Here is a 71,762-nt window from a genome sequence, read left to right on the forward strand (position 1 = left end):
CACCATCCAATCCTCAGGGCCCATATCCGTCTTACATGTGAGGTTCCATGTGCTGGCAACCGTCACGCCGCTGGGACTGCAGTGAGATTTGGGAAGAAATTCCAAGTCACAGCACGAAATCAGCAGGCTTGGAGGAAGATCTCACCCACCTGACTGTTGGCTTCGTGGGGTGAGTCCCTGTCTGCTTGGCTCCCCTCCCCCGACCCCACATTCTCCACCTCATGGTATGTCTGCATTGAATTTAGGAAATGAGATGCTCCATTAGTAGGAAAGCAATATTACATAAGCAATTCTTCCTTCTCAACTTTCCTGTTGTGTAATTATTCAAAATCACAGGACCCTGGACACCTTTGAGTGCTAAAAAATATAGTTCAAAAGGAAAAAAGAAAAAAAAACAGGAGCCTCAATTATGGACACCTTGATTTTTTTTTTTTATTGGTAGGAAAACTCTTCTCACCTGAATATGTTATTTATGAAGACGTGCTCACTGAAAGCAGACTGGAAAAAAGTCACCTCACCAGTTAGAAACAACCTATTAAATTTTTTTAAAAGATTTTATTTATTTATTAGACAGAGATCACAAGTAGGCAGAGAGGCAGGCAGAGAGAGAGGAAGGGAAGCAGGCTCCCTGCTGAGCAGAGAGCCCTATGCGGGGCTCGATCCCTCGAACCAGAGGATTAACCCACTTTAACCAGTGGGTTAAAGCCTGAGCCGAAGGCAGAGGCTTTAACCCACTGAGCCACCCAGGCGCCCCAACCTATTAAAATTTAAAAAATAAAACAGCTAGCTTTCTTACCACAAATGTTAGACTCTAAGCAGTAACCTTCACTCCCATGCAGTGGTCAGTCACCAAGATGGTATAAAACTCTTTGAAGTATAGCACTAAGTAAGGTGTTAGGCTCCAATAGCTTTGGAAATCCATAATATTATAGATATTTTCCATCTTTGATTGGTACAGTTAGGTTTTCGTTGTGATGATACTGTGGTGAAAATCGACTCTGGAAACATTATTCAGTAACACAGCAGCTTGAATAATATATCTGTCTGCCAATAAGCTATATATTCGGAGTCTAATATCAACCAAGAAAAGGAAGATAAAGTATAAATTTGCTTTGCAGTTGCATGGCTTTTTCCCCCCCAGAAATTGACAAACTGATATTAACATTTATGCGGAAATACAAAAGACCCCAAATAACCAAAGTAATCTTTAAAGAAGAAGAACGACGTTGAGTATGCATACTTTCTTGTTTCAGAACATACTGTGATAAAGATTGTGTGGTACTGGCATATGATAGATATATAGATCGATGGAATAGGATTAAGAGTCCGTACGTACACCCTTGCATTTATCATCAGTTGATTTTTTGACAAAGGTGCCAGGACAAGTCGAAGGAGAAGGAATCATTGTCTTCAAAAATTGTACTGAGACCACTAGATCTCTATGTGCAAATACATCAAATCGGACTCCTATCTCATGCAATATCCCCAAATTAACTCAAAATAGAACACAGACCTAAGTGCAAGATATAAAACTATGAGATCCTTAGAGGAAAGCATAGAAACAAGTCTTTGGGACTGTGGGTTAAACAATGGGTTCTTAGATAAAATATCAAAAGCACAAATGACAAGAGAAGGAAACAAAGTGAAATGCTTTAAATTAATAACTTTTATGCTGCAAATGTTATTTTCAAGAAAGTGGAAAAAATAGGGATGCCTGCATGGCTCAGTTGGTTAAGCATCTGCCTTCAGCTCGGGTCATGATCCCAGGGTTCTGGGATCGAGTCCTACATCAGGCTCCTTGCTCAGCGGGAAGCCTGCTTCTCCCTATGCCTCCTTTGCCTGTTCTGCCTGTAGCTCTCCATGCTTCTGCTCTCTCTCTGACAAATAAATAAATAAAAATCTTAAAAAAAAAAAAAGAAGTGAAAAGACAGCCCACAGAATGGGAGAAATATTGGCGATCACATACTTGATAAATAACTCACAGCCACAGTATGTAAAGAGCTCTTAAAATTCAATAATAAAAAGAAAGGAGATGAAAAATGGTGGTGAATTTGCATAGAAATCTCTCCAACGGAGATGTACAAACAGCCAATGCACTCATAAAAGCATTTTCAACATTCTTAGTCATTAAGGAATTGCAAATCAAAACCTCAGTGAGATACCACTTCATATCCACTTAAGTTCGCTCTCATCAAAAAGACAGACGGTAACAAGTGTTAGGGATAATGTGGGGTGATTGGGAATGCATTCTTTGCTGTAAAGTGCTATGCAGACGAGTTTGGCAGTTTATTGAAATGTGAAACAGAGATAGTTACCACATAATCTGGCAATTCTGCTTACTCCTAGGTATATACCTGAGATAAAGAAATGAAAACATTTATCTGCAGAAAATTAGCATATGCGTGTTTGTTGCAGTGTTATTCATAATCACCACAGAGTGTAAACAACGAAAAGGGGATATATCCACATAGTGACTATCACCCATCCATAAAAAGGAAGTTCTGGGGGCACCTGGGTGGCTCAGTGGGTTAAGCCTCTGCCTTAGGCTCAGGTCGTGATCTCAGGGTCCTGGGATCAAGTCCCGCATTGGGCTCTCTGCTCAGTGGGGAGCCTGCCTCCCCTCTCTCTCTCTGCCTGGCTCCCTGCCTACTTGTGATCTCTGTCGAATAAATAAATAAGCTCTTAAAAAAAAAGAAAAAGAAAGTTTTGATACACAGTTCTGATACATGATACAACATGATGAACCTTGACAATAATGTACCAGGTGAAAACAGCCAGTGGAGAGAGGCAAGATAGTACATGATTACGCTGGTGTACAATGTCCTGAATACAGACAGGAAATCGATTAGTGGTCCCGGGGGAGGAAACTCACTGCTAGTGAGTATGGGTTTTGGGGGGCGGTGATGAAAATGTTCTACATTTAGATTATGGTAATAGCTGCACGACTCTGTGAATATATTGGGAAAAAAAGGACTATACATTTTAAATGCGTGAATTGCACAGGGGCTTTCAGGAGAGGGGAGGATATTTGATTTCTCTGAGCCTCAGTTTCATTGTTTGTACAATACTTAGTTTACAGGTTTTTGTGGAAATGAAATGATGTCTGTAAAGTCCCCAGATGAGGACGTGGCACTTGGGAAGGTGCACAGCAGTGTCAGCTGTCCAAGGAGGTGACATTTAATCCATTTTCGACATGGATTTTAAAAGATTTATTTATCTATTCGAAAGAGAGAGAGAGAGAATGGGAGTGTGTGGGGAGGCGAGGGGCAGATGGAGGGGGAGAGAATCCTCAACTCATTCCTGGAGAACTATGTTAGGGGCACAGACTTTTTTTTTTTTTTTTAAGATTTTATTTATTTATTTGACAGACAGAGATCACAAGTAGGCAGAGAAGCAGGCGGCGGGGGGCGGGGGGGCGGGAAGCAGACTCCCTGTTGAGCAGAGAGCTCGATGCGGGTCTCGATCCCAGGACCCTGAGATCATGACCTGAGCCTAAGGCAGAGGCTTAACCCACTGAGCCACCCAGGTGCCCCAGGGGCTCAGATTTTTGTACTGAGCCTCTATTTTGCACACTCTGGCATGAGAACAGTCCTCTAAAATTTAAATGTACCCTGCCATGTGATTCTTACACACTCACTTCCACCAAGGTTAAATTCCAGGCCATTTGCAGAAATAAGAGGATTCAGACCACGTGTCCTCAGAATGGGATTCTAGGCACCTGTCTTGCCTTGTCCACTAGCTAGCAAGCTTCCAAGCAGCGGAAACTCTAGCCAGTATCGTCCCTTGCATCCCCACGCAGGAGGGGTACTCTGGCCAGTGTGGGTGCTTCATAGAAGAGGCCAGCTCCCTGGTGGTGCAGGAAAACTAGCCTCATGTGATGGCTTCAGGTTGTGCCCAGCAGACACTGTCCACTTTCGAGTCGGTAGTGGATATTTTGCAATCCGTTTCTCAGAAGAGTGAAACTTGAGATTTTCTAAGTGCCTCTGTGAACATCAAATAGCTCCAGAGGCACAAAATCAGGATCGTTTAAGCCGGTGATGGATATGACTCTCAACAAATGTGCGTGTACCATTATCTGCATAGGAACCGCCTTTAAAATATACCTTTTGTGGGGGCGCCTGGGTGGCCCAGTCGGTTAACCGGCTGCCTTCGGCTCAGGTCATGATCTCAGGGTCCTGGGATCGAGCCCCACATCCTCAGGTGGGAGTCACCTTCTCCCTCTGCCCCTCCCCCTCCACTCCACCTCCCTCTCTCTTTCACAAAAATAAAGAAAATCTTCAATAAAATAAAATGTACTTTCTATGGAAGAAAAAAGAATAATTCCACGTAATTCCAATGCCCACTCCCTGGAGACAGTCATCTTTGAGTTTTTGTGAATATCTGTTCATATCTACGTAGAGCTACATTTAGATATGGAAGGACACAGGTTGAATGTCATTTTCTTGAGAAGCGTTTTCCTGATCTCCTACCCCCACCTCATTCTAGATGAAATTCTCTGTTATACCAGTTCATAGTACATGGATTTTTTCTTGATATTCCTTATGAGAGAATACATTATTTAGTTAATCACCATAGATGTTTCCTGCTATATATTTCCACCCTGAGATAAACTCAAGTGTCTGTCCTACTCATTATTGTATCCCTAGAATTTGAGTACCAGGGATATCACTGGATATCTACTCAACACATAGTTCTAGAATTCGCCAACTAATACTGAGGGTCTGTATGCATGTGTATGGACTTGTGCTTCTAAAGCCAGCCAGCAGCAACCTCAAACACTGTGTCAAGGGCAATCATGAAAGAATCACGTGGACACAAAAAAAGGCCACTTTAGCTCTCACTGGGAGCCACTGCATTTTGTCGATTTGAAACAGAGTAAAGAATTCATACACGTGCACACGTGTGTGCACTCACATGCGATCAATGAAAATGGATAGCCAGAGATTTCTGGCTGAACCGAGCCTGGTCTGGTCATCTGTACTAAGTGCCAGTTGGGAACCTTCCCCTGGAAGAGACAGTCACTGCTCACCTAATGCCAGATCTCGAGCTGTGCTGGCTGGCAGCGAAAGCTCAGTAGGCTTCCAGTGAGGGTGTGACTAAGCGTTCCTACAAATGACATTGCTCATGACTTAGGAATCTCTCTTGGGTATAAAAACTTAGTCTGCATTGTCAGCAGAAAGATGTGTGAATGTGCACAAATTTTGTCTTCTTGGAACCTCCATTTCTTCTTAAAATGGAGATAGGGTGCCCAGGTGGCCCAGTTGGTTAAGCGACTGACTCTTGATTTTGGCTCAGGTCATGATCTCTGGGGCATCCTGGGATTGAACATGGAGAATCTGCTTGAGATTCTCTCTCTCCCTCTACCTCTTTTCCCACTCGTGTGCTCTCTCTCTCGGATAAATAAATAAATCTTTAAACAAAATGAAACAGAGGTAATAACATCTGCCTCAAAGTTGGAGAGTAAAATGCAGCAGCGAAAATAAAAGTAGAAAGGGTGCTTGCATGGACCAGTGATAATAATCCGTACACGGAAGCATGAGACCATCTCAAACCCCTGTGCCCCCGATACCCTCCACCCCATCCCCATTCCCCGCAGGAGACCGTCTCAGTAAACTTCCCTATTCTAACACTGGCTCTCATTGCCAGGAAGCGAGCTATTCCTGTTATCATCTGATTTCTGGATCTTTATCCAAAGCAAACTAGCTCTGGGATCTACAAGTCTGACAACATTATATATGTACCCCCCTTTGACACTGAAGACAGTGGAAAGCCTTTGAGATCGCTACTTTCAGACAGTAACTTGCTACTACTGTATCTGCTCATGGGGCTGTGCGGGGATTAAAACCCGCACCTTCACTGGAATGTTTGTAGTGCTGAGTAGTATACTTCAGCGAGCAAATATAAACCATATGTATAAAACCAAATAAAACTATATAAGCAGGGGCACCTCGGTGGCTCAGTGGGTTAAGCCTTTGCCTTCAGCTCAGGTCATGATCTCAGGGTCCTGGGATCGAGCCCTGCATCGGGCTTTCTGCTCAGCAGGGAGCCTGCTTCCTCCTCTCTCTCTGCCTACTGTTCTGCCTACTTGTGATCTCTATCTCTCTGTCAAATAAATAAATAAAATCTTTAAAAAAAAAAACCCATATAAGCATATAAAACCACACATTGTATGAATGACAAGGAATAGTTTTAAATCCTCAGAGGCAGAAAACAGAGTGGTGGTTTCCAGAGGCTAGATGGAAGGGAGAGTGAAGTAGGGGCTTCTGAACAGGTGCAGGGTTTTCCTGGGAGTAGCGAGATGTTTTGGAACAAGGAGGTGGCTGGTTGCACAACTGCACAGTGTGGAGTACAAGGCATGCCACGGAGTCGTATATTTCAAAGTGGGCCATTTTATGCCTTGTGAATTTCACCTCATTTAAAAACAACAGGTGGTGGAGGGAAGGAAGGGACTTTCCAAATTCCAAGTTGTTAAGAAAATCCTTTCTCGGTGGAAAAATGAGTAAGGTATGATGCATAGGAAAAGCCAAGAGCTGGAGGAGGAGTGGAGAGAATGCCCCAGAGCAGAGTACAACGTGCACAATACACACTTGGCAAGATGGGTGTAGAGCGTGCCGCGCTGAGTGCCCTTCCCACCCGGATTCAGGGTTCTGCCAATCCCACAAATGGTCTTCGCGGGCCCTCCAAAGGGCAATCAAGCCCACGGATTGTTTCTTGCTTCCTGGTGCTGGGATCTCAGCTCTACCCCAGCAGAGTCCTGGGCTATTGCATTAAGCTTCTCGTGGGAAGCTTGGAACGATGCCCGGCTCAGAAATGCTAGTTGTTCAGCAAATAGTTGCTGAGACAAAATCCCCTAGCTGTGTGTGAGCCCCTTCTTGTCTCCATCAGTGTGAAGTCTGAACACAGTCCTTTGCTAACCGTCCTGTCCGCTCTTGCCTAAGAGGAGAGTAGAAGGAGTCACCTCCATGTGCTGTGGTTACGGAATCCAAACCTGAGCTGTTCCTCCTCGGCTGTTGCCAAAGGACCGGACTGCGTCTCTCGCCAGCTTCTTCACACTTTGAATCAGACCTTCTCTGCTGGAGCCATAGTACAGTAGGGGTGCACCCTCCAAGGAGGGGGAGCCTGGGTCTTTGCTTAGAAATTGTGAAAACCTTGCCGGCACTGTCCGAAGTTCTGGTGGTCTTCTAAAGCCACAGGGATAGAAAATTCCAGGTTTGTGAAACTTCATTGCTAAACTTCTTGCCTGCTTCTGCAGGGTGAATGAAGCCGTGATTCAGCCATTACCAGTAGGCACTCAGTCATTTATTTGGAAGCAAAAAGGATCCTGTGGGGGTCCAAAGGCAGAGCTCAAAACAATTCTGTTGAGTCTGCCAAATCCTATGACCCAAACACACCAATAAATGGGGTAAAACTTCTAGAGTTACTCTACAGGCTGTCCCAAGTCTGTTAATCATCAGAGAAATATTTCAAACACTGGCTATGAACCTAGGAGAATGAACAAAATAGAGATTTCTGCCCTCATTCGTTAATCTGTGTGCAGTGGAGACTGTGGAACTTTTATTTACAATAGAAAATCATAAATGCCATTATAAGGGAAGGTAAGAATAACTTCTATGCCTTAGCCTTTCTCCTCCCATTGGAGCCTATTTGCAAAGGACATTTCCTTGCCTTGTGGTCCTTCGGCATCACAGTTATTGAAAGTAGTTGGTAATGTGCAAATTCCCAGGCCCAACACTGGACTTTACTGAAATATCTCTGGGAGCGGAACCTGCAAATAGGCATTTAAAAATGTTCCTCAGGCCATTCTTATGCACATTAATGGTTAAGACGTATTTTCTTCTTGTTCTACATAATTATCAGAAGGACAGGTGAAATGTGTCTTCATTTTGTAGATAAGAAAAGGGAAACTCAAGAGATGTTAAATCCAAGGCAATACAGTTAATTTGTGGCAGGGCTAAAATTTGAACCTGGATTTGCTTGATTTCAGATCTCACCTTTGACTTACCCCACGCTGGCAAAAAAAAAAAAAAAAAAAAAAAAAAGGCGGGGGCGGGGTGGAGCGGGGAATCAAACTATGAAACCACTGGGATATATTTCCACAGGGATAACAAATCCCTGGGATTTGTGTATCTATGGGATAACTGGGCCACAGAGTCCCAGTTAGGCAGTTAGGACTGGAGAAACAGTGCCATCTGGTGGCCATTTTTGAGAGACATGACAGAGGGGGAAAATTAATTATTATTTTTTTTAAATTGAGCAGGGGATCATTTCCTCTTGCTCACTTTGGTGCACCTTTCATGGATGGATTTGGGTTGAGCTGGCCTCACTCATCTGGAGGACCCGCTGACTGGTGTTTTGTGCTTTGGTTTTGTAACCGAGAACTTTTCTTCTCCTAGCTGAAGTTAATTTACTCATACAGGGCAGGACACTGCAAGGTCTTTAGGGCCACATGAAAATCAGTAGATCCAAGGGACCCTAGTGAAATACTTTCTGGAGCCAACATACCCTATTCTGTATCTCTAGAAGTTTAGTTTTCATTAAAAATTTTTTTTATTCAAAAGTGGTTTGGGTTTGTTGTTTTTGTTTTGTTTTGTTTTCTTTTGTTTTTTACCATAGTTACAAAATCTTTTTGACAAAACCAGCGTGTCATCTGAGTATTAAGGAAGAGGACCCCCAAACCCCACCCCCAGGAGAACATGGAGATGAGGCGCCCCTCTGCCCCCCTCCACTCCCAGCATGCGGACCTCTGCAACTTCTGTGGAAGTCACTATGGGGAGCTGTCAAGTGGACCACAGAACTATCCAGACATCCCCTAAAGCAGCCAGGATTATCTGGCCAGGTAAATGAAACCGTCTACCTCCAAGATAACACAAAATCTGCTTAAGCCACCCCAGGCAGCTGTGCAAATTCTCAGTCCTCGTTTCTGGAAATCTTCACATGTGCTTATCTCGCTTCAGATGGTGAACTTGCAAGCTGGGGGTGGTAGACCCACAGGGATCCCCTTGCTCCCCCCCACCCCGCCCTTGCCCCCCACCAGCCCTGAGCTCCACCCCAAGCTCAACAGCCCTGCTCACCCCTCTGCCTCCCACTGCTCTTACTCATTGCTGCCGCAGGAACCTTTCATATCCTCTTCCTTCCTCCAGATCTCAGGTCCACGGTCATTTTCTCGACCTCACACACGAGATCACACCTTCCTGTCCTGCCGCCCTTCGTCCTTTTCTTCCAACAGCATCTGCCAAAGTTGCACTTGGCCATCTAACTGTGGTTCTCTCTCAGTCATGTCTGCCCCTAGACGGGAGCCCCCAGGAAGGGTTAGCGTTTGTAAGCCATAGCCTCTCATGGTGCCTGGCACACAGGGGGAGAGCGGTAAGCACTGACGCACTCCCTCCCTCCCTCCCTGAGCATGCAAGGGAGGCCCATCCTGTCCCAACAGCCTCAGCCTTACCCCCTCAGATCCCATGTCCCAAGCTGCGTCTCTGGGAGATTGTTTGGTGCTGGAGATCGAAAAACTTGATGCCTAGGCCCTGTTGCCCTAAAACCCCAACCTCAAGGGCAGGGAGAGGTCAGACACACGTGGAGTCCTGGCGAGATCTTGAAAGATGGCGATTTTGCTTCACAACGCCCTGCTGATTTCTTGAGAATATTCTGACTCTTACTGATTGCAACTTTGGATGAGCTCATGCAGCTTTTAAACCCTTGCCTCCTTCATCTGCAAATTGGGAATAACAGAACGATGGCGATGGCAGGCGAGGAGGAGGAGACGGGGCTCAGCCAGCTACCAAGGGCTCTGTGTCCCAGCAGTTTGACAGGGTGCTGCCCCCAGCTGCCGGAGGAGACCCGGCCCGGGGCGCAGCTGCTGCGAAGAATGCACGCGGGCTTCGGCTTCCTGTCCATGACCCCCTGCGGTAGACCCTACCCACTCCTCCCCGGATGTCTCCATGCGCAGAGCAAGCTGCCCGTGGGCGGCTTCCGAAGCCGGCAGGAGGGTGAGCCGGTGGCGCGCACTTTCCAGACCCCGCTAAGGGCCTGGCATCAATCAGGGCACCCCTGGGTGGGGACTTCTGTATCGGGAGTGAGGGCCCCCCAAAAGGAAAGGATGTGCAGAAAAACAGATCGAAGGGGGTCAGGGGCGACAACCCGTGGAGGTCTAGGCCACCACGCAGGGAAGGCCCCTGGCTCACCGGGGGTGGGAGGTGGGCGCCCTCGAACGAGCAGGAGCCAGCCTCCAGGGAGAAAGTCCCTCCCCACTGGGCTTTCTCGGAGTCTCCGGCCCCCGTCTCCAGCTCTTGAAAGTGGCCTGGATAGGGAAGTTGTTTTCCTCTCAAGAAGGCTGTGTACTCATAATTTCCCCCCAGGCCAGAGTGAAAAGACCAAGCGGGAGACCAGATTGATGGGCCCAACCCACGGGCCAGCACATTCTGTGGGAGGGAATCTCCCAGGGGGACGGCAGGGTTTTTCCACCTCTTGTCATAACCCGCTCCGGGGATAGGTGCCGAGAACTGCCCCCAGCCGTGGGTTGCGACAGCAGGCAAAGGGCCTATGGGGGAACGGCAGGAGGCCCGCTGCCCCGGAGTGGACTCCCACTCCATTCTGGCCGCATGTCCCTTGGAGGACAGCACCTCGGCCCCACTTTCTCCAGGATGCCAGCTGCAGTGGCTGTGTGCAAGTGACCAATCTCTTGCATTTTACTTTTTTTTTTTTTTTTTCCCCTGTAACATCAAGATTCCGGGTTCCTATTTTTGTATATGTGAGTCCGAAGGCTCTGCTTCCTGCACCATGTTCTGAGAAGGCCAGTGAGCTCAGATTTACACTCAGGTATACACGTTGATCAGCCGGGGGAGGGGGGGGGGAAGTGTGGGGGTGGGGACAACTGTTTGGAGAGCGGAGCCTAGGAAAGGTCCCATTTTTGCAGGTAAGAGCTGGCTTATTGGCCATAGCGTCCTCTCGAGAGCCCTCGCCTGCAGGGTCCGTGGGAAATTAGGCTTGAACTCAGTTGCCCCCTGACTGGATCTCCTTCTACTGAGAGACTGAAAATTGGTCTGAAGAGGAACAGGTGGTGTAGGAAAGCAAAGAGGGTCTGAACCAGGTGAAAGACCAGAGGAGAAGCCAGGATTAGCTGAGGTTTGTAAATACTACTAGAAGATTCTTGTTCTGGACTTCTAATCCCAAGGCACGGACTCCTTTTCCATACCAGATCCATTCTAAACAGGATGCACAACAAGGCGCGCGCGCGCGCGCGCGCGCGCGTGTGTGTGTGTGTGTGTGTGTGTGTGTGTGTGTGTGTTTAAAAATGAGTGGGTATCGTTACGTATAAGAATAGTATCTCTGTATCCATTTTGAGCTGCCCGGGGGTGGTAGTATGAAGCAAAGGCTAACTTTTTGCATGTTTATAAATTCTGGGCTTTTCTTGTTGGCTTCCAGGGAGACCATAAGCCGTGGCTTCTTCGTGGTGCCCAGAGCCAGTGTCCTGCCCTACTGTGGCAGCAATGAGTGTCCCAAGAGCTAAAGGAGACGAACGCACTGTGAGATCCCCTCAAACCACCCTCACTCCCAGGGTACCGCCTCCGCAGTGCCCATGTTCTAGGGCCCTGTCTCCTTGCACTTCCCCACCAAGTCTTTTCTTTCTTTTCTTTTTCCTTTTTTAAAGATTTATTTATTTATTGGAGAGATAGGGAGAGAACGCAAGCAGGGGAGGGGGCAGAGGGAGAGAGAGAGAATCCCAAGCAGACTCCCCTGAGCACGGAGCCTGATGTGGGGCTCGATCTCAGGACCCTGAGATCATGACCTGAGCTAAAACCAAGAGTTGGTCCCTTAACCAACTGAGCCCCCTAGGTGGCACCCCGCCCCACCAAGCTTTTAGTTCAAGGTTAAGTAAGTCAAATAGGAACTTAAGGGTGAATGTCCGTAGTGACTGAATATCTTCATATTCCTATGCAACACTCGTATTTTAGCAAAGCAAACGATAACATTTGTATCTTAAGAAAGCACAATACCTCAAAGTGGTAGAATCCTGTGCCACCTAAGTGGATGTTATATATTTTTAAATATTAAAAAGAGAGTTTCATATTTATTATTATGGAACAGCATGCATAACCCATCATTGAATAACCACCAGACTATAAGCATAGTCAGCAGCAGGTCACTTTTATTTAACTCTCTGTGTGTATAGATACCCACAGATTCTTGGGAGTGGTTATCTCTGGTCGGTGGGATCAGGTTACCTTGCACTTTCTTCCTTACTCTTACCTGTATTACTTGAATTTTCTAAGTGACTACACTGGCTTCAGAATTAAGGGGAAAAAACAATGAATGCATTTGCTGCCTTGTGCTTCACAATCATAATTTCAAAAGAAAACAAAAAACCCACACTTTTGCTCCTTATGTTGCTTCCATGATGAATTAGGGATTGACTGGCTCTCTAATTTGCGTGGTCATTTGTGCAGCAAATTTTTCATAAATCCCTACATGTGGGAGATTGGCCAGACAAAACTCCTACCTTCCTGCTTTTATGGTGATAAGCTGTGTAACTGTGTGTCAGTTCCGATGAAAGTGATCGCTGGAAAAGCAGGTTTCATGGTGGCGTGAGCCAGGCGCTGTACTGGGCTCTTTTTGCAGTGGTCTCCTGTCCGCTCTACCAAAGGGGAAGAAGCATATCAGCCCTGATGAGTGGCGGGGGCCCAAGCTCTGAGAATGGCAGAGTCAAAAAGGCATCTTGAGCCCGACACCCCGGGGAGGGCTTCATCAGACACGTGGCCTTCATCAAAGCCTCAGAAGAGTGTGACGTTTGACCTTCGAAGACGGAAGAGAGAATCCTACCTCCGAAGCGGTCTAAGAAGAGGTGCGCGGGAGGGTCAGGCATTCGACCTGGTGCTAGACAGCTGTGTTTCTCAGCTTTGCTGGGGAGACTTTTCAGATGTGATCAGCCGGGCTGGGATGAAGCTGAGGAGGACCCAGGTGCCAGGTTTTGGAGACAGATCTGAAGTTCCTGCCATCTAGGGCTACCTGGCTGGCTCAGATGGAAGAGCAGGTGACTCTCGATCTCGGGGTCGTGAATTCAAACCCCATGTTGGGTGCAGACATTATTTAAATAAATAAAACTTTAAAAAAAAAAGTTCCTGCCATCGAGAGAGGGAGGTGTACACTCAGACAGCACGGAGGGCAGCGGACATGCGAGGATGCCACAGAGGACAAGAAATCCTCAGCTGCTACTTGCTGGTTGGCAAGCACAGGTCTCCCGCACCCCGGGCTCTGCTGTCTGGTCGCCCTAGCTGCAGCCTCAGGGAGTTGGGATGAGAAAGGAGGCACCTTCTTTCACCTGTACCCACTGCCCTGGTCATATTCCTTGACTGCCTCCCAGTGGCCACTTGGCAGTCTTCTGCAGTAGACGTGTTTTCTACTCTAAAGCGGTGGCGCCAAGAATCCCAGGGCTGGCGGCCAAGTCCTGGCTCTGTGTGACAGCCGAGGCATGGCCAAACATCACTAGCTTTGCGTGTGGTCTCCTGGAGCATCCATGTCAAGGGTCCCATGGCGACCTTACTGATGCACCAGTGCTGGCAGGGCCCGTGGAACCCTGGAGCTTGAGGTCTGTATAGCAGAGCTCCGTTCAGCACTTACCAGTGCTGGACACCGGGCTACGCACTCAGGATGCGGTAAGCTCACTCCAGAGCTGTGGATCCGCTTCTCCTTCTAGAGGTGAGGACACTCAGGCCGAGGGAGGTTAACTGGCTTGTCTAAGGGGGCCCGGTCCCAAACGCAGGAATGGCAGAGATCCAAATGCCCTGTCCTCAGAGCCTGCTCTCGTAAGCCCTTCTAGATGCTCCGTTTCTGTCCCGAAGGACCTGACGGATGCATACATACCGCAAATCAGATATTTCAGGGCACCCACTGGGATGGCCGGGGACGTCCTGAAGGCAGTCCCTGTGACTTCAGGAGACGTGAGGCTGTGGGGGAGTTGGTGACTGCCCCTTGGTGGAGCTAGCATTTTCCCTGGAGCTTTGAGTAGGGGAGGGATTCGGCGAGACGTTTCTTGGAGGCAGGGGCATAGCTCAGGGTGCAGCGTTTTGACTGAGCGATGCTGTGAGAACGGGTGGGGCGTTGGCGGGGTGTAGTGGAGACAGTGGGAGATGAGGCTGGAAGGGCATCGGACGAGGGGAGCATCTCGAAGGGCCTCGGATACATGTGATAACATAACGACATGATCTTTTTTTTTTTTTAAAGAAAAATGTCTCCCTGTAGAGGGAGTGATCAGCCATTCATTATAATTTTTCTACCAAAATGCAGTTACAAATCAACACAACTGACTAGGTAGATATTTACGCCTTCTTTCGCTGATTCAGTCAAAGAATATTGATTGAATGCATACCTACTCTGTGTCGATCGTGATTTCTGTCCTCAGGTGCCCTGTGGGCCGCGAGGAAGAGACAAACGGCTGCCTAGAGGGCATCATTTGTGAATACCTCCGAGGCGCAGGGCAATTCCATAGCAGGTGGCATTTAAAGCTGAGACCTGAGGAGAAAACCAAAAGTAGGGGGACAAAACGGGGAAGAAGCAGAAAGGCAAAAACCCAGAGGCAAAGACGAACAGCAGCTCTGAGGAACAATAGATGGTCTGGCCTGGTTGAGGCATTAGACTAGAGCGGGAAAGGTGTTAGGGAGGGTGCTAGAAAGGCACGCGTGCCTGCATCACATAGGACTCATACCCCGAGTGTAGACTATTTGAGAAACAATGGGAGTCGTGGGGGATTTTGAGCTGGGAAGCGATATAATCAGATTGTGGTGGCTGCTGTTTGGAGCGTGGATTTGGAGGGTCAAGAGTGAAAGCGAGACCCTTCAGGAAGGTGTTGCAATAATTCAAGGAAAGAGCGCGGCCAAGGAGAGGTCATGGCAGGCAATGCGGGGTGGGCCACTCAAGATGAACCTACAAAGTTCAGAAATGCATGAGGAAAATCGCACAGGAAAAGCCAAACCACAAGAGCAGCATGGATATCAGCACAGTTAAAGTGGAGATATCAAAGGACTCCTGAAAAGGACTCTGAAATGATGGTGTGTAAGATCCCCAAGGACATGAATGGTGTGCTAAGATCTGTTCAACTATAATACATCATCCGTGAAGAAAAGCAGAAATGAACAAGTACAGCGGGAAATGTGAAACCATCAGAAATATTCAGAATGAAAAAACACAGGCAACAGAATAGATACTTCAGTGGGTAGAATATTCTAGAATAACTGAGTATGAAAAAAAAAAAAAAAGTTAACTGGGAAAGAGTAGTGAGGAACTCCCCAAAATGCGCCTAGAGAGACAATTGTATTAAGAAGTAAAAATAAAAATGGAGAGATAGGAAGAATAACTCAAGAAACTTCGGCAGATAATGCTAAGAGTTTCAGAAGAAACCCTTCTGAAGGAGACAAGAGCTGGGAATTTTCTAGAAATCGTGAAACATTTCAGACTTCTCTCTCTCATGGAAGATTTCCCCACATGAAGATAACTCCTCACTGAAGCTCGTCACAGTGAGATTGCACAGTCCCAAGGACAAGGGCAGGGGAAGCTTTGAAAGTTTTCAGTTAGAAAAACAATGATTGCCTACGAAGGAGGGATATTTAGACCCACAGCAAACATCTCTTCAGCAGCCATAGATGTAAGAAGACAGTGGATTAGTATTTTCAAAGTGCTGAGGGAAAACTGCAAATCCACTAGTATAAATTTCTCTAACCAGATAAATCACCACTTGGAAGTGAGAGTGGAAAATTCTCAGATTGTGTTGACCGTATGCCTTATCCAGACAGTTGTACAGAACATGATGGTTCAACAGCAAAGAAGGGTCTGGTGCAATCAGACGCGAGCGAACTCCAGGTACATGGCAGGTCCTCACTGAGTAAGCAAGGCTTGCCCTACGGTCTGACCTCTCCTTCTAAAAAACCTACTCTGCAGCATGTGACTGGCACTCTTCCCCAGGATGCCCACCCCAGAGAGGACCAGACCAGGTTCACCCGAATGAGGGTGATTTGGAACCGAGGCATCATGTCAGACTTGGAAACATGGCTCCCGTGATTGTGGACATGTGAGCAGTCATGCTGGGTTGAGACCCTGAGACAAAGAGCCATCACACCAACACCAAGGACCATTCCAGCTTCCCCCTCTCTCCCAAAGGAACCCAGAGCTCTTGGCTGGGACTCACTGAGTGGGCACGCGATGCTCTCTAACTGGACTTCACCTTGCAAAGGGAAGCTTCTGCTTCTGGCCACGAAGGCTAACGAGGTTCAGACTTGCCCTTCTGCTGTCTGTCTGCAACTAGAAAACTGGACAACAGGTGGCCTCAAGTCTGATGGGGTGAGCCCTTTGAGGGCTCAGAATTTCTGTCCAGGGGCACTCTCCAACCCTGGAGGACACCGAAAGCAGAACACAGTCACCTTCTTGAGCTGAGGAGAAGAGATTGGAGCTCAGGAGGCTGCTGGCTGGCCTGACAGTATCGGGCGCTGGAAAAAAAGGGAGCTACGCAGAAACAAGGGCCCCAGAGATCTGTACCATGGTTCTCTGGAGTCTTAGGCTAACCACTGTGTGCCCAAGATGGGTTAAGTCTCCAAGAGGTGGGCAAAGACCAAGTACTGGGCACTGTAAATAGCATAATTCCTAAAATCCTCATTCCATAGGGGTGGAAGAGGTCAGCGTTCAGGCCAATCAAAACAAAAATGAAGAGACCTTGACGCAGAGACCCAGGAAGTAGCAGGACTGGACCAGCCATGGGGTCGAGGGCTTTCAACCTGCCCTCACAGAGATATGATCTGAGCTATCTAATACAAGAGCACTAGCCATGGGTAGCTACCAACCCCTTGAAATGGCTGACTTGTCCAAACTGAGATGTGCCTTTTCATATAAATAAGACACATACCAGATTTGGAAGGCCTTCGTATGAAAAAAATGAATGTTAGCTACCTCATTCGTACTTTTATAATGGTTACACCTTCAAATGAGAATGCTTCAGGAATAATAGGTTAAATAGAATCTATTATTAAAATTAAATTTGGGGCAACTGGGTGGCTCAGTCAGTTAAGCAACTGACTTCAGCTCAGGTCATGATCTCGGGGTCCTGGGATCGAGCCCCAGGATAGGCTCCCCACTCAGCAGGGAGCCAGATTGTCCTTCTCCCTCTGCCCTTCCCCATACTGATGCTCTTTCTCTTTCTCAAATAAATAAATAAAATCTTTTAAATTTTTTAAATTAAATAAGAGGGAGGAGTGCCTGGGTGGCTCAGTGGGTTAAGCCTCTGCTTTCGGCTCAGGTCATGGTCTCAGGGTCCTGGGATCGAGCCCCACATCAGGCTCTCTGCTCATCGGGAAGCCTGCTTCCCCCTCTCTTTCTGCCTGCTTGTGATCTCTCTCTCTGTCAAATAAAGAGAGAGAGAGAGAGAAAGAGAGAGAGGTAGTCCAGTGGTCACAAAGTAGCCAGAATGGAAAGTATGCAGGAAAGAACATTTTTCAAAATCCTCATTTAGCTTTCTTACCAATAAAACCTGACCTTTGAAATAGTGACTTTCTTATGCACATTCACGGCCCAACATATAATCCTTTTGGAATGTATCCTGCCACAGCGAATAATTATGTGCTATTTGGGAGAGGTGTTCTTGGCCAGAATAGCCCATGGAGAGAATTATGTAACTACTGAGAGGACTTTACAAAGGAGGTACTTTCTGAGAGACCCAAGAGAGAATTCGAGATTCATAAACAGTTTACATTAAGCTGTCATTAGAGAACAGGGAAACAAAAACAAAAAGCAAGGCCCCACCAGAAAAGACATAATCATAAATGTCTGAAACGTGATTTTAATTAAATATTTTGTATTTCCAAACATAAGGAAAAAAATATCTTCCAACCACAGAAGTTCTTTAGGTAGTTCTAAATGCCTGTGTCAGTTTGGAGCAAGCGTCCGTTTCCATCCATATAAATATAAATAGTATTTATTAAGCTCCATATTTAATGCAAACTTCTGGAAGTGTTTAAATGAAAAAGTGAGGAAGGAGCAGTGGGGAGAGGGGTTTGTTTGCCCCAGAAGCGACCGGGAACCCCAAGAGACAACCCTAAAACCTGAAGACGATTTCCCCCTTGCTGTGTACGAATGGCATTTCTCTCCTCAGAGGACACAAGGGGAGTAACTGAGCACTTTGTGAGGAACAGGACAAAATAAGACTTTGGTGGGTTTGTGGGTTCCTGATAACATCACAGAGCTACCTTCTGGAAGAGCGGTTAAGTCTCCCCAAAGCAGGCTAGCAGTTTCTACGTGCAGCCATGGTTTTAGGGGATCATGAAGTGTTTCTCATGCAGCACTTTTGGGTGCTGTGAGGCTGTACAGTCAAGATACATATCAGAGAGAAAACAGAGAGGCAACAACACCCCAGGAGTACTTCCCTGATGAAAATGTCCAGACACCTGAGAAAAAAGTAGATTATCTCAATCCAGTAAAACGGCATTCAAGTAGAAAATATTCAAGCATTAGAAGTCAGGTCTGCATTTCGTGAGTGAATTCAAAACGGAAAGTTTTCACACCGAAATGCCAATTATCTGTGCAAAGATCTTTGAGATAGACCCTTATCAAATTCTTTATTCAGAGGTGCATGCAAACTTGTCTCAGATTCTCTCCTCTGGAGTTGCAAAATTCACGAAAGTAGTACCGCCTCTAGAGTCGGTCGTGGAGCCGGAGAGCTAATGCAGAAACCAAGTGGGCTTTCCAATGATTGAGACATGGCAACCAAAAGTCACAGCTCCTGTTGATTCGTGGAATGGAGTCAATCTGCCGGCAGACATTTGTACTCACACACACCGATGCCGGTCATACCCACACCCTTCCCTTAGATACTAGAGTGTGTTCCTCATCTTCTGTCCTTTGCACACAACTTGTACACTTCATGTGACACTGAATTTACTTTGAACCATTTCTGTCTTCCCAACATCCTTGAGGTCAGAATCCTGAGACCCTCAGAACCTGCTAACATACTAGCTCTACAAATCTAACAAATGAAACACACACGCTATAAAAAGCCAAGCAATGTTCACAGTCCACAGCTGCTAAAACCCTAATTTTTCTTTCTTTCTTTTTTTTTTAATTTTTTATTTTTTATAAACATATATTTTTATCCCCAGGGGTACAGGTCTGTGAATTACCAGGTTTACACACTTCACAGCACTCACCAAAGCACATACCCTCCCCAATGTCCACATGAAAAAGTGCTCCATATCACTCGGCATCAGGGAAATACAAATCAAAACCACAATGAGATATCACCTCACACCAATCAGAATGGCTAATTTTTCTTTCTATCGACTTGTATCTGCTCAGGGCTGAGTTATACTACATTCTTTTTGCTTTTGGCCAAGGTTTATCTTTTCTTTTCATAGTTTGAAGTTTCCATTTTCAAGTTAGCTAGTACTATCCTCCTGGATCATTTCTTGAATTCTCTCTGCTAGTTCACAAAGATGGGCTTTTCTGAGGCCTCTAAGTAAACTGTAATAAGCATCTTTCCTCCCGTGGAGTTGGTACCAATGACGCAGCAGTTGGACTTTTTGTTCTGCTGTGTCTTGGAGGTGATCATTCTTAATCTCATCTATCTTGGCTTCGTTGATCCCATTCTTCCGAACAAATTCTCTGACTTCAGTTATTCTCATTTGTTCAGCAATAATACTTATATATGTATTCAGGTCAACGTCTGAAAAATAGAAGGCGGTCTCTGAAGATTTGTTTTTCTAAATGAAATTCTAATTCTGAAAACTATGTTTATTTCTTTTCTAATAGTAGTAAGAATACTGGTTAAGTCCTAGAGATTGAAAGACTGGTCGGGGAAAATGAAAACAGAAACTGCCCCCCCCCCCATCAAGTTCTAACCCTAACCCCTCCTAGGTCACCAGTAATTTGCTCCATGACATGGGCAAGATCTATGACATAGCTCTATCTTCTTTTCTCGTCTATAAAATAAGAGGGTTGGAAAAGATCACCTCCAATGTTCTTCATGGATCTGATGCTCCATGACCCACAAACCTAAAAGGCAGGCAAAGACTTTATGATCTTCTCTCTGACTCTCAGGAAAAGAGAAGCAGAACTGTAGAGAATCGTGGAAAATACCGGGGCCAGGAATATACCAGTAATAACCAAGTCTACAGATGAGTTTATTTGGTTTAGGGAAATCAATTTAAGCAGGGGAGTTCTACAATATATCTGTTTGTGAAGGAAAATTCTCTTAAGCCTCAGACTATAGTGTTTCATTGCTACCTGATTTATTCTTAATGAGGAGTATTAGTTATACATTCAAACACAGTCTGATACACCCTTGACAGTGAGCAGAGTGAGCTAGAAGCTCAAAGAACAGCAAGACCCCACGTGTCACTGAAATTAGCAACATTATTTTATTCTGAAATTGGTCTGTTAACTCCCAAGGAAGCCATCCCTGGGAAATACAATGATAGTAGACTTACCTGCGCAATTTATTGGCATCATTTCCTGGGGGGAGACCAAAAAATAGAGGGAAGGAGCAAGATAAATAAAAATATATTTGTGACCTTCTAAATGTAATTGTCAAATTCTCCCTTAAAACTGAAGGAAGTACAATCAGTAGCTTGATGTATAAAATTAGCTAAGTGACGTGATTAAGGATGCTTTTCCTATTCAGTTTTTTATTCTGCAAAATTCCAGCCTTGCCAGAAATTAAAGAACATTTACTTAGCTCTCTCATACTCTTTGTTAATTAATTCTCAGGCTGTTCGTGTTCCTATAAACGGGACGCCAAATCTTCGTCCATTCTTGTCGCCCCTCTAACCCGTGCACATGCACTCACACGAAATGTAGGTCTTAAAGCAAGGAGCAAATAAAAAACCGAATTACTACTTTCTCCATTTTCTTAAGAAAGCAGATGTTTGTTTCGATACCTACAGTAGTTGAGGGTTTGGATTCCGGGTCTTCAGTCTTTTTATTCCGGTGCCTTCTCAACCACCCTGGAAAATCAAAGACATTTCTGTCAGACTTCAGTCTCAGCCTCACAGCAAGCCTGGGAGAACAAACTCTCACACGAAGAGAAGTGGGAGAAGGAAGGAGAAACTCAGTGAAAACTTCAAGTGACCAACACCCCAAGAAGCAGCCTTGTCCTGAAATCCCACCCCACGAGGTCAAATCTTCTAGAGATATGTCCCATTGTAAGTGAGCCATCCAATGGTCACACGCTGGCCTAGCCTGAAGCTGGCTTTTGTCTTACCCTATGGTCACCACTACTCCCTGTCACCAGAATAGAACTGGGGGCAGTGGGTGGAGGGTGTGCCCGCAGCCGGACTCAGAAGCCCCAGGATATGGAAAGTTGGCACTGAAAGTTCAGAAATTCAAGGGCATACACCCACAAATCCCTACAGTATCCTCACTTGGTCTTCAGAAACAGTGATGGGTTGCAACAGAGAAGGAAAATTGGAAGCTTCCGAGTTACTAAGACTTGACACCCCTCTGTGTTTTTGGAGTGATTTCTGGGGATTTTTCATCATGGTTATGCTCCATTTAGGCTCACCTGTTGACTTTCCTAAGTAACCCTAGCATAAGCCCTATTGCCACAGTATTTGAAGTTAAGGTGGAGAAATAACAGTAAAAAGGCAAAAACCATGGAGTCTGACTGAACAAGGGCGAGGAGGTACAGAGAAGGCAAATTCAGCAAGTGTTCCCAGCAGTCTTTTCCAGGAAGATCCTTGCTTCTCGTGCTCTCTATGGGGCCATCTCTACGAGCCGGCAAGGATTCCTTCGGATCCCTGACTGGCTCCGCTGCTGCCGGAGTGAAAACCTACCCTTGTTCATACGGAGAATGGGAATATCCATTCTGAGCTCCAGAATGATTGCTCAAAAACAGTAGCCAAGGGATGATATCGTCTTGTTCTTATCAGCTCTCCGGGGTTCATTTAGTGGCGGGAATTTAGCAATATCACAGGGCCACCTCCCTGGGATGAGCTTTCTTATGGGGAGGAGACAGAGGGGAATTCTTGTGCATCACTACTTCCCAAGTTATTTCGATCTGCAGTTGTTTGAACAAAGTAAGAACTTACACCAACATATTAGCGCAACGATTAGAATCGGGATTAGGACACAAAACCACAGAAAGCTGGAGCTGGCTCCTGTGGGTAGAAACAGAACATTGAATGTGAAAATAAGTCCTCTTTAAGATTAAACAGAGTACTCTCAAAGAATCGAAAGGGATTGGCTTTTCTTCATATTTTACAGTAGGGATGAGAGAAAGGAGAATGTAATCATAAAAAAGGAATAATAACCTTCTTTACATTTGGTGTTGCTGGTTGGTGTGCAATTCTCAAGGACTCCATGTTCACACCTAAAAGAAAAAAAAAAAGAAAGAAAAGAAAACAAAAACTAACAGGGGCATCTGGGTGACTTAGTCGCTTAAGCGTTCAACTCTTGATTTCGGCTTAGGTCGTGACCTCAGGGACGTGGGATTGAGCCCCACATACGGCTCCCGTGCTCAGCGTGGAGTCTGCTTGAGATTCTCTCTCTCTCTCTCTCTGCCTGCGCCCCTTCCCCCACCACTTGGATGCGTGTGTATGTGTGTGTGTGTATGTGTGTGTGTGTGTCTCACAAAATAAATAAAGTCTTTAAGAAAACACAGAAGAAATTTAAAAAGCCGGACAGACTGACTCCTTGATCATCTGCAATGACACACTCTAAATCTAGGGCCATTTTATTCATCTTTGCATCTCTAGCAGACACCATCCCTCAAATACTGACAAATTAGCATCTAAAGCCGGTACAAATTCATAACATAATTAGGATGTTGGATGAAAAATATCCTAAAGAGTAACTATACTTTAAAATACCAAGAGTTGGGGCACCTGGGTGGCTTAGTCAGTTAAGCGTCTGCCTTCAGTTCTGGTCATGATCCTGGGGTCCTGGGATTGAGTCCCACACTGGGCTCTGCGCTCGGCAGAAAGCCTGCTTCTCCCTCTCCTTGAGCCCCTTCCCCTGCTTGTGCTTTCTCTCTCTCAATTAAATAAATAAAATCTTAACAAAAAAATACCAAGAGTTAAAGGAAAGTAATCAAATATTGACAAAGAGGAGAAAGGATGAAATAGACAAAGATTTAAAATTGGTAGTAAATTGTGGTCTTAAAATCATAAACTGCTATTTCAAAACAGTCCCATTGAACAATAAAATGACCGGACAACAGCCCTTGCCTGTGATGCTGCCTAAAAAGCCTACCCAGTCAGCCCTCAGAAGTTTGGCCTCTCACCAACAAGTGGTGATCAGGACCCTTGAGAGGAAAATCCTTGGGATTTCCTTCAGACGGTCAGATTGCCAGACTGAATGACAGCCTGGTTCAGCCCATTCCTTAACTCCGTGCCCTTGGGTGAGTCGCTTAACTACTGATCCTGTTTTCTCCTCAATAACAGGGAGATTACATTACAATACCAAGGAGGGTTATGGCGAGAAGAAAATTGAATTGAGATTATGAGGTATTTAGAACTACTATTACAGTTGACTCTTGACTCATGGGGGTTGGGGTACTCATGCCCCCAATGCATAGCTGAATATCCTCGTATAAGTTTTTACTCCCTCAAAACTTAACTACTAACAGCCTGCTGTTGATCAGAAGACTGACTGATAACATAAACAATCGATTAACACATTTCGTATATTACATGCATTCTCGACTGTATTCTTTCAATGAAGTAAGCTAGAGAAAAGAAAATGTTACTTAAAAATTGCGAGGAAGAGGCACCTGGGTGGCTCAGTCAGAGAAGCATCTGACCCTTGATTTTGGCTTAGGTCACGATCTCAGGAAGATCGAGTCCTATGCTAGGCTCCGTGCTCCCTGCTTGGGAGTCTCTCTCCCTCTCATTCTGCCCTTACCTTCCCACCCTGCTCATGCTCTCTCTCTTTAAAAAAAAAAAAATAAATAAAAACAATAAAATCCTAAGGAAGAGAAAATACATTTACAGTGCTGTACTGTACTTATAGGTGGAAAGAAATTGCATATAAGTGGACCGACATAGTTCAAACCCATGCTGTTGCTGGGCCAAAGCATTATTATTTAAGTGCATCCGTCCCTCCCCTGCAGTCCCCACTTCTGCCGTCATCACGAGGCACTCTCAGCCATGGGAGGGCTAGAAGGGAAAGACTAGGTGAACTGCAGGTAATTTTAAATTTCTAGTCAATAGAAGACATAACCTGTCATGTCCCTACTTCTCAAGTCAACTAGGTGAACTCCTAAACATTTCCCGAGGCAAAATACAAGTTTAAGGAGAGGCACGGGACTATAATCCTAAATGTTTATATTGGTACCACACAATATCTTACAGAGCAAAAGCTACATTCCAGCACACACCACCTAGTCCATGCTTCACAGAAATGAGAAGTGAATACCATTTGCTTCCCCTGACGGAGGGATCGGATGCTCAGAGAGAGAGGTTCAGTGACCTGCTCAAAATCACCCAACTAATCAGAAGAAAAGTGAGATGTACCATCAGGTTTTCTAACTTTGAGTCCAAACCAAGCTCTTCTGTGTAACAGGCATGGCCCTTCGTGGTCTGGCCCTGGGTGCTTCTTGCTACCCTCCAGCCGGGTACTCTGCTCTCTGGAGTGGCCATCTGTCTTTCCGCAGATGCTCCTCTGCTACCTGAAATGTCCTGTCCATGTTGGCATACCTGGGAATGTTCTTTCTTTCCTGTCTCAAGACTCCCACCATGTGTCCTACCTTCACCCACCCCGTTGGGCAGGGCTGGAAGGTTCTCTGTAGAACTCGTAACAGCCTGACACATGTCTTTTCTGGTTCTTGTCCCCATAACCATTGCTTTTCTTGACTCTCTCTCTGCCTCTCGCCTGGGACCCTTGATGCCAGGAATGGGGCTTGCTTGTAACTTCAGCAGCACGCAGTTTCAAGCACATAGGAGGTGTTCGATAAACATTTGGAGACTGGACGTCTAGTTATCTAGCAGCTCAGAGGCAAAGTAAGACTAGAACCCAAATTCTGGACTCTCGACCAGCGTTGCTTCCCCCTGGGAAGACGTGGTCTGTCCAGGTGTATCTAGCACCGTGATCAAAGAAAGATGAAAACTTACGTAGTGCATGGGGTACAATGTTCGCATCCAGAGATGTTACAAAAAAAGTTTGGTTTACATCTGCACTTGGTGTTCTGGCTCCGGGTACAGTTTCTCTCCACTTCCAGCCCTAGAAAACCAGTTTGCAGACTATTAATTCTCGCAGCTCGTGAGCAGGGGCTGCCTGAGGTTTTGAGATCTCCTGCTTCCATCAGCACACTTTTTGCAATGCGGGGAGCCTTCACATGCCAAATCAGAGATCCCAGCAGAGTTTTAAGTGGACAGACAGTCCAGCAGCCAACACAACCCCACTTCTGCTTAAAGAGTTCCCCTGTTCCTCTAGAGCCTGGCTGCTTAGGGCATGGCTGGTGGGCCAGCAGCCTTAGCCTCAGTCGGAAGCCTATTAGAAATGCAGAATATCAGTGGCACCTTGTTGAAGCATCTGACATCGGCTGGGATCATGATCTTAGGGCTCTGGAATCAAGCCCTGCACTGGCCTTCCTGCTCAGTGGGGAGTATCTTTTCTTTCTCCCTCTTCACTCCCCCAACTCATGCCTGCGCTCTCTCTCAAATAAATGAACAAAATCTTAAAAAAAAAAAAATGCAGAATATCAGACCCTACTCTGGACCTAGTCAGTCAGAGCAGAAAGAAAATTTCATGTCCAGACATTTCTTGATATCACATGACACTGGGAGTGTTTCTGTTACATTTGAATCTGGGCTCTCACAATAGAGGACCTGCATAAAAATTCAGGCCCCCAGTTGGAATGATCAGGAGAAAACCAACCTCCAAAGCAGGGGGAGGGGAAGCACCCCACCTACCACTTGGATTGCTCTGTCCTTGTATCAGAAGGCTTCTGAGCTCTTGCTGGCTATAACAAGGGCACCGATCATGGTGGGAAAAAAAAAATCTCCGCCAATTTTGATTACAGCTGATGAACCCTATTCACCAGGTTCATATTCAGTCATCTTGGGAGAAATGCCTAGATTTGACCCAGAAATGTCTAGACTGGTGATGAACGCGGTTCCCTATCCTGCTTCGCTCCAGCCAGCTCCATCCTTTCCCTTCCTCCATGCCAACCCAGCCCAGAGTAGCCGAGAAAGTTGTCCCATTTCAGACTGTATTATAAATGGCTCTATTTGGAGTACCACACCAGTATTTTAGATCGATTTTTAAGATGCTTACCATGCTCTCCATCACAAATTCGACATCTTCTGCATTTATCCAAAAAATGCTTCTCTTCCATGTACTCCTCCCCGTCCTGGCAGGGCACACATTTTGACTCGCCCCCCACAGATTTGCAGTCACCCTCCTTCCGTGTGCCTGCCCCAGAAAAAAACACGGCAAGCGTTGGAACACGAGGAACACAAGCGACAGGCAACAGCATGGGAGATACGTGGGGATGGCAAAGAAACGGGAGTCAGGACAGTCAGACTAATGATAAAGAAATAAAGTGGGAGAGAAGGCTGGTGTAGAAGTCATGTCGCCAGACAGAAAGTCTTCCAAGACAAAAGCTCAGAGAGTGACTCAAAGAATATGACTACAGACATCGGATGATTAGCAATAGGAATACATATCTTTTAAAGGGTTAGAACGACCAAATGTGTTGGTAAAAATGCGTCTAGCAACTTGGTTTGCAAGGAGGCAAGGGTTTGTATTCATTCCTCTTTCTATTCCTTTGCTTTTAAGGGACAGAGCATGTTTTGATGGGAAGGTGTGAACATAAATGCCAACTTTTATCATCAGATGGTTTATTGTAATCCACACGATTGTAAATAATATTCACATTCACTTCACTAATTAAATAAAGCGAGGCACTGGATTGGTGTTCGTAAGCTGTAGGCAACAATGCTTTCTACTGAAAATTCATTGATTTAGAAAGGGTTTATTAAATGTCTAGTGTGTGTCAGGCATTTTCTAGGGCACAGAGATCCTATAGGAAGGAAGACAAAGCCTAGGTCTGCAAGGGCTTCAAGTTGCTGGGGAAGAAGCAGGTCATGCCCAGATCAGTGTATGATGTCAAACAGTGGTAAGTGCCTTGGGGAAACTGGATTAGGGCAAGGCGAGAGAGGACGAAGAAGAAAGAGACAGAAGATATGAAGGGAAATCAAAGAGGAAAGCCAGTCTCGTGGCTCTCATTATTTATGGTGTAATTGAAAAGAATTGACCTGCACGTGTGAGCATGGGCAAAAACAATTTACGCTCTCTCCTGGGTACATGACTTTCTTAACAACCTCGTTGCATTCTTTCCGAGAAAACAAAATATGACATAAGCAAGTGATGAAACTGAAACAGATGTGATACTGTAGTCAGCAAAGGTGATAGTGTGTCAAAAGCACAAAGTAAGTTGTGAAAACCCAGAACCAAATTCAAATACCGAACATCATTGAGCATGGGGGCTGTGTAACATTATAGCAGTGTTTAAGGACACCGAGCCAAAGTACAATTTTGGGGGCGCCTGGGTGGCTCAGTGGGTTAAGCTGCTGCCTTCGGCTGGGGTCATGATCTCAGGGTCCTGGGATCGAGTCCCACATCAGGATCTCTGCTCAGCGGGGAGCCTGCTTCCCTCTCTCTCTCTCTGCCTGCCTCTCCGTCTACTTGTGATTTCTCTCTGTCAAATAAATAAATAAGATCTTTAAATATATAAATAAATAAATAAATAAATAATAAAAACAAAGTACAATTTTGTTGGCTAGCCAGTGGTATTATACTGGTTTCTAAACGAACTGGCCCCCTTAATGAATTACTTTGCAGAACAAAGTCTAGCACAATGTCTATGAAATGAGAGTAAACAGGGTTTTCTCTCCTCCCAAGTGTGCAACGTCAATGTATCAAGTATTTATCAAAATATATGGTTATTTTCTTTTGCTTTTTAATTCCTTTTTAAAAAAATTATTATTAAAGAAAGAGTGAGCAGGGCAGGGGAAGAGAAGGAGAGAGAGAGAGTCTCAAGCAGACTCCCTGCTGAGCACAGAGCCCAAGGCAGGACTCGATCCCAAGATCCTGACTTGAGCCAAAATCACGAGTTCCCTCTCTCTGTCTGCCTGCCTCTCTGCCTACTTGTGATCTCTGGCTGTCAAATAAATAAATAAAATCTTAAAAAAAAAAAAAAAGAAAAGAAAAGAAAAAGAAATCCCTTGCAGGGGGCACCTGGGGTGGCTCAGGCGATTAAGCATGTGACACTTGGTTTGGGCTCAGGTCATGATCTCAGGGTTGTAAGATGGAGCCCTGTTGTGGGCTCCCTGCTGGGCGTGGAGCCTGCTTGAGATTCTCTCTCTCCCACCACCTGCTCTCCTTCTTTCTTTAAAAAAAAAAAAAAATCCTTCAGGGAATTTCTACATTGAGACTTATGTCAGAAATATATGAGAAAATGTGACATAACCGATGGAGATATTCAACTTTTGAACACTCCAAAATGTGCTTAACCTATCCCCCATCACTGAGTGTCACAATGGAACATCACGCATACAGTATTTTCCTTTGACTATTTTTAAAGACATTCTCCCCGTCAATTTATTACTACTTCAGGAGGCATGAACATTTCCAAGTTTCCAACCCACATATCGGAATTTCTTTCTTAAAAGACTGTAACAATTTACCTTCCAATTATAGTTTCAAAAGCAGACCCCCCAGGGTTGAAAGCACTTCTTCTGGGGAAAATAAAACAAAGCAAAACAGAAGAAAAGCAAACAGACAAAACTCCTTGACCGTCTGAAGGGCAAAGCATATTATCTTTGTTTGAATTTGCATTTTAAGGTTTTAAAAATAGGACAAAGGACCTCAAGTCCTAGGGCAGATAGATGATGCTTGGCAAGACATTAGAAGGCCAGAAAGCCATTGTCTATTCCCTTTTGGAGAAAGTAAATGCAAATAGGCTTAAGTATAAATGGGTTGGATTATAGGGAGATTTTCCATGAGGGTTATTAAAAGCTGGACAGGAGGCCAAAGGAGACTGGTAGAATCTTTATAAACAGGGTCTAAGCCTGTTCAGCTGTGGGAATGCTAGAAGCCTGCCATGCTCACCACCAAACCTATTACGGACAGTCCCTCCCGGCTCTGTTCATCCACAGCGACCCACGTGCTCCTTCCTTTCGTCTTCCTCTCGTACTTCACAACAAGGGAACCATCTCTATAGGAGACGGTAGTCAGCTCTACTCCACGTTGAAAAAAAGGTTTGCGCCATTGCATTTTGCAAAGCTTCTAATCGGCTAGTGTTTGAAGTATTTCCGATCTGAAATGGGTTTGCATTTCAAAACTGTGGTGTTAAAAATTTGCTGGGTTCTGTCCATTGCTTTTCTAGCTCATCTAGTTTCAGCTGCAAAAATGCAAATGTATTTTGCAGGCTTCAGAGACCTTCTGATGGGAGGGAATGGCTAGACACGGCTCTCAAGGTGGGGGAGGTCCCTTGCTTTCAGAGCGTCCAATAAGCTTTAATACGCACAAAGGAGTCTTTTTTTTTTTCCCCTCCTCAAAAATGGAGTTTAAGAGAGAAATTCTCTCCCTTCAGGGGCACATGTCATTTGCAAATTCCATTTCCTCCTCTCCCCAACAAGCAGGGTAAAGCTGAACTCAGGTAGTCTCCAGAAAGTAATTTCCTGGTGGTTTTTTCTTCCCAGTAATGCTACAATGCGGGAGAAGCAAGCACTGTGAACCGTTCTCTCCATTATCACTGTTTGCTCCTCCTCATCCTGATTGTCAAGCTAATTGTGGGCTGTTGGGTGGAACATACCGGCAGGACATGGCTGACAGCAGACTCTCTTCTCACCATGCTGATCTTCCCAGCACCAGGTCTCCCTTATGGTAATGTTCTTACGAAATCTCAATGCCTTGGAGTTGACAGCAGTTGCTTGAGCACTGACAGCTTTAGGCCATGGTCCAGCAATGGAGGTAAATACCTGTTAAGGAAAAGCATGAGAAGAAAGTTACTGACTTCCTTCCCAATTAGACAACTTGGACCACAGGTGTAAGTTGCTCCAAGGGGCTATGTCTGAGGCTGCAGAGACTAAATGCATGGGATAGGGGGGCTCCATCCTTCTACTTGCACATCTCTGGAAAAGGGATGGTCCAAACTACTCTGGAAACAGCATCATGGATAGTGGGAGCCAGGGCTGTGGGCTCGAAAGCGAACCGTGGCTCTCACCTACCAGCCTTGTCGCTGTGGTTTGTAAAGTCACTTAAATTTTCTGTCTCTCCACTGTTTTATCTGTAAAGTGGAAATCATTTCCTCTTCATGGTTTGTTGTGCTCATTCAATGCACTGAAAGCTCTTAGCGTGATTTCTGGCACATAATAAATAGATGTCCAGTAAACGGTATCGTTATTAATTTATTAATTGCTATTATTGTTATCGTCATGAAGTTCTAGTGAGGAACAACATAGTCAAGTAGGAAAAAACCATGAAATTTCAAAACGATGGCAGCATGAATTCCAGCTCTACTGTCAGCTCGCTGACTTTAGGCAAATTATAGAACCAGGTGGCCTCATTGCCTGACCTGGAGGTGACGATGGCACTTTCTGTCTTGAAGATAAAAAGTGATAATTTCTCCCAAGCCTGGTTCTTAGTTTATAGCATGTTCTATTTCTTGTCTCTTTATACATAACCACACAATAAACAATTTTGATGAACTCCTGTCTGGTTCACCAACCATACAATGTATCTCATGGGATTTTCTTCACCTTTGCTCAGGGAAAAAAAAAAAAGAACTTCTTTTATTTATTTTTTTAAAAGATTTTATTTGTTTATTTAACAGACAGAGATCACAAGTAGACAGAGAGGCAGGCAGAGAGAGAGAGAGGGAAGCAGGCTCCCTGCTGAGCAGGGAGCCCGATGCGGAAATCGATCCCTGGACCCTGAGATCATGACCTGAGCGGAAGGCAGCGGCTTAACCCACAGAGCCACCCAGATGCCCAAAATGAACTTCTTTTAGTGGAGAACCAATCTTTAATCTATTTGGGCTTCCTTTCTTCTGAAGGTGAAAGTCTGTTGGTCTAAGTGATATTGTCTCAGAATTATCTCATGAGTTATAGACTGGAATTCTTTAGAAAAATGAGCCCTCCAAGATGTATGGAAGCATTTGGGGATAATCTTTAAAAAAAAAATCTCTCCCCAATTGGAAGAGACCAGTGAGTCTTGTTTGCAACGGATAATGGAAAACTGAACCTAAGCAACCCGACTGAGTAGAAGCAGTTCTTTCCTACTGTTAGCCGCCCCCACTGCTGTGAAGGGGGGTTCACAGGGAGATATCACGAGCTCTCCTCTTTAGATTCTGGTGTCTCACCAGAAATTGAAGAAACCGTACAAGCTTAAATTCAGAAGCGATTGATAGGGATTGAGCAGGCCAAAAGTGACCAGTGAAAAGCACTGATAGTTGATGCCCAATCCTGTGTGTGAGTGTGTGTGTGTGTGTGTGTGTGTGTGTGTGTGTCCTATGGCCCTGGGGGGCCCTAGCCTCCTTCATATTCTAATTCCATCCAGGATTCCTGAGACAATATCACAGGCAGGTCCACAATTCCTCTCTTAGCTGATAAGCGCTCAGGACAGCAGCACATTTCACATTTATGGGTCGTGACATGGATGCTATTTCTGGACAACTCCACATATGTCAACTTTCTCAAGCCGTCTAAAGCAAATGTATGCCCTCCCTCATTTTGTTTTCGTTTTGAAGTTTCTCAGTGGGAATCAAGATCCACCATCCAAATTCCGTCCAGGATTTGAGGAATTCGAAGCGTGGGGCAGAATACTGCAAGTCAGGACCACCACTGGCCTCAAAGGGCAGACACCAGCACGCAGCTCGGCTCGTGTCTGATCATGGCCGGGTCACAGAGCTGAATTTCTGGAAACGTTTCTTACTTAGTTCAGCATCAAAAACTGTCTTCAAGTAGGAAAAAGAAAGCTGGTTCAAAGAGCATGTGGGAGCTGCTGCCCAAGATGAGGCCAGCACTGCTCCAAAGAGCTTGTATTTGCTTTTTAATCATTGCATTAACTCAAGTTTGCAATATGCAAAGATTAAACCAAACCGTCCAGGCAGTAACTGCGTTTTGACTGTGACAAGGCAGGAAACCCACAAAGGGCAAAATGATCTGACTGCTCAGAGAACTTATTTTCAGAAGAGCTGAAAAGGCCAGAAAATGGATAAAGTGAATGCCCTGGAAAATGTGAATTAACTAAGTCACGTGATCACCAAATGGGAAACAAATGAGGAATAAGAAGTTTTATATCTCCATCATCCTAAAGTCAGAGAAACCTAGATTGTTTATTCTGCTGGGAATATTAATGAATTGAATGAATACTTTGTTGGGCACCTACTAGGTGCCAGACACGTAGCTGGAAACATCCCAGTGAACAGATTAAAAACTCTGCTCTCATAGGGTTTATATGTTAGTGAGGTATGTTAGGGTTCTCCAGAGACCAAAAGCAAGTCCCAAATCTGATCCGGTAGGCCACCAGGCTGGAAAGTCACAGAGAATCGCAGTTCAAGTCCAAAGGTGATCTGGAGGCAGAACTTCCTCTTCCTCAGGGGACCACAGTCTCTATGCTGTTAGGCCATCGACCGACTGGATGAAACCCACCCGCATTGGGAAGGGGATCTGCTTTACTCAGAGTCTACCACCTGAAATGTCAACTCGTCAAAAAACGACAGTGGCAGAAAACAAAACCAAAACCAAAAAACACCTTCACAAAACATCCAGAGTAAGGTTGGAGTGAACGTCCGAACTCACGTCTGAGTCACAAGGACACGAGAAATGAAGCATCACATGCAGGGAGATGAATCACCAGAGAAACAGGGCCTCTGCCAGGGAGGGATTCGTGCTGTGTAAAGCAATGAAGCAAGCTTGGGGGGCATGGAGAGTTTGAAGGGTGGGGTAGGGCTGTGTTAGAAAGCGTGGTCCGGGAAGGCTGAGAGGGTGTGTGCTCACTGTGGTGAATGAAATGTGGGTAAGAGCTGGCTTTCAGGAAAGAGCTGTCCTGGTGGGTTATACCCAGAGGAACTCGGCCTGATCAAGATGAGGGACAGCCTCACGTCCTCAGCAAAACCATCATTAGCAACTAGGTGTGAAGATAAATAAAGATCTCCGTCTCCTGAGCCACACAAGTAATCAGGCTTTTGCCAATGGAAGTCATGGCGGGATTATATGGCAAACCTTTACCCCTAGATGCCGCAGTCTCGTGGACTCCTGGAATGTCAGAGCAAGGGGACCATAGACACCTGTTCAGTGGCAAGACAGATTTCAGAAAATGGACTGTCTTAGGTCTTTCGTTATCTACAGGAAGTTCATGTTTTCTGCAAATCTAGAAAATGCGCCTCTCTCTCTCCTGACTCATCCATGAAAATGTGAAGTGAGGGGCACCTGGGAGGCTCAGTGGGTTAAAGCCTCTGCCTTCGGCTCAGGTCATGATCCCAGGGTCCTGGGATTGAGCCCTGCATTGCATCCCGCTCTCTGCTCAGCGGGGAGCCTGCTTCCCCGCCCCCCTCTGCCTGCCTCTCTGCCTACTTGTGACCTCTGTCTGTCAAACAAGTAAATAAAATCTTAAAAAAAAAAAAAAAAAAGAAGAAGAAGAAGAAGAAGAAAGAAAGAAAGAAAATGTGAAGTGAGAGCTCCAGTCCCTGGAGGGCAGTTTTCCCTTTCCCCCAGGACCTATGACAGGCCTGTTAACAAAATTTCTTAATATATGTCTTCTCGTGGTAGTTTCAAGAAGCCTCTGCATGAGGAATTCTTACTGTCTTATTTTACAGTTGAGGAAGCTGAGCACAGAGTATGGGAAACGACCTGTCCAATAATCCACAGTGAGGAGAGGCCGGGGGAAAGCCGGCACCTCTGACCCAGACCTGGCCTCTGTTTTAGGTTTGTAAATCAGCTTCCTAATTATTTCTACTCCATTGAGGGGCACCAACAACTCAATTTGTTTTCAGAAAGATAACTGTTGACAAAATGCCCAAGTATTAATTATACAAAGAACCTTCAGGAGCGCCTGGCTGGCTCAGTCGGTTAAGTGTTGGACTTCCGCTCAGGTCATGATCCCAGGGTCCTGGGGTCAAGCCCCATGTTGGGCTCTCTGCTCAGCAGGAAGCCTGTTTCTCCCTCTCCTTCTGCCTGCTTCTCCCCCTGCTTGTGCTCTCTCTCTCTATGTCAAGTAAATAAGTAAAATATCTTAAAAAAAAAAAAAATCTTCAAAACAAATGCATATTTTGGATTGGGGAGGGGGTCCAGCAGGAACTCTCTGAGAACCAGAAGACAGTCTCAGTGTAAGAAGGCTGTAGCAGGGCCCCTCAAGGCTGGGGTTCTGGCTGGCATGGGAGAGAGGCAGACAGTTTGCACCCCTGGTCTGCAGCTGGGAAAGAAGTGGGGTTTACACTTCCTTTCCTCAGGGAAGGAACTTAGAAACTCGGGGTGCTGAGTTTCTAAGAATGGCCACGACGCCCGCTGGGACAGCAGTCTCTTGCGGGAGTGGGGGTCCGAAATGTACAAATAGAAACCCTAAGTCTTCCTAGACTAGAATCTTGGCACTGACTCCCTTTGAAACTCAGTGACGGGCCTACAGGAGAGTTTGTCCCTTGTATCAGTGGATGAGGAATTAAGAGAATAACTGGGCATTCATTAGTTATCTGCATCACGGATGGACCATTTTTCAAAGCCAACCAGGGCACTCAATACAAGAAATGAAGCTGGCAAAGCCAGACCCAGAAATTGAAGACCGCCTCCCACCCCGTACCTCACCCTGAGTTGACGAGCTGTCTACCCATTGCCCGGACTCACACCACTGGAGATCTCACACGACAGTTTCAAATACAGTAACATCTCAGTGCCTGAATTAAGCGAACTGTTGGAAGAAATTGAGAATACCTTCGGATTACAAGAATCGATGGCCCTGAGAGATGAGCTAAGATTTGAAAAGGAAGTTTAAAAAAAAAAATAAATCACTTTTTTTTTTCCTGTTCTTAGTGAAGCTCGAAGCAAACAGGAAAATAATTTTTTAAAAGCAGCAAGTTAAAAAAAAAAAAAAAAAAAAAGAAGATACGAGGCAATGAAAAATGCAAGAATGGCAAGAATGACTAACAGATGCCTGAAGAGTCAGTGAATTATTTCAAGATCAAGCTCTGTCCTCTGCTGCTGAGGACATTAATGGCCCAAGAAATGACACTCAGCTGAGTAACTCTGCTTGCTTGCTGTTCGGACGCTCAGTTATTTAGAACACATGAGAAGAAAGAAATTCTAAAAAGGCCATTTCCAACTATGAAAGACATCTCTTGTATATTGGTGTAAGATATAAGGAAATAGTAGTGACCTTCTGTAGTAGGTCCATCATTGAAACACTGAAGTACAGAGAAATTTTAAAAAAATTTCTACATGAAAGAGATGAGTGAAGAGTCTATTCCTCCTTATTTTTTCAAAACATGTAAGTAAAAATACGCATGAGAAGCTTATGCCTGGAGTGTCTTCTTTCTTTCTCAAGGCCAGTTTCTGGGGAGACCAGAAGAGAAAGAGAGAGCTTAGGCAGTGGGCATAAGGGACTGGCTAGACCTCTGAGTTATCAAGCAATACATAAAAGAAAACGTGGGAATCTAGAAAATTCTACCTGGGATTAGATTTTGAGTTTAGTGCTAGAGTGAGAAAAATAATCTTCAAAACTGTGGTAGACCTCAGAATCATGGGGTGATGCATTAAAAAAAAAAAATAGTGTAGGTCCCACCGCAGACATGGAATCAGGGTCTCTGAGATCTTCAGCAAGTTCCCAATTCTGGAGATGCTCAACACAACTGGAGACAACCGAGCTCCAGGAAGATCTGAGGGCACCAGACCACTGTATTTACATGTGAGAAGCCGAAGAGGTTAACAGACCAACAGCCTCTGGGGTCCGCACTTGCAAATCAGAAGTTGACTTCTCATGGAGAAGTAATGAACCTTCCCAAAAATTGGCCTGAAGGAAGAGAAGTCCTCTTTGGTGGAGGAAACAGATAATGGGAGGGCCCCCAAGTTCTAAACTAGAGCCTAGAGTCCATAACTGCCCCGGAAGGACCAAAGAAGTAGCACAGGAATGAGGTGTTCACATGTCATAGGCAATAGGGGAGGACAGCTTTGTGGAAATGGAGAGAGCCACCTGGACCAAAGGGCAGGGAAGTGGGGGCCATGTGGCCAGTGGTCCTAGGTTTTCCATTTTTCAAGAGAAACCAAAATCCTCCAACATTTAGGTGGCAACCAATATTAAAAATAGTATTACATATATATATATATATATTTACTGTATGTGTCAATACCATGCAGGCTAAAAATGAAACAAAAAACCTACAGTCTAGGGCAGTGTCTGCTCAGTGTTTGAAATCAGGCCTAAATCTGTTAAGACACCCATCCGAAAAACAGTCTACTTTGGCCAAGGATTCTCTTGTGAGGATGGCTAAAAACCAAAGCTCAGTCATCAGCAAGGGGCAAATGCTCTGAGTATGTATTTTCTCTCTCTTCCAAGACCTCTGCCCTCCAAAATCAAGTTTCAATGTTTCTCACATCTTGTATTTTTATGGCCTCCCAGAACACAGATGTGAGTACATCTGGACTCTTGCACGACTTGACCAAAGGACAGTCTGTCACTAATGACTCCATGACCAAGTTTATTCTTCACTAGTCTGCCCAGTTTGCAGCTTAACAAAACCTCCAGTAGGCTTGCCAGCCTCTCTGGGCTGAGGGCATCTGCTTGGGGAGCTGCAGTCAGATCTGCTAATTTATAAGGCTGGCCTTGCTCAAAATGCCTAAATCCACAGTAAATTCATTATCATCCTTACACTTTGTGGAACTCGGGCCAGTGGTCCAACATAGACTGCTGTTTCTAAACACCCACGATGGGAGTGGCTTGGTTGCACCGAAGTCCATACCAAAACAAGAAGTGAGCAGAGATCAAAGGGGAGAACCAGCTCATTTCCTTCTGGTGAAGGTGGAGCTTTCACTCCAATGATCAGTTCCTTTCTAATTGGAGCTTTACTACTGATATCTCATATCAAAGAAAATAGAGGTTGGCTAGTAGATTCAATTATTTGATCCTGTTTAAGACTGAGTTCAAGAGAAATAATTGGTGGTAGGAATACAGCTGCTTAAGAAGCTAAAGGTGCAGGGTGCCTGGGTGGCTCAGGGGGTTATGCCTCTGCCTTTGGCTCAGGTCATGATCTCAAGGTCCTGGAATCGAGCCCCGCATTGGGCTCTCTGCTCAGCAGGGAGCCTGCTTCCTCCTCTCTCTCCCCCTCTGCCTGCTTCTGTGCCTACTTGTGATCTCTCTCTGTCAAATAAATAAATAAAATCTCTAAAAAAAAAACAAAAGAAGCTAAAGTTTCTTTATTTCTCCTTTTAAAGCAAAAAGGAAATGAAAAGGACTTTCTAGGTGATTAAATGTTGTTTTCCTGCTTTTGTGAATAGAAACACCTAGATAGCAAAAAGAATACAAACTATGGACTGAGATACTAACAATGGTTCTACAAATAGCTTTTTTTTTTTTTTTTTGTAATAAGATATATGTAGGCAGATTCCTGTACAATTAGAAATGGTTTCTTTAAAATAATAGATTACCAGGCACCTGGGTGACTCAGTGGGTTAAGGCCTCTGCCTTTGGCTCAGGTCATGACCCCAGGGTCCTGGGATCAAGCCCCACATCGGGCTCTCTGCTCAGCGGGAAGCCTGCTTCCCCCTCTCTCTCTCTGCCTGCTTGTGAGCTCTGTCCTTCAAGTAAATAAAATCTTAATAAAATAAAATAAAATAATAGATTACTAAGAAAAGAAATAAAATAATAAATGATAAGAATAATAGAAATTCTAGTTCATTGAATAAATACCCTCCCTGTAAATGCATCCAATAAAAATTATAAGATAAAAATTATGTCCCAAAGAAGTGACAGAAAGCAGACTACAAACAGCATTGAACAAACATGCAATTACGTACAGGTATAGACAAAACTAAGAGGCCACAAAACAAGCAAAAATGCTTGTTTTAAGTGACAAAATAAGGAAGGGCTTTACTTTTTTCAATCATTTTTTATTTCACATCATCTAGTCCATTTCTCTCTACCTATCTCTTTAAAGAGAAGAAAGAGATTCACTGTCCTAAATTTGGTTTCAACTTGCTTTTTATTTCTGGATCCACTATTTAAGTGTGCCCTTTTATTATTCTTCATCCTAAGGTAATAGTCTTCAGTACCTATTACAAAACATGTGCTCAGTGAGGGACTTTTGGGACCCAAGAGAATTTACAAAGAGGCACTTTGCTCACTAGGGGTTTTCAAGTGGGGGATTTCCTTATTCAGGTTTTTAAACATCTCTTAAACCATTGGCTATTTTTCTGCTTGTGGTATTAGAGTCACCTGGTTTTCCTTTAGCATTCTAGAACCCTTCAGAGGGATTCCTTTCCATTGCAAGAGCTATTTACAAGTAAATTACTTGCCTGGTGTCCCAGAGTCTTACATCCAAATCCTGAGGCCCGTTGCCTCTCTCTCACTTTTTCATCCCTCCCCCTCTAAACTTAGGGCAAGAAATAAAACCTCTTTTTCTAAATTAAACTCTAATTTTGCCACTAGGGGTGGTAACTGCATGTCAGAGATGGACAAGAGGAGGCTTCCTACAGTCTCACAGTGGCTCTGCGGGGCTCCGTGTGTCAATTTCATTTCTGCCTCCCCATCTTGCCATTGCTTATAAATTGGCATTTTCCCCTCCAGGTTGTCATTGTTTTAAATTACATTTCGTATTTTTGTTTCATTCTAAAAACTTTTCAAGTCTTTTGTGATATAAGTAAAACTCATTTTAAGAAAAAAAAACAACCCATTTCACGTTTCTGACTCCGGTTTAAGGAAAATGATTAAATTAGAAATAAACTATTCTTTATTTTTCCATTGAAAATTTTCCAGAGAATTCTTTATAAATACACTGGTTTCTTTTCAAATGCCCTCTCCTTTCCCTTGACCGTAGTTTGAAGACAACTGTTCTAAGAAATGTAGAAGAAATTGAGTATGTAGAACTGACTGCCTCACCACAGACCTCATCGATACAAATAAAATCCTATCAGAGCCATGTGCTAGAAAGGAAGGAAGGAAGGAAGAAAGAGGAAGGAAGGAAGAAAGAGGAAGGAAGGAAGCAATGCCTACAGCTATTTCTTATACAAACGTCTATATTAGGCCTGACTCGTTTTCAAAGTCTCCTTCGACATCTGTGAATTGCTTGGGGATTTCAAACTTATTTCTTGTAGGCATCATAGACACAACAGCTAGAAACTAGAGGAGAGGAAAAAGGACCGCCCCGGGGGCAGGAAGAAGAGAACCACAAAGAGAAGAGAGGATAGGCAGCAACAGTGACAAGGGCACCAGGGCAACAAAGAGGACAAGAGAGAATGAGGCAGCTCCTTTCCATCTACTCATAGCCCATTCATGTGGTCAAACAAAATCCGCTTCTGTGTTCCATGTAATTAGCAATCCCACCCACACTTGAATCTTCTTGCTACTACTAAGTAAGCACTGCTAAGTGCAAAGGCACAGAAGCACGTGTTTGCGGGAGACACACCAGATGACACGACAGACAGCCTGGAACTTTCTTTAAGAATACAGGTGTGCTATTGGGCAAGTGGCGGATGCAAGGCAAGATTCTGTGTAACCAAACTGAAGAGTCATGTTTAGAGGGGCAAAATGGAATATACATTATAAAATATAGACAGTGGTTATCTAAGGGACAGGGTTATGTCAGATTTTTTCAGAATTATTTGTCTGCATTTATAAATTTTATTTAATCAATCTTAAATTTCTTAATCTCCTAGGCCATATGTTATATGTAAACATAATACACAAATATTTATTATAGATGTTATAATAAGTGTATATAATAAATATATACACACGTGTGTATGCATTGCTTCAGAGAAACAAAGTGTCCTTCGTGCTTTAAATACACTCTCTGGCAAAGATGCTAGGTTAAACAAGTGTAACTCCCTCTGGGCTTTGATAATTTTGCTGCACTTACTAGTACTGCTGTCCCAAGAACTAAGAGAGATTTTCCAAAGCAACCAACACTGCAATAATGCAGTGGTTACCGGCAGGAAAAAAAAGCATGGTCAGAGCAATACAAATAGTACGATTTTGAATATTAAGTTTTCTCTAAGAGTTTCTAAAGGAACCCAAATATTGCACATTACTTCCAAAAGAACCAGTGAGGTTTTGTTTTGTTTTTCTCCCCCAATCATAAGATGGTTCCAGACACTGCCTTTTTCCTTTCAACTTTTGGTGTAGTCTGGAAACCAGGTGCCACCAACAAACTGGCCTGGACTTTGGCCAAGTCCCAGCTCTGCTACTTACAGTAGCTGTATGACCTTGACTCATCTACTGGGGCTTTCTGGCCTCCATTTAGCTATCTGTGAAGTGGAAGTGAAGAAGACATCTCCTTCACCCTGTGGCTGCTGTGACATCTGCCTGACGTGGCATTGATACACCGTCCCATCATGGCGCTCGGAACTTGGGGTCAGTCCCAATAAAATGAAAATCCTGGGACTTTCGGGGATTTTGGCTCGCCGCAGATGACCTGAGTCTCTTGGATTGGCCACCAAGCCGGCAGCCCTGCGCTAGGGACTCTCCCAAAGTGAGGGCTGCGGCCCAGGCTTCCAAGTTAAGTGCAGGCGCGCGGGGGCGTGCGCGCCGGGAGCAGGTACCACCGCTCCAGCCGCGGGGTCCGGATTCCCCCGCGTCCTGGGAACAGAAGCCACCAAGAGGGTGCAAGCGAGGAAGACTGCAAGAAGAAAAGGAAGGGCGAGGACAGGACGGGACCGGACGGGAGGGGAGGGGAGGGGAGAAGCGAGAAGAGGAGAGGAGGAGAAGAGAAGAGACAAACCTGAGACCGTGACTTACAGTCTTAAGGAGAAGTATTCCCGGAAGGGAAACAAGAACAAGTTTCTTTTTCTGAGTGGTGGTAAGAAGGTAAACAAGCCTCCAGGGACGCAGTCAGCCCCCGCATAACTTTTTCGAGAAAGAAAGGGTTTGGCCTCAAGCCTCAAGTTTTCCCCCACCGAGCGGGGGCCGCTTTCTTCCCTAGATCTGAGAGCGAGGGCAAAGTGTGCGCTGCGGGGCGGCCGCGGAGCGCGCGGGCTGGGTCCCCGCGGGGTTCGGTGCACCCCCTTCCCGCCCCCGGCCGCGGACACCCACCGCCCCGGGGCCGCCGGGCGGCCGGACACGCCGCTCGGCTCCCAAAGACCCCCTCCTCTCCCGGCCCGGTCCGCGCCCCGCACAGCGGTCCCCGGGGAGGGGCGTCGGGAGGGAGCGGCTCTCTGACTCCGCGGGCCGGGAGAAGCCGCGCAGACCGGGGCCGGCCCGCCGCCCGCCCGCCGCCCCAGGCGCGGCGCCAGCCCGCGCCTAGCGGGCGCCGACTCACCAGACACGGGACGACCCAGGTCCCCCACATGACTGCGGAGCGCTCCGCCGGAGGGAGAGCGTCTGCGAACGCCGCCTGCCACCTGCCCCGGGAGGAGCGACAGCCGCGTGGCCCCTCCCCGAGACCCGCCGGCCTGGGAGTGAGCTCCCCGCGCGGCCCGCCCCGGCCTCTCTTCCCGCTCCCCGGAAGTCTCTGGGCACCTGCGCGGGCTCCGCGGGTGGGCCCCGGGGCCGGGACGCAGGGGGAAGCCCGGCCGGGGAGCGCCCGGGGCGGGGGGAGCGGCGGAAGGTGCGTCCTGGGACGGCGCAGAAGGGCGCGGGGCCGGAGAACAGGGGTGGGCAGGGGGCGGGGGCGCGGCCAGGCGTCGTTGCACAAACGGGCATTCCCCGTGCGGAGGCGTTTCCGCGGGCTGCTGGCAGGCGGGGTTCAGGTGAGGACCCCGGGAGCAGCTGGCTGACCTTCGGACACCCTGGAACCATTGCGGGACGCCCTCCAGCCGGCGCCTGGGCCGCTCGCTGGGAACGTCGCGGGAAGACCTGCCCCGCTGAGCTCGCGAGCTGTGGCTGCGCCCGGAGGCTCGCGAGAGCCCCGAACCCCTGTTCCAAGTGACATTCATCCAAGAAAAGGTTCAGATACGGCGCTCAGGGGATTCAGAAGAGGGGGGATCCCTTCACCTGTATCACTCAAGAGGGGGACAAAGCTAACCAACTAGTTAGGACCCATCCCGCAGCTCCAGCCCCTCGAAATGTTCACGATGACTCCTCCTCCCTTGTTACTCATTATTTCCTGGCCAATTTTCGTATTTAAAAAAATTGTAATTCTTTGGTACTTGGGTTAAGGCAAGCTCAATAGCTCAAAGCCGCTATTGTTTTGGAAAAATAGACCTATGGGTTCAGATGGTTTTGCAAGAATTTTGCAGAAGGGAAGTGTGTATAATGAAACCGCTGGAGTGTGATTCTGAAAGCAGTTTCCAGGCCAGGCAAGAGTGAAGTACTCAGTATTTCTTGACAACCTTACTCAAGTTCTGAGCCTCAGTCTGCTGCCTCTCTTCCCTCTTCCTTCAGATTGGGGTCATCCCATCAGGAACACTCGATGCCTCCTCCCTTTGGCCGGCTCACTCCTCTAGCCAGGCTTCTTCATTGTTGACATTTTCTTTCTTTTTAATTTTTTTAAAATTAACATAAAATGTATTATTTGTTTCGAGGGTACAGGTCTGTGAATCATCAGTCTTAACACAATTCACAGCACTCACCATGGCACTACCCTCTGCAGTGTCCATCACCCAGCGACCCTATCCCAACCCCCCAGCCCCACCCCCCAGCAACCCTGTTTCCTGAGATTGAGTCTCTTACAGTTTGTCTCCCTCCCTGATTCATCTTGTTTCATTTTTCCCTCCCTTCCCCCACCCTGCCTCTCAAATTCCTCGTGTCAGAGAGATCATATAATTGTCTTTCTCTTATTGACTTATTTCACTTAGCATAACACCCTCTAGTTCCATCCACGTCGTCACAAATGGCAAGATTTCATTTCTTTTGATGGCTGCATAGTATCCCATTGTATATATACCACATCTTCTTTATCCATTCAGCTGATGATGGACATCTAGGGTCTTTCCATAGTTTGGCTATTGTGGACATTGCTACTATAAACATTCAGATGCACGTGCCCCTTCAGATCATTACATTTGTATCTTTAGGGTAAGTACCCAGTTGTGCGATTGCTGGATCATAGAGTAGCTCTATTTTCAACTTTTTGAGGAACCTCCATATTGTTTTCCAGAATGGCTTCACCAGCTTGCATTCCCGCCAATGGTGTAGGAGGGTTCTCCTTTCTCCACATCCTTGCCAACATCTGTCATTTCCTGACTTGTTAATTTTAACCATTCTGACTGGTGTGAGGTGATATCTCATTGTGGTTTGGATTTGTATTTCCCTGATGCTGAGTGATGTGGAGCACTTTTTCATGTGTCTGTTGGCCATCTGGATGTCTTCTTTGCAGAAATGTCTGTTCATGTCTCCTGCCCATTTCTTGGTTGGATTATTTGTTCTTTGGGTGTTGAGTTTGATAAGTTCTTTATAGATTTTAGATACTAACCCTTTATCTGATATGTGTTGATATTTTCTTTTGGAAGATTATTCAGGCACCCAAAGCCTAGGTTAGGTCACTCTCTTGGGGGCCTTCACTCACCTTAGGGTTTGCACTGCACTTACAGCCCAGGCTTGTAGGTGTGCATTTGCTCATTTCTGCCTCACCTTCCAGTTTATTGTTAATGAGTCCTGGCCAGACCCTGGTGGGCCAGGCTCTTTCCTGCCACTGTTCTGACACAGAAGAAACACAAAAGAAGTGAATTTGGTGGGAGTTGGCATATAGGGGACTGTTAGCAACTTTTCTGTATATCCAAAACCATTCTTAAATTAAAAACTCATCAAATTTAAAAATATGGAAAGAAGAAGGAAGGGGGGAGGGAAAAAGGAGAGAGAAAGAGAGAGAGGGGACAATGGACAAAATCAGCATCTCCTGAGTGTGAATTATGAACCAGCAACTTTCACAAATGGCTCTCCCTTACTTAATATTAATCATTTTAGTCCAGAGACGTGGGTGCTTATTAAACTAACTTTACAAATAAAAAACAGTAGCCAAAAAAAGCTTAAGCAATATTGACAAAGTTGGTTAGTTAATAAATAGCAGAGCCAGGAATTAAACTTAGGTATTTTTGCTCCTGGGCCCTGCTCTTTCCATCCACCACTCCTCTCACCCCCTGCCCCAGCAATTACCCTCAGCTTCAATGAGATAGTAGTAGGTGCTTTGTGGGGAGATATGTATTTCACAGCCAATGATTTTAGAATATTCTAGATCTTTAAAATTTAAACAGGTCTCTCATTCAAGACTTCTCAGAGCCTTTACTGTGCTAATATGTATTGTCTAAGAGGGGGTTATCATATAGACTGTTGCCCACACTTGTTTGTCCTCTTCAGGGGGTCCTTTTAGGAACACCTGCTGAATGAACACCTCAGGAATGCTGGTGTTCTAGGGAAAACTGTTTGGATGTTTCTAAAGGCTATTTTTATTTTAACAACACAATCTTAAGGGCCTCCAAGCCTTCATGGCAAAGAAATACAATTTTAATAATGGAATTTCAGGCCCTCTACCAGATGTGGGAGATATTTTGGATAATCATCCTGGTTTTACTCAAACCACACCATATAGGTTAAAGCTTGGTTCTTCTCCTCTAAAGATAGGCTTGCCACTCAACATCCCAGGCTGAGTAACATTTTTTTTTTTAAGATTTTACTTATTTATTTGACAGACAGAGGTCACAAGCAGACAGAAAGGCAGGCGGTGGGTGGGGGGGTGGGGGTGGGGGAGAAGGCTTGAAGCGGGGCTTGATCCCAGAACCCTAGGATCATGACCTGAGCCAAAGGCAGAAGCTTTAACCCACTGAGCCACAGAGGCGCCCCAAGCTGATAACATTTAAACACGTATCTGATTAGATAGAAAGTTGGGAGGAAAAAAAAACCTTCAATACCCTTTCCCCACCAAAACTACTTTTATTTTTTCTCCCCATGGACCTGATGTTTTAAAAATTGTTGTCAACCAACTTGCTCTTACTAAATAGCAATCAGTTGGTTGTAATAATTCCTAGCTGTAGTGATCATCCGTGATTCTTTTTCTACATGTTTTCTCCTTCTTCCTAGTAACAGCACTGCCAAGTTGTCTCTAGAAAAATTGCAGCTCTTTCTTCTTTTCAACTATTTGATGTGGGTGACTGTATTAGTCAGAGTTCTCAGGAAAAACAGAAACAATAGGAGATAACTGTCTAGTGAGAGAGATGTATTTTAAGGAACTGGTTTTTGTGACTATTAAGCCCAACAAATATGAAATCTGGAAGATAGGTTGGCAGCCTGGGGACCCAGGGAAAAAGGGGAGTTTGAATCAAAAGGCAGTGTGCTGGCAGAATTCGCTCTCTTAGGGGAAGACGCTGATTGGATGAGACCCACCCACATTGCGGAGAGCTCGGCTTTACCAAGAGTCTGCGAGTTTAAGTGTTAATTGCATCTAAAAATACCTTCCCAGAAACATCTAGAATGGCACCAAATAGTTGAGTCCTGTAGCCTCACCAGGTTGACACATAGAATTAACCATCCTTGGTCCTGTACGTGTGCATGTAGGTGGGAGGAGAGAGAGGATAGGGAACTCCGTTTGGTTCAGCAACCAGCCCATCACATTCTGTTGGCATGAGCCCTGTAATCTTTGCTGAGAACAGTAGGACACAAACACTTTTTTATTCTCCACTGGATTTGAAGTGGAAATATGTGACATTCGGGACTGATACGGTTGTAGAGAGCTTGTGGGCCTGCCACGGCTGAAAGCAGAGCCAACTCCTGCCGAGCAGAAGCCATGCCGAGTGGTAGAGCCTAGTCGTGTCCTCTGAATCCTAGAATGATTTGATCCTCGGATGGAGCCTTGGAATACCCAGTTATCCAACTCTGTACTTTCTCGATGTTTGCTTAAGCCAGATTCTTGCAACTTAAAGAATCCTGAATGACGTATCATCAGAGCTTATGATCAGCATAAGAAGTCCTAGGGTACCCAAATTGATTGTTAGAAATCAACTGTTACATTTTCAGCTGCAAGTCTGGATAATGGCCTAAAGGCGCCTATGGAGATGGCGCAAGATGTAGACATTCCACGCCGCCGAAGCACTTCCTACCAGTAGGGGGCGCCAAATACCACATCAGTCAAGCGACAAACCTGAACACTGTTTCTATCAATTAATAGAAATGTATTTTGGTTTTTGGGTGAGGGGAGAGAGAGTTAATTGGTGAATCTGATCACAGACACATTTTCATCTCCCTGAGAACGTATTATGTCTTACAGGGTTAAAGAAATAACAGATGAGCAGCCCCTGGCAGGCTCAGTGAATACTGGTTAATACTTCCGTCCAGACCCTTCCTAGAAGAGGTGTGCAGGGTGCTAATTTGGGGTCAAAGTTCAGATGGAAAGAAAGACAAGTTAAAGGCCTCGCAGCACCTTTCCCACACTATTTCCTGTAGGAATGTGTTCCCGGGGTTGAAAGAGCAGGCTCAAGGCAAAGTGCTTGGAGCCCCAGGGGGAAGGGAGCAGGAAAGCTTGCCTGCAGGGATGTGAGGCGTGGGGTTCAAGCTCCCATGCTGTCCCACTGAGGGCAGTGGGGTCCTAGCCCACCTCTTAAGCAGAACCCGAAGACTGGATTAAAGAACGTTTAGACAGTCCTAGCCAAGACGTCGGGAACATGTGGGTAACAAGGGTTGGAGAAGGAGCTCTTCTGTAGGTCTGCGTTCCTGATGTGGTGGGTGGGGACAGTCCCCTCCTGCTGTTTCTGCATATGGGGCTCCCTGAAGACACACATGAGAAGCATGATCACCTCCTGCTGGCCCCTAGCAAAATAGGGACTGCTTTCCAAGAGGGGCTGATCTCGGGGGGGCAGAGGGGACAAGGTGATGTGATCTGAAGCTGAAATGAAGGCAATAGTTCTCAATCCTCTGCCGTTTCTGGGGTTCACTCGTCCTGTTATTTAACTATATATGTTTTTAAATCAACTGCCTTGGTTTCTGAAGTGATTTTATTTTGAAAAGAAAACACTATGTTGTAATATCACCATAAATGGAAAATCAGGGTTCCTTACCCAAGATAGACGGGATCCACAAAAATAAATCTACAACTATTGAAATAGAATATTTATCTGCTTGCGTCTAGAAATTGTTTTCCACACCGGCTCGTGGTCAGGCCACCGTACTTCTGGAGAAGTTGACTGAGGGAATGGAAGGGGCTTCTGTCTGCTTTGGGTGACGGCTGGAGAAAGAGCAGCAGTCTGGACCTCGGGCCCTTCCCGGGGGAGGCAAGGATCAGGAGCCACACCAGGTGTCACATAGCATGGTGGGAGGGGTTGTCATCGCACTGCAGGGGTGGGTTGGGAGAACCCTCTACCAGGCACGGGCCTTTCCCTGTTAGAGCAGCTGAGTCAGCTTGAGGGACACTTTGGGTGGGGAAAGAGGAAAGCGAGTCTGGCAGGGCCAGCAAGAGAGCAAGTGGGGTGTTGGAGGAGAGAGCTTTGTGGGGGGCGGGGAGGGCTGGAGGCCAATCTAGAGCACATCACTTGCCCAGAAGGGAGAAGTAGCAGGTTTTCTGCAGAAGACGGTCTTCGTCAACGAATGCAGAACAGAGACAAGGGAAGGCCCGTGGATTCCGTCCTTGTAACTTCACTAACTGGGAGAAGCTTTGCCTAATATTTAGCATCTCTCCGCCTCAGTTTAACATAAGCCCTTTGAGTGGCAATGATTAGCTTGGGAATTGGTCTTGCCTTTTGTAATCTCATTTTATTTTATTTTTGCAATTTGCAAATGGTCTACTCCAGACCCTGTGGGCCACCAACATGTTTATAGGTGACAAGGTGTGTGGGCCCTGCCCACGGTTACCAGTATCATTGCCTTTTGTTTCCTGATCAGATCTGGTCTGAAGAAGAGATGCCCCCCTCTCTCCTTCTGTCTCTCTCCCCCCATAAATAATGTGACTGTTCAGACAGGCCCAAAGTTTTCATGAGAAACTAAATGCAAGCCACATGGCCAGTCTGTGTTCTCTGGGTCATGTCTGCATTCAATTCCACCAAATGGGTATCAATGAAGAAAAGAACAAATAACTTAATAATTTGTCTTGTGAGGTGCCTAAATGATAATTATTAAATTGTTCCAAATGATCAGGAGACACACCCACCAAAGGGAGAGAGGCACGGACATAGGACTTAAATTTGTTTTAAATTTCTGAGCATTCCCTCCTGCCGTATGCACAGCGCCTTCTAGGAAGGATGGTTCTCTGGACACGCTCATGATTGTCATGTGGTAGGAATCTGCTGATTCAGAGGGGCTAGCCTTCCATGAGAAGGTGCTGGGAGATTGACACTGAGAGTGAGTATATTTGGCGGGGAGATGGATCAAGGTAGCTGTCAGGGAGGTGATATTAACATGGGGTCAAGAGAATGACTTAGGGAAAGACTTGCCTGATGAGGTGTTTTTGTTATTTGTTTTTGTTTGTTTGTTTGGGATTTTATTTTATTTTATTTTATTGTTCCAAAATTTATTGTTTATGCACCACACCCAGTGCTCCATGCAATATGTGCCCTCCATAATACCCACCACCAGGCTCACCCAACGCCCACCCCCACAACCCTCAGTTTGCTTCTCAGAGCCAAATTGAGCCCTGTTTGATGGGTCTTCTCTCTGTGGATAGTCACAATATGCTTGGTTGGATTGGATTTCTTATCAAAGAGCGAAGGGGCCAAACAGAAGCATGGATCAAGGGGGCGGTGAACCCCAGGGATTTATGTACACGTCCCAAGAGAGGCCTGGTTTAGAGAACTTGGCCCTATCTGCCTTTGGAAGTTCTCCTAGTGCATTAAAGCTGGGCAAAATCAACACAAAGATCAAAGCGGGTTGGTGAAAACTGTGGGGTCTCTTAGGTGTTAAAACTTCAATGCAGAATCTCATTTGGGGCTAGCGTCCGGAATCTTTCTCAGAGATCCTTCATGGGCGTTCTAACCCATTCCCAGCCTCAGACCCGCAGTCACAGAACTTCAGGGTGAGAGAGACCAATGGGACTCCAGCAAGGTCCTTCCCGTTTGAATCGAGCCTCCGCTCTGGGGCCCCAGGCTTGGCTTGAATCCTTCCAGTGCTGGCTCTCTCTGTCTCCCGAGCTGGCTCCTGCCATTTGAGAATGCTTTCCAGTGCTTAGAAATTTCTCCCCGACGTTACAGCTTCCTGTAGTTTGACAAGTGTTTGCTCAACATTATTATCCAAAGAGGACTACCTAGAGACAGGGCTGGACCAGCTCCAGGAAACACAGCTGCTAGTATCCCTCCTTCAGCGCGAGGTTGGAAGATGCATTTTTACCATCACAAACCTCCTTCTTCACAAACTCATGTTTGGGAGACTTTTTTTTTTTTTTTTTTGTATTCAGGCTACGAGGACAAGGAGTCAGCCTGACTCCCTGATCATGGTACACTAGGGGAGACAGATGTTTACAGCAGCCTTCCCGGAAGAAGGGTATGATGCAGGAAGGTACTTCCACACGCCCCCCACCCCTGACTTTGAAATCCCCCTTGGAATCTCCAAGCCATCCCAAAGGTTTATCAAAATTCTTTAAATTTTTTCTTCTAATTTATTTTTACTTAAACCCTGAAAAGGGGAGGTTGGGAGGAACTGTTTGGGAGCTGGGAATTTGTGAAAAGAAACAAAAATGAGGTTTCACCAGTAGTAATATTTAATACTCATAGAGTGCTGGGGGCTTTGGGGGGGGGTGTCTTTACAAAACTGCTAACTCTTCCAAACCTCCCAGCTACCCAATGAACCAGGTCCTGTGACCATCCCTGTTCACAGGAGCACCTTGTAGCAACTTGCCCAGGGTCACGTGGTTACTAGGTATCTGAGAAAAATCTCTTGAGGTCCCTGCTAAATCCACTTCCTCTTCAAAAAAGTTACATCCATGGCCTTAATGATTGAGACATAAACTCTCCGAGGAAGAGTCAGCCCTGACTGTTGTGCTGTTTTGTTGAACACACGGTTTCCTGTTGAGTAAGGTCACACATTTTATCACTTTATTTGCTTAAATTTTAGGCTTTATTTACTAAGACCATAATTCCGTGAGCTGAGGGAACTCTTGATTGTGTTGAATAGTTCGATCAAGTAAGAAATTTTGCTGTGTTTATACCCCATTTTCCCTTCAAAAAATCACAGCCTTTGCTTGTGCAAATTGTATTGAAATAAAGACCCAGCTAAGATTATTTGGCCACAAGTCCCCCCTCTAACTCAAAGTTTTCCTAACCTTAATATGAATATAACTCACCAGGCAATGCTGTGAAAATTCACATTCTGGGGACACCTAGGTGGCTCAGTCGGTTAAGCGTCTGCCTTCAGCTTAGGTCATGATCCCAGAGTTCTGGGATCAAGCCCCACACAGGGCTCCCTGCTCAGTGGAGAGTCTGCTTCTCCCTCTCCCTCTGCCCCTCCCCTGCCACTCATGCTTGCTCACTCTCTCTCTCAAATAAATAAAAAATCTTATTAAAAAAATTCAGATTCTGATTCAGTAGGTCTGGAGAGGAGTGTGAAACCCTGTATTTCTCACAAGCTCTCCCGTGTTGCCGTCAGTAACACCATCTAGAAAGGGGGCTTGAGTTGGCAAAGGACTAGCCAGCCCAAAGAAGCCACCCATCAATTCAGTTGTTTGATCCACAGATAAAAACAAGCTGAATCTACTTTTACCATTTTGGCCAGTCGTATTATCATCCGAGTACCTCTTTTATGGTATTAGGTGGGGTATCTAGGAAAACCAACAAACTAAATGATGCCACACAAAATTAATGAATGTATTTCTATCCAGTTTTCATTACCTTAACATTATACTCCTCAGGCCAAATTTTTACTTAGCAGAAATGCATCTGCCTTGACTATAGAAATACGCTCTTCCTATGAAGAAAAAGCAAAAGCAAACCTAGATCATTTTCAAACAGGCTGAGCTTTTATTTCTGTGAACAGTAAGAAAACTGGCCAGAAGCCTACTGATGCCTCAGCCAATCAGAATAATGTGACCATAAATGTCCATAAATTCCCGCCTCAGTGAATCTCTGCCTCTTTATTTCTGTCATGGGGATGTGTGTCTTGTTCTGTGCCACAAACTCTGCCTTTTATGTCTTTATTCTCCTCTTCTAAAAAAAGAAAGAAAGAAAGAAGAAAAAAAAAAGGAAGGAAGGAAGAAAGGAAAGAAGGAAGGAACCAGCCACTAAGGGACCTCATGGGGGGCGGGGGTGGGGGGTGAGCTCCAGAGCTGGCGTCTGAACCGAGACAGTGAATTGCTTCTTGCATTTGACAAGGGGCCACTTTCTTCCTGAGCAAGCACGTGCTAACTAATTGAGCATTCACTTTTACAAGCCCTGTAATGTGTAGGATCTCATTTAATTCTGATATCCACACCTATGCAAGAATTACTTTTCTTATTCACATGCACAGGTAACTGGATGGAGTTCCCGAGGCAAGGAAGGGACCAAGGTCTGTCTGTCTGTCAAGGCAGTGTTCTTTGCACCATATCTTGTTATCTCCACCTTCTTAGTGACTGAGACAGTTGGCCTCATGCTTTTTTTTTTTTTTTTTTTTAAACAGAGATCCAGCCTGAAAGCTTTACAAAGCACAACTAGAATCCTGCACATACCAGTGTCCCTGGGACACTTTCTGGAACCATCTAATCTGGGTCCGGATTCTTCCTCTGCCAGCTGAGCCCAATCCCACTTTGATGGTGTATCATCTTGTCCTCGGCTTGCGCTGGCTTCCTCACAGTCTGCCTCCCCATACCTTGTCCCCACCCTGTCACCCAAACTGCCCCTCTGGAAGCTTCTTCTTCCAGTTTCACAATCCAGCTCCCACTTTCCCTATAAAGCAAAATTAAAAACTCGGAGCCTTCCCTGGCTGGCTTCTGCCCATTACAACCTTTCCAAACTTAGAACTTACTCAGCTCTCGTGAGGAGCGAGTGAGACCGATTTTCTCATGCGGAGTCTCCAAAAAGTATCTCTCTCTTGAAAAATTTCTGCTTCAGATAAATCCACGTGGATGTGGAATTGAACTTCTCCACTCTAACTCCTCATTGACCCCCAACTGCCCTTGACTTTAGATACTGATCAGGAAGCGAGTTGCTTGAAAAGAGGCCATTATCTTCCACGGTTTTTGAATGGAGGCTTTGAGCTTAAGTCTGGATCTCAACAATCTTCCTTAATTAAACAAACATTTATGGGCACCTATGTCATGGTGTGGCCTGAACCAGGCACTAGGACTAGCAGTGCGCAGGACGGCATGGCCCCCCCCCTGGGCTCTACAGGCCAGTGAGACAACACAGTAGAGTGGTTTCAATAGTCAACCAAGGCCTCTCGTGGCCTGTAGAAACGTTCCTCTTCTTTGGTTCCCCAGACACTAGTGTTGGGGTTCATTCCTTCTCTGCATCTTCTCCCTGGTTATGCCTGATGCCCCGCTGCTTACCTCGTGCCCTCAGACTTAGGTTTACACTTACAGGGCACCATTTGTAATTTTGTCCCATTTCTACTTATCATCTCAAACTCTTTGTGTGTCCAAGATTGAGCTCTTCACTTTCCGCCTGAGATTAGAAGGGAGAGGAAATTGCCAGCAGTGAATAAAATGAAATATAAAATGAAATTTCAAGTAGAAAGAGGTCCAAGTAGGTCTTTGGGCCCATCTGGCCATTTTTCTGAACCCACAGACTTACTTAGCAGCCGTGCTGGGCTTCTTCTGTGTCTGTCCATCTCCATAATGAGCTTCGCAGCTCCTTCAAGGCGGGGAGCGCCCCTTCCACCATTCTGTATTTCCAGGGCCTGCTCCAAAGTCTCACAGGAGCTTTGTGCGCCCGCCGGGAGGTGTGTGACGAGGACACAGAGCCGGAAATGGCCTTTGCTGCTTCTGTATGGATTCACCTGACATTGGATTGTGGAGTCAGGACTAGACAGCTCTCAAACTTCGTTCACCTTTTCTGACTGAATGGAGTTTGAATGGTGTCCTGATTTTTTAAATTATTAGTTGAGAAGGGGGGGGGCACAGAGGGAGAGAGAGAAGCAGACTCCCAGTGAGCAAGATGCCTGATGTGAGGGCTTGATCCCAGGACCCTGAGACCATGACCTGTGCCGAAGGCAGATGCTTAACCCGCTGAGTCACCCAGGGGCCCCATCCTGATTTTTTATAAACAAATCAAAACAGTTACATCCATGCTGTCCTTCCCCATCTCTCAGGGATGGCAGATGTGTTCAGAAAAACAACAACAGTGTCATCATCAACAATAGAAAAGCAGAAAGAGAGAGAGACAGAGACAGAGGAAGAGACAGAGATAGAGAGACATTAGCCTCAGCTTGAGACCATCATGTTCGCTTTCCCATTTTTTTTTTTAATTAGGGTTACTCCCACCTACACTAACCAGAGCTTAAATCACCCCAAGATGCATAGCCGACATTTCAAGGGCTCCTGACAATTACTTAGCCAGACTGTCATCCCTTCCAAATGCTGGCGTGTTCCCGTGAACATCTCTCTTTGAAGTCAGCAGGCATCTGGTCCGTGATGAATCACAGGGCCTGGCTTCCTTAGGACAGATGGCTGCCAAAGCTCTCCCTGCTGCAGAGCCTGGAAACTCGCTGACCCTGTTTTTTCTTGCCCTTTATTTCAGCTCCCGCCCCCCTCCCCCACATCAGTGTGGCACCGTAGCCTCAGCTTCCCGGTGGTTGAAGAATCTAGGGTTTGAATGCAGCTAGGTGTTTCAGCCTTGTCGACAGAGGACCCTGTTCTGAAACAGAGCAGCACGGGATCATAATGCCTTTCTCCCCGATGCCTATGGTTGGTTGCACGTCCCTTCTTTACTTCCTTTTTCTCTCTGCCTCTGCTCATCCTCCTTCTTCCTGCAGTGAACAGAGCAGACAGGGTGACGACTTGACTGTAGATCCAGGCAAGTAGATCCGCGTGTGTTCACGGAGGTTGCGGGGCGCCCAGACCTCCTAGGACTGAAACTTCTGTCTGGAGGAGCCACGCTTCCCCGCCCTGCCTGCGCCCTGGTATTAAAGCCTTTCTCCGCTGTTCTCTTATGGACGAGGGTAGGATTCCGAGTGCAGACAGTTGGGTGGCCAGACGAGGAGCTGGCTTAGGAAACTGGGTGAGGGCCAAGAGGAGCTCTCCAGGTCACCCTGAAAACCAACTGCAGTTTGCTTTCCACTTGGTTAACAACTCTGAAGGTGTAGGTCTACGGAGACAACTTTCTCGTCTTTCATTCTCTGCCCAGGTAGCTCGCACTGTCACCTGCCACGTTCATGGTCCAAAGGGAGGAAGCTGGGATACGCCGGTCTGTCCCAGTCCAGGCGCGCCCCTGGAGACCGATTCTCTCCTCGGCTCTCATTTCAAAAATGTTTATTGACTTTCGGGCAAGTCACCATCTTTGCAGTGGTAAGAGAGAACAAAGATTTAGGATACAGGGAGGAAGGGGACTTGGGTCCCGTCACCTGGATGGACACAGGCAGGCCGGGAGAATCTATGCACTAACGGCATAGCCCCGGAATCGACTTCTGGCTCCACACACAATAACGATGAGGGCATGGAGCAGTCACTTCCTTTTTCTGAGCTTTTGGCTTTCTGTCTGTAAAAAGGTGGTAATAACAGAATGTACTTTACATGCTTCTAGGAGGGGACAGGTGGTTCATGGAAAGGATGTCCCACGATATCTGACACAGAATTTCTGGATGAGTTTCAGTTCCTATTAGTGCTATTATTTCTACAAGTGAGGTGAAGTTGCTAAGAGACCCAAGAACCTGACGGCTGCTTCTAGCTTCACGTGTCACCGAAGGCTTTATGGAGAAACTGCCTCTCATATGGGACAAGTTAGCCCCTGTTAGGGGGAGAGAACACTCACATTGCCCACCTGACGCTCCCAGGGCCGTCCTGGGCCATCCTGTGGGCTGCCTGGTAGTAGGGTGAGCTTGTGTTCTAATGCACTGGACCAAGCATGATTAAACCCAGCTCTCAGAATGAGCCTGACTGGCTATTGTTTCTTCTTTCCTTTGTGGTTGGCTCCCCGTACAACAGAATCTTTTCTCTCTCCTTCTGTTTGCTGAAAGGCTGAGAGCAGACACTGTTTTCAGTTTTGTTCGTTACTGCATCGTCAGAGCGGGTATGACAGAGACTCCCCAAGAACCCACAGAAAACAAGATCGTGCAAATTTGCAGAGTTCAACAAATACATTGACGGTTATGTTTTTCAACTTCACCTATTTATATGAAAGGGAGAGTAAGGGCTTCTTTTAAGCTTTTTAATAATTCAGCCCATAAAAAGTACCAATTGACTAGGGGTGAACGATGCAAGGATCTATTTTCTCCTTTGGGGTCCATAGGAATACATTTTGCTGCTCATCCAAGGGAATCTGGGGGAGGTAGGCAAAATTCCTTCAACCAGAGGGAAGCATCTCGAATAATATAAACATCTTCCAGAAACATGGTGCTAGTTTAAGCCTCCAAAAGGGTCTAACAATGTTTAATAAAAGAAACAAGCATTCAATATTTAACCCTCAACTCTACCCAGTATCTAGAGAGTTCCATTTTGCTTTATTTCATGAAACATGTTCAAGGATTCTTTTTTTTTTAATTTTTAATTTTTTTTAATAAACATATAATGTATTATTAGCCCCAGGGGTACAGGTCTGTGAATCACTAGGTTTACACACTTCACAGCACTCACCATAGATGTTCAAGGATTCTGTTCATAATTTTCTTCCCAGAAAAGCTTCTTCATTTCTTCTCGAAATGAACCAGTATGTTGATCTCAACCCTATCAACCTCTTTGGTTGAGACTAAATATGGCCCTCCCCATCTTTACTCTTGCCTAGTAATAATATCACTTATTAACATATGAGTTAAATTATCCATAATACATTATATAATTGCTATATTTAATTTATGGTAATTCGCAGTAATAATAATCTGTGTTAGAGTCTTAGTCTAGAAAGGACATAAGATTATTTGGCTGAGCCATTTGGCCGTGGCCCCATCCTTGAGAGGGATTTCAGATTTTGGCCACAATTAATTTGATAATCTAATGAAGAGGAGCCAGGTGGGGACTCTGTTACAAGGATTGATTCTAAATGAAACTCACTGAGCTATACCTGTAGAACACAATGGTGTAGAGCTGTAGAATTACAGGAAGGTTCAAAAGCTGTTAAGTCGCCAGAGTCTCACTAAGGCTCCCACTACCTTAACATTCAAGTAACTCCCAGGTTATGGCTTTGTTTTTATTCTAGAATATTTATGGAGAGCCTACCATGTGCCAGGCACTGTTTTACACCTTGGCGATGCAGTAACGAACAAAACTGAAAACAGTGTCTGCTCTCATGCAGCTTACAGTCCAAGCGAGAAGCAGGCCTGGCCCCAGTTTCCAGAGCCTGGAGCCCACAGGCTGGTTTTCCAAAGGCTGTGCGCTCTCTCACTCCATGTCCCTTCCTATATATGCCCTGCCTTATCCCCTGAGATCCTTGGCTCACTAAAGTTCCGGGAGACCAGGGATGACAAGAAAGTTTGTCCTGTCTCATCTGTAATGAGCCCAAACCAGAAACACTGTCAGTATTTTCAGTTTCCTTAAAAAAAAAAAAAAAAAAAAAATCAGAGACCTGGTGTTTTTCTCATCTTCTCGGGACAGGACTCCTCTGCTGCCTCTGATTTATTAAACTCCCTTTTTATAAATTTAGCAATCTTCTTCCCCAACCTTAAAAGATTTGTGTTCAAATGTTCAAAGACTTAAAAAATGTAAAGACAGCACCACTCTTGCTTGATAGTTGCCTTTTTTTTTTTTGAACTGATGACTTGGAATACTGTGTAATTTTTATTTCAGTTAGTGATTTAATGTGATACTAATGTAATCTGTAGTAATAGTTAAATGCACTGAGGACTAATTACATGCTAGACATTGCACTAAACAATTTGCCTTATATCTCCTTTCATTGCAAGATAACCTTAGGATTCTCCCCACTTTAAAGACGCAGTTTTAAGAGGGGAAATGAATTGCTCAAGGTCACAAAACCAGCAGATCATTGATTGATCTGGGTTTCGAAATGAGCTCAGCCAACTCCAGAGACTGATCCCTAGATCACATATAACCCTCTGCTTTTTTTTTTTTTTTAAGATTTTATTTATTCATTTGACAGACAGAGCTCACAAGTAGGCAGAGAGGCAGTCAGAGAGAGAGGGGGGAGGGGCAAGCAGGCTCCCTGCTGAGCAGAGAACCTGATCCCAGGACCCTGGGATCAGGACCTGAGCTGAAGGCGGAGACTTTAACCCACTGAGCCACCCAGGTGCCCCAACCCTCTGCTTTCTGTTCCAGAAAGTTACCCTGCTCCTGGCAACCATGGAATATTATTTCCAGGGATGGGGGGGCAAGATTCCACATACTCTTTGACCCCGTGACATTAGAGCATTGGTCAGCTTTCCAAAAATTCTTCTTAATTAGAAGGAGACAGATTTCATTTTACCAGTCTTAAGAGAGACATGAATGCCAAGGTCAGTGGTCAGGTGGAATTTATGGAAACATTTTTATTACTTAATAACCATTAACTGATCTATCTGGCTACCAGAAGAATTCATTTTGAAAAAGACCACCAACAATTTAATAAGTTACGTTCTATGGCAATCGCTTTTTCCGTATGTTCCAAGTTCATGCTTCCCCTCTCTCTCTGCCTCCTCTCTGCCTACTTGTGATCTCTGTCTGACAAATAAATAAATAAAATCTTAAAATAAAATAAAAAAAAGGAAAACAATCACAAACTCCATATGGGTTCAATCTGTCTAAGTATACTGTGTGGCACTTTTCAATAGCTAATAGTTAAGATGTTAGTTTTCATCTGACTTTGAATTCATAAAGCATAAAGCAAGCATAAAGTTCAAAGTGCAAATTTCCTGGACATCTATTTTTGGGGAGAAAGCCAAGGACATTTTTCTCTCTGCTAAGTGTTTCCTAAATAGGGGTCTTGAGAGTCTGTTTCTTTACCAGAGATTCAAGCCAAATGAAATATTACTTTAGTCAGGCTTTATTTACAGTTCATCTCAATGCCCGGTGTAGTCCCACTTTGAAAGTTTAACAAAAATCGATAGCTCAAAAACTCCGTGTTTATGTAAATATGCAAAATAGACAGGTGACTATGTGCATGTGCATATATATTTGGTTGCCTTTGGCCTGACAAAAACAAGGCTGCCCAGTGACTTTGGTTCAGTTGTAAAAATGAATAGAGATTTTATTCAAATGTCTGGAATTTGGGGTCATTTGAGGTTCACACGGGTCATGCGCTTTGTACTGTAAGAGGGAATAGCTCATGTTAGAGAGGTTTGTGGGGGGGGCATAGGGAAAGGAGGGTAAGCAGGGTAGTGCATCCCAGAAAGAGGCAACGGGGGCCACACTGCCTCAAATGCCTCAAAATGCATGAATACTTACTAAATCGATTAACCAGAATGACACAGTCTATTTCTCTTTAGAAAAGGGGAGAGGGAGAGTGGCTGGGTGGCTCAGTGGGTTAAGTGTCTGCTCTGGGATCAAGCCCCTGGTGGGCTCTCCACTCAGCGGGGAGTCTCTTTCTTTCTCTCCTCCCCACTTGTGCTCTCTCTCGCTATCTCTGCCACTATCTCTGTCTCTCTCTCTCTCAAATAAATAAATAAAAATCTTTCAAAAAAAAAAAAACAAAAATGGAAAGGGGGAGGAACACACAACTTCTAATAAGAAAGTGTTCTTTTTGCTGTGACCTCTGCAAAAGGATGTCACAATTTCCCCCCAACAATCTCTGGGGCTGCCTTGTCACTCCCCATTAGGATCCCACTTCCTGTTTCTCTTAAACCTGTTCAGATGGCAATGACCCGGAGGTCACCGAGAGTGGGGATCCAGTAGATCGAAACAGGGATCTCTAGAGTCAATCTTGGTGGACTCTGTCTCCAGAGCATGCCAGAAATTATCCCCATAAGGAGTTTCTTACTCAATGGGTCACATGGGGCAAAAGGGGTAGGGGTGGGAAGAAAGGAAGGGAAAGTCCCGGCAAAATGCAAATAGGAAAATGAAACTTGGAAGTTGAAATTTATTTTTTGAAAAACTAAGAACTTACAAATTTAGCTTTTAAAATAGAACAACTGGGGCACCTGGGTGGCTCAGTGGGTTAAGCCTCTGCCTTCTGCTCACATCATGATCCCAGGGTCCTGGGATAGGGCTCTCTGCTCAGCAGGGAGCCTGCTTCCCCCTGTCTCTCTGCCTCCTCTCTGCCTACTTGTGATCTCTGTCTGACAAATAAATAAATAAAATTTTAAAATAAAATTTAAAAAGTAAAACAACCACAAACGCCATATGGGTTCAATGTGTTTAAGTATTCCGTGTGACACTTTTCAATAGCTCCCCCCTCCGGCCCACACTCACATACACAGAATCTTTGTATCCGCCGTCTACAACACCTCGAACACTACAAGGTTGCCTTTAGGGTTCTCAGTTAAAATGGATATTGGGAAGATAGATCAGAAACAGATCGAAATCCAAATAAGAGGCTCACTTTGATAGAACATATACTAAAATAGAAGTAACACTGAGAACATTAAAGCAAAAATGACACCACCGAATGGGATCTGTCATGTGCATCGTTAACAGGACGAGGAGGTAAATGTAGATTTCAACACTTCCCATGAAGTGGTGCAATACTAACTCTAAGTGGACAGAGACCGTACAAGGATGTATATTTTGAACCCTGGGGCAACTGTTTACATACAAGGCAAGAAGATACAGTAAAACAAAGTAGAACAATTAAAATGACATTTAGGAAATATTCAAATAATACAAAAGAAGGCAGGAGAGAAGAAAGAGGAAACAAAGGTAATAAACAGAAGTAAGTCATAAAATAGTAGGTGGAGGGGCACTGGAGTGGCTCAGTGGGTTAAAGCCTCTGCCTTCGGCTTTGGTCATGATCCCAGGTCCTAGGATCAGGCTCAGCAGGGAGCCTGCTTCCCTTCCTTTCTCTCTCTGCCTGCCTCTCAGCCTACTTGTGATCTCTATCTGTCAAATAAATAAGTAAAATCTTAAAAAAAAAATAGTAGGTGGAAATCCAACCACATCAACTATGATACTAGAGGCTAATAGACTAAAAAGATGGGGATTGATTGTTTTCCTAAATGCTCTGTCCCCCCAACTCCTTTTTGACACCAATCACTATTAAAAATAACAGTAGCTGATCTCTTACTTTCCTGCTGCCTGAAGACCAGCTGAACTTACACTCCTCTCCTGCTCATTGTTGCATTTCACTAGAAATGGATCATTATTAAGTGTTTCCATCAGGCAGCAGTCTCCTAGCTCTCCGGAAACTAGAAATCTAGCTTCAATAAACGGTTAGAAAAGCTACAGATCTGTATGTCGGCTCCCGGTCCGAGCAACACCCACCGAACACCCATTCCTGAGTGTCTTCTAGGGCAAAATACAGCAAGGACGAGAAGAAGGATATTGCACAAATTGCCGAAGCCAGTCCCTGCTGCGGGTCCACCCGCATCCTAGCCTCGGTTTACAAATGTAAAACACAAAATCAAAACGAACGGCCAACAACTCTTCAGGTGGTTACCCTTGATGCTTCTGCTTCTTGGAAGCCCATTGGAAAAACATCAAATCCACATGGTCTGGAGAGGAAGGAGTTAGTCAGATAATGAGATTTGGAGCTAAACCTTTAGCAGATGGAACGTAAGGAAACACATCTCCCACTCATTCTTAGCTTATTCTGTTTACCCAAAACACTCGGATCCTCACTGAAATTGTAATGGGCTGCATTGACAAAATTTGAACAAAATCATATGGCGCCGTCCCACCGACTCTTTCTGCAAAGCATCCCGCGTGAGGTTTGCTCATTTCATGTTCGTATTTGTCCTTAGTCGTTCTTATTTCATCAAGTGAACAAGACGGAAAAACAAACACCCCGTCTCTTACCCTACGCATCTGGAAGTACACGCCGTCTCTTACGCATCTGGAAGTGAGACACCCACCCATCCAAACAACTGAAGTTTTGAACCGTAGGGGAAGGAAGCATAAGAAAACTGTCATAGTAAAGATTTTTCTCAAGCATCATCTCTTACATCCTAACATTGAGCGTGAGAGATTGATGGATGGCCCGAATCCTGGGGACAATGTTCTATCGCTAAAAAGTCATCTAAATTCATCGTCCTTTCCAGTTGTCGGTGCAGGGACAAATCGGGTGTGTCATCAGCACCGTTTCCAAAACGTGTGTATTTTCTAAAGGCTTGGGAGCCTTCATTCATCCTAAAAGCCCAGGCAAGTTTATCGTTTACCAACATCCACGTGAGAAGCATTTACTGAGCACCTGCGAGCCCCCGGGCATTGGCATAGCCACCGGAGACAAGGTGGTGAGAGTCGGGGTCCCTGCCCTTAGCCGAGTGAGAGAGGGGACTATGAGTGAAACGACCATGCACACACGGACTACTACCAACACTGCTAAGTACCACCCGCAGAAGGTCGGATGCTCTTAGAGTGTAACTGGGAAGGGTTCCGGGGGTCCGGGAAGGCTTCCTGAAGAAAGCCACCATCCCAGAGATCTGAGAAATGTGAGTAGGAGTGACCCGTCCCCTATGAAGGATCCTGACGAAGGAAGCCCAAATGTCTGAAAGTCTCCTTTGCTCAATTAGACAATAAGGCCCTCTGGTTGTTTTCTTCCTTTCCAAGACACATGAGGCAGAGCGGCTGTTTAGATAACGACAGGAGTTTAGGCATAGCGGATACCTCACATATGCCAGAATGTGGAGGTAATTCATTTCTTCCATAGCAGTTTTGGGGTTTTTGTGGTTTGTGGTTTTTGTGGTTTTTTTGTTTTGTTTTGTTTTGTTTTGTTTTGAGACAAAATATTAACACTAAATTCAGTGGAGTTTTCTGGGAGATGAGAGAAATGAAAGCCAACAGGGCATGGGAAAAATCTATTTTAATCTTATGGAAATAACCCTGTGTTCCCATTTTCCCCATCTCTATTACTTAGGATTACACTTTTTGGTTAAGACTCAAAATCCTACTTACTGAGTAGGATGGAGTACTATTCAGTGCGGGGCAAAAATCAAACCAAACCAAACCAAACACAGAGCATAGCTTTCCAAACACTTAACACTTCATTTACTGGGATGTTTCTCCTCATCCAGAAGGATCTTCTACCCAGACGCATTTTCCATCCATATGTAGCCTGGGAACAAGTAAAATAATGTCATGCTTTACCCCAGATTCCAAACCCATACAAAGTTCTGGTGGACGGAGCCTTTCCTTCCCAGAGCCTGAGAAGCCTTTCTTCCCTACGCCACTTTCCAAGAAGAAGGCTTTAAAAGGCATGAGTGGGGTATAGGAACCTGTAGAACTTTGCACCATGTACACATTCTGTTACTAGAATAGAGGGCAGGAATTCCTACATCAACAGTTGCCTGAAATGAAGCATTTTTAGCAGAGGCTCATTCCAGGCCAGCCGGGGAGAATGGAGCAGGAAAAGCCTTGCTGTGACTCAGAAGCTGCCTTCCCTTATAAAGTCAAGGTTCTCCAGAGTGTTATTTTGACTACTCTTGGAGGAGGGGCTGCCTGCCTCCAGTTGCCGGAAGAAGCCAGGGTTTTCTGTTCTTCTCTACCAAAAAAGCTCTCTGTGGACAGATCTGTGCGCAAAATGCAGACCTCGCCTGCATTCCTTCAGGTCAGCGGAGAACCCGTGTTACCAGCCTCCATGGCGGCTTTTTGGATAAAGTTCTGGTTGTCATGGACTCAGGGACACAAACATGTTTTCAATTGTTCTCTTATGAATTTGAAGCCTAAGGGCACCCAAGACTGCCAAATGTAGGCTTGGTGGGTTCTTTCCCTAAAAGAAATCACCTCTATGGTCCATTCTTGCTGCAAAGTCAAGAAGCCCATTAAATGCACAGATCTGATGCCCCAAATATAGAATGAGATATGCTGGTTAGGCCAGTACTTCGGATAAATGAGAGTTGCTCATTCTGACACATCTGAATGAAGGGTTTTCAAAGATGTTCATGCAAGCTCGGCATACAATGTACGCATTAAATACAAATTACTTGGCAGGATCACGCCACACCTTCAGGTCACAGCCAGAAAAATCCCAATTACTGTATACGTGACAGCACAAGCAGATACCGTCTGGGCACTCCAGTCATTAGATTTCTGGGCAAAATATAAACTTGCAGTCTAATGATCATTCTGAAAAAATCTTGAGATATCTCATTCAAAAAACTCCAATGTATGTATGTTCCAAGGGGATAGGGAGAAGAAAACCTCATCAACCATCTTTCTGTGTCGTGACAGTTAAAAGGTGTGCAAGTGTGTGGACCTTCATGGCTGCTGCCCTGGCTGAAATAATTTGCAGAGATTCGGCCTGCTTTCTTCTATGGGTCTTGACGAGATGGGACTTCAAGGGAGAAAACTGTGAAACAAAATGTTTGACTTCAACTGCTCCTCTTCCAGCTTGCAAGCTTAAGACACAAAGGTTCTTGTGTTCCTTTTTGTTTGCGTTTGCTAGCGTGCGCTGCATTAAGCAATTTGGATTTAAGCCATGTGGGCAGAGGTGAAGATACACACAGGGAGGGAGTGATAGAGGGGAGCAGAAGACGGAAAGTCATCAGAATCTGACATTCCCCACAGTGACCCAATGAAGTGGATGTCACATCGTCCCCATTTCTCAGATGAAGAAACTGAGGAGCTGGCCTGCTGGGTGATTGGCCCAAAGACCCAAAGTACGTTGGAATACCAGGGTTTGCTCCTAGCCGAATTTCAGATCTCCTACTTGATGATGCCTGTCATCGTGGAGAAGGAGAGTCTTGGCCTGTTCCAACTAGCTCGGATTTCTAGCTAGCGTTTAAGGGGGAGGGGGAGCTCCTCGGCATGAAATTACCCTACAGGGTCTCATTTTGTTAGAAAAGGAAGTGAATGCCTCGAATTCCAAGTTGCAGTTTTTGGAATTCTTGAGGCATCCAAAGAAATCTCCCAGGGTCCTTCCTGTTCGTTTTCTTTTCTAGGAGCTGAAGTATGTCTGATGCTAAAAAGAGTGTCACATTCACGCTGGGCTCATCTTGGCACATAGCCTGACCTCCCTTAGCACCACCGAGGCCACTTTGCTCCTTGTAGGGTCTCCTCACTCAAGCCCCGGGATCTTCTACTGGAACCCTAAGTTCCTAGTGCTGCCCACCTCCCTCTAGATGGTGACCATGTGAGCATCTCCTGACACCTGATCCCCGCCTGGATTAATCCCAATATAGCAGATAATTTGTGCTGTGCCCCTTGATTGCTACTTTATTGTTTTCAAAACAGTTGCGCAGTTTGTGTCTTTCGTAAGTACTATAAGCTGAGGAGCCCTGCAAAGTGGTTGAGCAGGAGTCATTGTCATTTTGCAAATGGGGAAACTGAGGCACACGTCACCTGTCCCACCGATTAAAGATAAAGTTCTGGCTCCCGGAGCAGAATCTCACCCACTGTATCTGAGACAGCCTTTCCTTTTGTGAAAACGATCAACCCCTCTAGCCTGTTACCTCATAGAGGCCATTGGAAGAGTTTATATTTTAGAATTTAATAATGCAGAGATGGGCCGAGGGATAAAGGACATTAAAATATCGGGTTTCACACACTTATAGTGGAGGGTGATAAAACCAAGGCTGGAGGGGTGAGCGAACCGTTTGAAACCACACAGACAGTTAGTGGCAACACTGAAATGGAAGACAGGACTCTAGTCTTGTCCAGAGCCCACCTCCTGGTGTCTGCGTGTGTGCCGCCCACTCGACTCTCTGATGTCTCCTTGGGACCCATAACCAGTGACAGACAAGGGTGACTGTAATGACAGACTGATCCTCGCTGTTTCCAGACGTCTGAGATTTCCAATGCCATCATCCCTGTAGCTTCTTTTCTAGGGGCTTCTGGATGGCTCATATTTCAATGCGCCTTTCAGGAGCCCCCCTCCCGGAAGAGGTTCAGGAGAGGCCCAGGAAGGTACATTCTGACAAATTGCCCAAGTGACCCCATACGTTTAGGCCACACACTGAGAAACTCCTACTTCCTACCTTTAAAGATTGGGGTGGGGGAACACGATGGTTAGCTACACTGCAGAAACTATGTCGTCTTCTTGGCCTCATAGACCAGTCCTGATGGTAATCAACAATCAGTTAGCGGCACGTCAGCCAAAACCCGTGGTCGATCCTAAAACAGAGGCTTGTCCAAGGAGTCTGCTGTTCTGTTAGTAATGGGGTCCTTTGGTTAGCCATTGTCCTTTGTGCAAATGCACAGAGAAGCAAGGTGGCTAGCCTCACCTGCCTTGACTGATGACCTGATCTCCCCAACTGGTCCCGTTGCTTGGCCGAGGGCTCTGTGCTATGCATTGTTGGGTAGTGGATGCGTACTGTTAAACCTCATGGGTTCGATCTCCTCGGGGTGGGATCAACCGCACTCTGCTTCAGAAAAAGAGGGCAAAGCTGTCCGTTGCAATAATCCTAAAATGTGCTAGGGAAAACCTGGGGCCAGAGAATGGCCTTATCTCACACATCTTACCGGTTCTTTTCTTAAAATAAATTAGGAAAACTTTCTGAAAATAACGACGTCTGGGATCGTTATTGAAGCCCTTTTAAGGTTGGGGGGGGGGCAGAAGTACGTAACTGCATTCCTGAGATCCCACTCTAGGCGGAAGGAATAACCATCCGTCTGGCTGCCTCCCAAGGCTGGCGGGCTCCCGGTGACCCACCTGAGGCGCACTTGAGAAAACAGAAGAGCTTACAACAAGGAGAGGCGATGAGGGAATCGCTGGAATGCATCCTCCATGTAGAAACAGGAGTCTAAGACCGTTTGTTCCAACAGGCTTTTGAGAAAAGGCAGGAACAGGATTTAGCAGGATAGGAGGTGAGAAGGCGCCTCAGGCTCTGGAAGCAGAAGGCAGGAAGGCTTTGAGGCAGGCCTCTGGATTTGTGTGCTGGGGCAAGGGTGGGGAGCCTAGGACGTTAAGGAAGCTTGCGGAGCTTGGTGAAGATTGCCAGGGGGCAGCAAGTGGGAGGGAGCCTCCTGTGTGTTCTTGCTCCCCGAATCATTGAACAGTTGTGGCTACGCAGAGGGAAAGGGAACAGTTGGTACAATATGCAGAGATGGTGCGCAGGATACCTGGGGGCTCAGACAGGGCCTCTTAGGAAAAACGGAAATCAGAAACGAGGTGGCAGAGCAAGAGTCTTAGTCTAGCTGGAATTAGAGCCTAGAGCGTGGAAATGAGGAATGAACACACAGAGATGAGACCTTTAGGCAAACGTGAAGGAATGCACAGCTCCGTGCTCATTACCGTCTTCTGCCTGGTGCTTTATCGGCCATGCAAGGAAATCCGTCTGATTACTCCAGAACCCACCTCGGTGTTGCCCCAAAGCGTAGTGTTGTCCACGTTTGCCCACTCACCTTCTCTGCCAGCTTTTGATGAGAATGATACTTGGTTGCAGACAAAAACTAATCCGCCCTCCAAGGACAGAGATGTGCCAACACTATGGTGACCCAGAAGAATGGGTGGTTGGTTTGGGTCGCAGGTCCAGATCTGAGCTGTAGTGGGTACTGATGAAGTGGGTTAGCTTCCTAAGGCCCCTTCTGGTACAGGAGTGGAAATCACCGGGCTCTATAAACTCAGGTGAGAGTTTAAAAAATAAAAACTCTCCACAGGTTCTAATCATAGCCCTGCTCATAATTAGGACTTGTTACTTAATCTCTTCGTTTGGAAGGGCGTGAAATTTCGTGCATCTCAGGATTTGTGTGCTCTTGCTCAGGGATATACCTTGGCCCTCGATGGAAGTTCTGTTCTCCTAGGAATCCACTATGACATTATCTGCCATTTCCTCCAAATCCCACGCTCCTCAGAAACTGCCCAGAGAACTGACATCCTGGAAACTTCCTGACATTTCCTGATAGCCTTTATTCCCTGGCCATGGTAAGCACTTGCTAGTTGGATGGTGACTTTGGCTGACTGTAGACGCTGAGATAGCGTGTGATGTTTTCAGGTTCAGAGGATATCCACCATCTGTGGTCCTATCATCAGAGACAGGGACCCAAGATTTACGTTACGCCTTCTCCTGAGTGAAGTTTGCACGACCACATCTAAACAGCTGATAACAAAGCAGGCTAGAAGATGCAGATCTGAAGCCTTCTCCATTGAGATCTGTGCACCAGATTTGATGCCCCTTTCCCCCTATTCTGTTATATCATTGTAAAGCATTTTTTTAAAAAAAGCATTTATTTAGGGGCACCTGGGTGGCTCAGTGGGTTAAGCCTCTGCCTTCAGCTCAGGTCATGATCTCAGGGTCCTGGGATCAAGCCCCACATCGGGGTCTCTGCTCAGCAGCGAGCCTGCTTCCCCCCACCTCTCTCTCTGCCTCTCTGCCTGCTTGTGATCTCTGTCAAATAAATAATATCTTTAAAAAAATAAGAAAGAAGCATTTATTTATTTTAGAGGGAGAGTCGGGGGGCAGGGGCACAGGGAGAGAGAATCTCAAGCAGACTCCCCACTGAGCTCAGAGCCCAATGTGGGGCTCAATCCCAGAACCCCGAGATCATGACCTGAGGGAAAACCAGGAGTCGGTCACTTAACCGACTGAGCCACCCAAACGCCTCTCAGGTAAAACCTTTTTTAAAGTTAATTCTTGATGGCATTTTATATCTATCCCCCCCACACTCATTCTGGAATTAATAACCTGTTGAAATGCTGTGAGGACTGGATTAGTAGTGTCATTTATACCGCAGTTTACCAACTGAACGCCCACAGAAGGGATTTATCTAGTGTAATTCAGTTGCCTGCATTGAAGAACAAGGGAATTACACATAAAACTTGCAATTTTGGCCTTCTCTTAAAAAGAGGAAAAACTATCTACTCTGAACTAGCGTACCAGCAATGCGTAGGAGCTGAGTGGTAGCAGATGCCTTCGTGGGCTTCCTGGGCCCTCTGCTCTTTAGAGGCATCAACCACTTGGCCATTTTCAGTTAATTTTTGCCTCTCACAGGTAATGGCGGATTGTGTCAGTCCGGTATTTCACAGAACGGAGGTGGGCAGTAACACTTGGCAAGACACCAGGTACAGGGTCACTCATACCACGGTATTGGAGAGTCAAGTAGTTAAAGGTACTCAAAGGTCTCTTCAAGGTTTCTACATAATATGGGAAATCATTCTCTAACAGCCCTGGTACCATCTTGCTTCCAATCCATTAATTCAATGGACAAGACACTCTGTACCTCTCCAAGACATTTGTCCTCTGTGTTGTTGGGTTGTTAGAAATGTTTCAGTTTCCTGGTGATGGCAAATGAAGTCTGTTTCCTTGTGACCCGTGGGTACCGGTTCTACCGTCACATGGAAGACGAAGATGCGTCTTTTCCTTCATAGTGTGTTATCTGGACTGCCCTCAGTCTCCCCGAGGTTCCGACTCCCACTATGCCTTCTGTTGCCTACAGCCATTCCTCTGTGTGGATAGGCTCCGGGGCCTCTCTCAACCCTTTCATGTGTCCCTGGTCATTTCCTTCACTATTAAAATGGAACAGTTCCAAGCTAAAATAAAATAACATAAAATAATATAATATAATAAAATAAATAAAATAAAGTGAAATAAAATAAAATGGAACATTTCAAAAATAAAATAAAATAAAATAACAAAATAATAACAAATAAAATAAAATGGAACACTTCAGTGATCCATGACTTGAGAAATGATAGGTCAAATCTCTAAACTCAGCTTTGCTAAAGCCAAATGGGGATCCAGGCTGTAGAGACTTTCCGTGGCTTATAAAACAGCAATAACTGAACACGTTTCCTGCAGTGAGACTGCCCTGTGACCAGGCCGTAGCTTCTCTTAATGACCACTGAGTTTCAGAATTACGTTTTCCGCCACAAACCCTGTCAACGGTTCATGTGCCCACGCTCTGGCGGATGGTCCCACCTTCGACCCACCCTTCCTACATTGTTTCTCCCAAGTCAGTGACATGAATGAGGCTACTTCCTTTGTCCACCTTTCTGAGTGGGAACATGGAGGTGCCTGACCTTCTCCATGTGTCTTTGGGAATACCCTGTTCCTCTAATAATGCAGCTGGCCTGATCCGTGCTTTAACCTCAGGTCTAAGGTCATAGGGTTTGAGTCCTACACCCATCACTCAGTTACGGTGTGACCTTGGGTAAGTTATGAAAACTCAGCTTCTGCTTTGTAATTTAAAGAATGGGTATGTTATTAGTCCAGCTGTTGTCTGCTGCATACTAATGGCTTAAAAAATCTTTGTTATTGTTCTTCCTCATGTTCTGAAGTGCCCAGACCGCTCATGTGCCAAGTGACTCTCCTCACGGGACTTCCTATATCCCAGGGTCTATAACTCCCTGTCTCTAGTTGGTGCTGACACTTTCTGTCCCTTAGCTGAGTCTACAACGTGTCTGACTCCACCCAAAGCATGCATATATGTGTACGTGTATTTATATACCCTGCTAGATCTTCCACAGTGTGGCCGTTTTTTCTCCTCCAACATGCCGGATTCCAATTCCAAAACACGCCATGGTAGTACTATCAACAATTCTGTGTTTATTCCCTGTTTTGTGTCTAGAGGATCCACGACTTGGTTTCTAGACTAAATAACTGACTATCAGTCTGTCACCACTGGAACCCAGCAAATCCCCCTGGTTGCCATGTCAACCACACTCAGAATCAGAGAGTTACCAAGTTGGAAGGAACCCCAGGACATCACGTGATTCCATCCTGTTGGCCCAGCAATTCCCAAGTTTCAGTATGGATACGAATCCTGGAGGATCCTATCAGAAGTCGATTCCATTCTGGATGATTCTCGTAGGCACTCAGCCCTCAAGGAGGCAGAGCATGACTCCCCATTCTTTAAGAGGGGGCTGTGCTTGGTGACTTCCTTCTGAAAGGTTCAGTACCCAAGGGGCTGGGAGGAGAGTGCCTACAGTAGAGAAACCTGACAAACTTCACTGGGGTAATTAGGACTGACATCAATAGTGATAAGCTCTCTTGATAGGGCATACACTTAATACAAAGTGATGGGAACAGCATTTCATTTTGGAATCTTCCTCCAAAACGTACAACCCCAGCCTAAATATGCAAAAAAACATCAGGCAACTCCCAGTTGAGGGACACTTTGCAAAGTACATGACCAGTACTCCTCAAAACTGTCAAGGTCATTAAAAATAAAGAAAGTCTAAGAAACAGCCAAGAGTCACCAAGAGATACCACCCTGAACGTGCCTGATCTCGTCTGATCTCAGAAGTTAAGCAGGGTCGGGCCTGGTGAGTACTTGGGTGGGTGAAAAAGTCAAGCAGAACCTCAGGAGACATGACAACCAATTGGGTTTTTTTTGGTTTTTTTTGTTTTAATTATTTTATTTTTTATTATTTTTTAAAGATTTTATTTATTTATTTGACAGACAGAGATCACAGGTAGGCAGAGAGGCAGGCAGAGAGAGAGAGGAGGAAGCAGGCTCCCTGCTGAGCAGAGAGCCTGATGCGGGGCTCGATCCCAGGACCCTGGTATCATGACCTGAGCTGAAGGCAGAAGCTTTAACCCACTGAGCCACCCAGGCGCCCCAATGACAACCAATTGTAACGTGGTGTCCGGGATGGGTTCCTGGCACAGAAAGGGGACGTTAGGTAAAAACTCAGGAAATCTGGATAAAGCATTGACTGTAGTTAATAATAAGGTGTCCTATTGGTTCATTGACTGTGACCAGTTACCACACTAAGGTAAGATGTTAATCATAGAGTCAGTGGGTGTCGGGGATATGGGAACTCTCTGTACTGTCTTCATGGCATTTCCATAAACCCAAATGCTTCTAAAGTGAAAAGTTTATAGGGGAGGCGCCTGGTGGCACAGTTGGGTTAAGCATCTGACTCTTGGTTCAGGCTCAGGTCGTGATCTCAGGGTCGCCTGAGATTGAGCCCCGCGTCGGGGTCCCCACTCAGCCAAGAGTCTGCTTGAGATTCTCCTCCCCCACCACTGCCCTCCCCTTACACATGCTTTCTTTCCAAAATAAGTAAATAAAATCTTAAAGTGAAAAGTTTATTTTAAAAGGGCTATTCTGAGATTTTCCCCAGGGATCTTGATTTAGAAGATGTGTTTGAGTGGGAGGGGTTTCAGTTTCCTGTGTTATTAACACACTCTCTCTTCATGATTTGGATACAAGCCAATCAACCATAATTTGGATGCTTGGAGAACCCTGGAGTCTTCTGAAGTTTCTCGTTTTGGGCGGCACTTTGATTGCCCGTGTCCTTCTGGCCTGGGCATTTGAGGTTTTTAAAAATCCCTGAGGTGGTTTTAGTTCAAGGCCATGAGGTTAAAAATCACTTCCCGGACATGTGTTGTCTAATACGGTAGCCACACACAGATACCAAACCTTTCCATCCCGGCGGAAAGTTCTGTGGGACAGTGCTGCTCTGTAGCATGGGTGTGAAGGGGATGCCTGTGATCTTCTCCCAGAGCCTCCAAGGGGAAGAGTGCTGAAGGATTCCCTATGAGTAAGACGTGGGAGAGGCCACACAGAACCACTAAAGAAGATCAGACTCACCAACTCATCCTGGTTGGCTCAGGACTTTCTCAGGTGCTGACAGTCCCGCACCCCGGAACCCCTTCAGTTAGAGGCAGCCCATGACATTCCCCTTGGCGATTCAAGATTTCTGGGGAGGAGGGTTTCAGTCAGGAGGATTCTGGGAAGTTCGAGCCTAGCAGGGGTGGGGGTATAGGTAGAGAGG

The 71,762-nt window shown here is 45.6% G+C and overlaps 1 protein-coding gene across 1 annotated transcript; it reads right to left on the reverse strand.

The window, feature by feature from the left end:
* Positions 1-18,568: 18,568 nt before the first annotated feature.
* FAS (Fas cell surface death receptor) lies at positions 18,569-41,741 on the reverse strand. The gene is made up of 9 exons (XM_059172474.1): positions 41,429-41,741; positions 29,783-29,948; positions 26,239-26,376; positions 25,074-25,182; positions 22,275-22,333; positions 22,053-22,121; positions 20,908-20,969; positions 20,454-20,478; positions 18,569-19,690 (listed from the first exon to the last, which is right to left on the reverse strand). The coding sequence occupies exons 1-9, from the start codon at positions 41,456-41,458 to the stop codon at positions 19,404-19,406; spliced, it is 945 nt and encodes a 314-aa protein (XP_059028457.1). The 5' UTR covers positions 41,459-41,741; the 3' UTR covers positions 18,569-19,403.
* Positions 41,742-71,762: the final 30,021 nt, after the last annotated feature.

The sequence above is a fragment of the Mustela lutreola genome, chromosome 4, assembly GCF_030435805.1.
Source record: "Mustela lutreola isolate mMusLut2 chromosome 4, mMusLut2.pri, whole genome shotgun sequence".
NCBI lineage: Eukaryota > Metazoa > Chordata > Mammalia > Carnivora > Mustelidae > Mustela > Mustela lutreola.

Coding starts and splice junctions, on each gene's coding strand:
- FAS (XM_059172474.1), bottom strand. CDS start 41,458: ATGTGGGGGACCTGGGTCGTCCCGTGTCTG. Junction 26,377..29,782: donor CTGTCAGCCATGTCCTGCCG/GTATGTTCCACC, acceptor TTTCTGGGGCAG/GCACACGGAAGGAGGGTGAC. Junction 19,691..20,453: donor GATGCCAATAAATTGCGCAG/GTAAGTCTACTA, acceptor TCTATTTTTCAG/ACGTTGACCTGAATACATAT.